We start from the raw sequence: 72,089 nt of genomic DNA, 5'->3' as shown, positions 1-72,089 counted from the left end.
ATAGGGAGAGAGAGGAGTTGAACACGTGGCTACAGGGATGGTGCAGGAGGGAGGGTTTCAGATTTCTGGATAATTGGGGCTCATTCTGGGGTCGGTGGGACCTCTACAAACGGGATGGTCTACACCTGGACCAGAGGGGTACCAATATCCTGGAGGGGAAATTTGCTAATGCTCTTCGGGAGGGTTTAAACTAGTTCAGCAGGGGCTTGGGAACCTGAATTGTAGCTCCAGTATACAGGAGGTTGAGAGTAGGGTTTCAAAGTTGCAGCAGTGTACCGGCAGGCAGGAAGGTGGTTTAAAGTATGTCTTCTTCAATGCCAGGAGCATCCGGAATAAGGTGGGTGAACTTGCGGTATGGGTTGGTACCTGGGACTTCGATGTTGTGGCCATTACGGAGACATGGATAGAGCAGGGACAGGAATGGTTGTTGCAGGTCCAGGATTTAGATATTTCAGTAAGCTCAGGGAAGGTGGTAAAAGAGGGGGAGGGGTGGCATTGTTAGTCAAGGACAGTATTACGGTGGCAGAAAGGAAGTTTGATGAGGACTCGTCTACTGAGGTAGTATGGGCTGAGGTTAGAAACAGGAAAGGAGAGGTCACCCTGTTCGGTGTTTTCTATAGGCCTCTGAAAAGTTCCAGAGATGTAGAGGAGAGGATTGCAAAGATGATTCTGGATAGGAGCGAAAGCAACAGGGTAGTTGTTATGGGGGACTTTAACTTTCCAAATATTGACTGGAAACGCTATAGTTCGAGTACATTAGATGGGTCCATTTTTGTCCAATGTGTGCAGGAGGGTTTCCTGACAGTATGTAGATAGGCCAACGAGAGGCAAGGCCATACTGGATTTGGTACTGGGTAATGAACCAGGACAGGTGTTAGATTTGGAGGTAGGTGAGCACTTTGGTGATAGTGACCACAATTCGATTACGTTTACTTCAGTCATGGAAAGGGATAGGTATATACCACAGGGCAAGAGTTATATCTGGGGGAAAGGCAATTATGATGCGATGAGGCAAGACTTAGGATACATCGGATGGAGAGGAAAACTGCAGGGGATGGGCACAATGGAAATGTGGAGCTTGTTCAAGGAACAGCTACTGTGTGTCCTTGATAAGTATGTACCTGTCAGGCAGGGAGGAAGTAGTCGAGTGAGGGAACCGTGGTTTACTAAAGCAGTCGAAACACTTGTCAAGAGAAAGAAGGAGACTTATGTAAAGATGAGACATGAAGGTTCAGTTAGGGCGCTCGAGAGTTACAAGTTTAGCTAGGAAGGACCTGAAGAGAGCGCTACGAAGAGCCAGGAGGGGACATGAGAAGTCTTTGGCAGGTAGGATCAAGGATAACCCTGAAGCTTTCTATAGATATGTCAGGAATAAAAGAATGACTAGGGTAACAGTAGGGCCAGTCAAGGACAGTAGTGGGAAGGTGTGCTTGGAGTCCGAGGAGATAGGAGAGGTGCTAAATGAATATTTTTCATCAGTATTCACACAGGAAAAAGACAATGTTGTCGAGGAGAATACTGAGATTCAGGCTACTATACTAGATGGGCTTGAGGTTCATAAGGAGGAGGTGTTAGCAATTCTGGAAAGTGTGAAAATAGATAAGTCACCTGGGCCAGATGGGATTTACCCTAGGATTCTCTGGGAAGCTAGGGAGGAGATTGCTGAGCCTTTGGCCTTGATCTTTAAGTCATCTTTGTCTACAGGAATAGTGCCAGAAGACTGGAGGATAGCAAATGTTCAAGAAGGGGAGTAGAGATAACCCCGGTAACTATAGACCAGTGAGCCTTATTTCTGTTGTGGGAAAAATCTTGGAAAGGTTTATCAGAGATAGGATGTATAATCATCTGGAAAGGAATAATTTGATTAGAGATAGTCAACACGGTTTTGTGAAGGGTAGGCCGTGCCTCACAAACCTTATAGAGTTCTTTGAGAAGGTGACCAAACAGTGGATGAGGGTAAAGCAGTTGATGTGGTGTATATGGATTTCACTAAAGCGTTTGATAAGGTTCCCCATGGTAGGCTACTGCAGAAAATACGGAGGCATGTGATTCAGGGTGATTTAGCAGTTTGGATCAGAAATTGGCTAGCTGGAAGAAGACAAAGGGTGGTGGTTGATGGGAAATGTTCAGACTGGAGTCCAGTTACTAGTGGTGTACCACAAGGATCTGTTTTGGGGCCACTGCTGTTTGTCATTTTTATAAATGACCTGGAGGGCGTAGGAGGATGGGTGAGTAAATTTGCAGATGACACTAAAGTCGGTGGAGTTGTGGACAGTGCGGAAGGATGTTACAAGTTACAGAGGGACATAGATAAGCTGCAGCGCTGGGCTGAGAGGTGGCAAATGGAGTTTAATGCAGAAAAGTGTGAGGTGATTCATTTTGGAAGGAATAACAGGAACTCAGAGTACTGGGCTAATGGTAAGATTCTTGGCAGTGTGGATGAGCAGAGAGATCTCGGTGTCCATGTACATAGATCCCTGAAAGTTGCCACCCAGTGTGAGATGGTTGTTAAGAAGGCGTACGGTGTGTTAGCTTTTATTGGTAGAGGGATTGAGTTTAGGAGCCATGAGGTCATGTTGCAGCTATACAACACTCTGGTGCGGCCGCATTTGGAGTATTGCGTGCAATTCTGGTCGCCGCATTATAGGAAGGATGTGGAAGCATTGGAAAGGGTGCAGAGGAGATTTACCAGAATGTTGCCTGGTATGGAGGGAAGATCTTATGAGGAAAGGCTGAGGGACTTGAGGCTATTTTCATTAGAGAGAAGAAGGTTAAGAGGTGACTTAATTGAGGCATACAAGATGATCAGAGGATTGGATAGGGTGGACAGTGAGAACCTTTTTCCTCGGAGGGTGATGTCTAGCACGAGGGGACATACCTTTAAATTGAGGGGAGATAGATATAAGACAGATGTCAGAGGTAGGTTCTTTACTCAGAGAGTAGAAAGGACTCGCCAACACTAAGGACATTCAAATGGTCATTGGATAGACATATGGACAATAAGGGAATAGTGTAGATGGGCTTTAGAGTGGTTTCACAGGTCGGCGCAACATCGAGGGCCGAAGGGCCTGTACTGCGCTGTAATGTTCTATGTTCTATGCAGGTCGATTACATCACCCTTCCTCCATGTCAAAGATACACTGACGTCCTTGTAATAGTGGATAAGTTCTCTAGATGGGTAGAGGCTGCTCCAGCCAGGAGGGCCACAGCCACCCTCTGGCCAAAGTCCTATGTGAAAACTATATCCCCAGATGGGGAGTACCAGCTAGCACCAACTCAGACAATGGAACCCACTTTACAGATGCTGTTTGCCAGGAGGTGTGCAGGTTACTGAACATCGATTGGAATCTACACTGCCCTTATCATCCAGAATCATCAGGACAAGTGGAACGCATGAACCGAACTTTAAAAGAATGGTTGTCCAAATACAACCAAGAAGGCATGAATTGGATTCAAGCCTTGCCACTAAGTATTGTGCAGTATCAGAGAAACGCCAAATGGCCTAAGCCCATTCAGGTCATCACTGGCAGCCCACGTCCCTGCCAGGAACTATTGACTTAAGAAAGGCAGCCTGTCATTTGATGAGCAATGTTTTACTTAGTTATTGTCAAAATTTAACAAGTGCCGTCAGTTCTGCTTCTCAACAGGTTTCGGCGGCCTGGGGAGACCCTCCCGAGGGGGGTCACGATTTGGTACTCGGAGAATACGTCTATGTGAAGAAGATTCAGAAGGAGCCGTTGGGAGCCAAGTGGGAAGGGCCCTACCTATTTCTGCTAACCACTCAGTCGGCCGTGAAACTCCAAGGAAAGAAAACCTGGATTCACACGTCACATGGGAAGCACGCGCATAAGTATTAGAATCCGTAAAAATGTTTGCCACAACATTGATTTTCAGTTACATTGATTGGCCTACCATGCCTTGCCAAGGAGTTAAATGACAATACGTTTCTTCATACATCTAGGGTATATGCTAAAAAATTTAACATCTCCGAATATTGGGTATGTATTGCAATTCCTACACACTCAGGTGAAGGTATCCCTTTCTTATTTATTCCTTTTATCTCTTCAGAAACAGCAGAATGGTATATTTTTCAGAGCGCCAATCGCTCTTCACAGACCCGTGAAGGAACAGACACATGTTGGGAAACCAAGTATCAAATTAATTTAAAGAGAAGAATCCAATTATGGAAATCAGCAGGTTATTCATTAAACACTTTTTCAGGGTGGTATCAACACAACTATGACTGAAACCAAAATCCTTCCCATATCAACCTCCCAACTACTTTTAATCAGGTAGAATCAATATGTTTAACAAGCTATCATCCTGAAGGGATGATGATGGGATATAGTAACTGTACTCATTATTTTAACGTAAGCAGAGCTTACAGATGTACCCAATACCTGATGGAGAGAGTTACTGGTTCCTCGTTATTAACAGGCCTACAGAATCTCACGGGTAATAATACATTTTCAGACTGATGGTACTTAGAGGAAATTGCCCATTTTACTTCTTATAATGGAATTTATTTTATCTGCAACAGCAAAGCATATCCCTAGCTTCCAAAACTTTGCTCAGGGTTCTTGTCATTTATAATATGTAATGTCTGCTATCCATCATCTTCCTTCTCTATCAAGACTATCAGTTCAAAGAAATAAGCGTGCCCTCACTGCATGAGATAGATTCTTTGCCAAACTTATTGCTTGTTATTGGGATGCAAAAGTAGCCAACGAATTGGATAAAATAATAACCATCATAGAAAAGGCACCTAATTATACTGCTACTGCCCTAGATAAAGTTTCTGCCAAAATGCTAGCTACCTGAACTGTGGCTTTACAGAATCGGATGGCACTTGACTATTTGCTAGCCGAAAAAGGTGACACATGCACCCTGATTGGTGTAGAGTGTTGCACCTACATCCCAGATAATTCAGAAGAAGTCAAAAGCTTGGCAACACATATTAAAGAAGAAGTTAGGAATTTGACCCACCCTCTGACAATACTCTTTGGGGGTGGCTCGCCGGATGGTTGGGTGGCACAGGAATGTCCATTATGTTGCATAATTGGACTTTTCATTTATGTAATGATCTTGCTGATCAAATGCGCTGGCCAATTTAGGGCTACCCATAATGCCCCACCAATCCAAGTGGTTCATAGTAATCCAACTGCACCACCAGCCAATGACATTGTACTGGGTTGTTACTGCTGAACTGTTATTTACTGCATTATTATTGCATTGTTAACCAATCATTTTTTTATTGAATAAGAATACTTCTAGAATGTTTGTAACGCAAAGCTTTGTCCGCTCCATTGTTGAAGGCTGTTCTCAACCATTAAAGACAATGTGAATGAGATCCTCTCTGCGCTTATTTCTATCCTATCGCATTTCTTCCATAATTCCTATTTGTTAATGGATTCATCTTATTAGTCTTTCAAAGAATCAAAAGGGGGGACTGGTAGAAACCAACCTTTTATTATAGGTAAAAAGAGTTAAAGGAAGAAATTATTTAAAGAAATCATATTAACTAAAATTTAAAGTCATATATTAATCATGACAGTAAGGAAAGCTGGCTGCTTGGGAATAGATCCGGTAAGCACATTTGTAAGTTGTTTTTGCAGACTGTTAGAGTCTGCGCAAGGTTATGCTGCAAAAAGACCCTTTGTCTCACAAAGAACTTGGATGAAATCCTAGTTCCGTGTCCATGGCAACAAGAAGTTACCCCACAGTAAGAATCTTTGGTGGGAAAGGATTTCTTTGAGTGGAAAATACAGAAATCTTTTATCTCTTAATTTGACAGACAGATACTTCGGCCGAATTAAATGGATTATAGATTAGTTAAAACCAACCACAGCTGCAAAAAGGATGAAACTTTAAAGATAGTAATCTCCTTAAAAGTTCAGGTATCGGGATGGGAAAGCCATTCTAGAATCAATTCAACCTATCCTCTGAAACCTATTCTATCTGCTCGCTTTGCAAAACCGCTATTTTATTCTATTTTAAACTGCGCAGTCGTTTCGTACTGTGTATCTTGATTTGAAGAAATTAGCACGGGCTGTCATTGTATTTTGAATTCAACAATCTGTATTTACAAAAGACAATCATTCTGATTAGTTTGCTGCAGGGACGTTTAGTCGGAACCTCCTAAATTCTGTACTTGTGTGAAAATTGAAGCTTGCCAATAGACACTACTAGCTGACAAAATAAAAGTTGCAAATTGCTTTTAACCCAAGAAGCCAGTCTTGAATCTCTGTTATTTGGTATATGGTACGGCGCTACAGGTATACGAACAGACACACAGATCCCACACCAGGTAACATTTTAACCAGTCTATTCCACATACTGTAGATGTGGTCCCTCTGTCTAATATGGCACAACTGAAAGACGCTGCAACCAGCACCTTCATCATTAGACTGAAACTTCTCATTGCTAAAACACCTTATCTTCCTCTTATGTTCTGTCTCGTGTTCGGTTTCAAGCACTCACTATATCACTCAGGATAGTTTGTTGCATAATGGAATTTTGAAAACACCGATATTTCATTAACAGTTTCTTTCATAGTCTGTCTTATTGCTGATCAGCCCATTTGTGTCTTGAAGGCTGCCAGGAAGGAATGTTTGCCCAGGGACTTTTTATTTATAAAGAGTCCCTGACATTTGTTCCAGCAGGCTGTGCCTTTCTGTAAATCTAACTCCAGTCAAAACCAAAGCCTATCCATATTTGTAACTTTAATAATAATAACCATTTATTTTCACAAGTATGAAGTTACTGTGAAAAGCCCCTAGTCGCCACATTCCGACGCCTGTTCAGGAAAGGCTGGTACGGGAATTGAACCCGAGCTGCTGGCCTTGTTCTGACCAGCTGTCTAGCCCACTGAGCTAAACCAGCCGTTAGCAGTCCAATGACCTGATGCCAGCTCTGATTGAGGAATTTCTAGATGGAATTTTTGCAGCCTTGTATACGGTCTGTTAAATTCCATTATGTACTCTTCCCTGGAGGCATCCTCAGACTTTCTAAGTTTGTCAAAATCTGACCAGGCCTCATAAGCACTTAATAACTCATCTTTTTTTGTAAATCTCACCCATACAAGTTAACAATGTATCTAAACCTTTATCTGAGTTTAAATGCTCCGGTTCCAATTCGGAAAATACCTTGCACATTATTTTGCTTTTCCATTCCTTGTTTTTTCTTGAGCAAGGACATAATCCATGTTGAAATGGTAACTTCATTGAGTGTCTCATCAAACAGCAGAGAAGCCATACCCTGATATGAATTCAGCCATTGATTTTCCAAGCTATTCCAAATCACTCTCCCAACGTCAGAACTCAGAATACAGTCTTTCGTCCAAAGAAATCTTAGTTTGCAATCCTTTTTGACTCACAAGCGCTACGTGTCCTCTGCTGCAATTGTTACTTAAAGGGATGACAGTAGATAGGCAATGGCAAACATTCAAGGAACGCATGGGGAACTGCGGCAACTGTTCATTCTTGTCTGGCACAAAAGCAAAATGGGTAAGAGGGCCAATCCATGGCTTACAAAGGAAATTAGAAATAGTATCCGATTCAAGAAAGAAGCATACAGATTGACCAAGAAAAATAATAGGTCTGAGGATTGGGAGCTGTTTAGAATTCTGCAAAGGACCGCGGGATTGATTAAGAAGGGGAAAATACAGTACGAAAGTAAGCTTGCAGGGAACATAAAGACTGACACTAAGAGTTTCTAAAGATATGTGAAGAGAAAGAGATTGGTAAAGACATATGTAGGCCCTTACAGACAGAAACAGGGAAATGTATAATAAGGGACAAAGAAATGGCTGAGCAATTGAATACATACTTTGGTTCTGTCTTCATAAAAGAGGACACAAATCAGATACCAGAAATGCTGGAAAATGAAAGGTTTAGTGGGAGGAAAGAACTGAGGGAGATCAACATTAGTAGAGAAATGGTGCTGGGAAAACTGATGGGATTGAAAGTGGCTAAATCCCCAGGGCCTGATAATCTGCATCCCAGAGTGATTAAGGAGGTGACTCTGGAAATAGTGGATGCATTGGTAGTCATCTTCCGGGATTCCATAGACTCTGGAACTGTCCCTGCAGATTGGAGGGTAGTTAATGTCACTCCAATATTCAAAAAGGGAGGTAGAGAGAAAATGGAATTATAGACCAGTAAACCTAACATCGGTAGTGGGGAAAATTCTTGATCCATTATCAAGGACTTTATAGTGGAACATTTAGAAAGCAGTGGCAGGATCAGTCAGAGTCAGCATGGATTTATGAAGTGGAAATCATGCTTGACAAATCTGTTAGAATTCTTTGAAGATGTAACTAGTACAGTTGACAGGGGGGAGCCACTCGATGCAGTTATATTTGGACTTTCAGACGGCATTTGACAAAGTCCCGCATAACAGATTATTGTGCAAGATTAAAGCACATGGGATTGGGGAAGTATATTAAGGTGGATAGAAAACTGGTTGGCAGAGAAGAAACAAAGAGTAGGAATTAATAGGTCCTTTTCAAATTGTCAGGCAGTAACTAATGGGGTGCCATAATGATTTGGATGAGGGAATAAATTGTAACATCTCAAGGTTTGCAGATGATATCAAGTTGGGTGGGAGGGTGAACTGTGATGAGGATGCAGGGATCCTACAGCATGATCTGGACAGGTTGGTCGAGTGGGAAAATCAATGGCAGATGCAATATAATTTGGATAAGTGTGAGGTTATTTACTTTGGAAGCAAAAACAGGAAGGCAGATTACTATCTGAATGGTTGTAATTTGGGAGAGGGGAGTTTGCAGCGGGACCTGGGTGTCCTTGTGCACCAGTTGCTGAAGGTAAGCATGCAGGTGCAGCAGGCGGTAAAGAAGGCTAATGGTATGTTGGCCTTCATTGCAAGAGGTTTCGAGTACAGGAGAAGGGATCTGTTGTTGCAATTACACAGGGCCTTGGTGAGGCCAAACCTGGACTATTGTGTGCAGTTTTGGTCTCCTTTTCTGAGGAAGGATGTTCTTGCTCTCGAGGGAGTGCAGCGAAGGTTTACCAGACTGTTTCTGGGGTGGCGGGACTGTCATATGAGGAGAGATTGACAAGTTCAGATTGTTCTCACTGGAGTTCAGAAGAATGAGGGGGGATCTCGCAGGGAAGATGTTCCCGATGATGGGTGTGTCCAGGGGTCACAGTCTGAGGATTCAGGGTAAACCATTTTGGACAGAGATGAGGCGACATTTCTTTACCCAAAGAGTGGTGAGCCCGTGGAATTCATTGCCACAGGAAGTAGTTGATGCTAAAACATTGAATATATTCAAGAGGCGGCTAGATATAGCACTTGAAGCGAATGAGATCAAAGGTTATGGGGAGAAAGCAGAATTAGGCTATTGAGTTGGATGATCAGCCATGATCGTGATAAATGGCGGAGCAGGCGCAAAGGGACAAAAGGCCTCCACCTGCTCCTATCTTCTGTGGAGCTATGTAAGCTCCGATGAGAACACTATAATAAGTGTTGAAAAAAGAAAGTCCTTGAGCTCTTCAACTCCAAGTTTATTGTGTTCAATAATCACTTCTCCAATGCAGCACAGTGTCACGTGTATCTCCTTTATAGATATGGGCAGTCTATCAAACAATAAATGTGGTCGATTAAACAATTAAAGTTCCAATTCTAACTTAATCACTGGGGAACAGTAACTTTCTGAACAGCTATTGACCGGAATCCGTGTCAGCGGCTGCTGACTGACTCCGGATCAGAGGCTGCTGACTGACTGACTGACTCCGGATCAGAGGCTGCTGACTGACTCCGGATCAGAGGCTGCTGACTGACTGACTGACTCCGGATCAGAGGCTGCTGACTGACTCCGGATCAGAGGCTGCTGACTGACTGACTGACTCCGGATCAGAGGCTTCTGACTGACTCCGGATCAGAGGCTGCTGACTGACTCCGGATCAGAGGCTGCTGACTGACTCCGGATCAGAGGCTGCTGACTGACTGACTGACTCCGGATCAGAGGCTGCAGACTGACTCCGGATCAGAGGCTGCTGACTGACTGACTGACTCCGGATCAGCAGCTGCTGACTGACTGACTCCGGATCAGAGGCTGCTGACTGACTGACTGACTCCGGATCAGATGCTGCTGACTGACTGACTCCGGATCAAAGGTTGATAACTGACTGACTGACTCCGGATCAGAGGCTGCTGACTGACTGACTCCGGATCAAAGGTTGATAACTGACTAATTGACTCCGGATCAGAGACTGCTGACTGACTGACTCCGGATCAGAAGCTGCTGATTGACTGACTCTGGATCCAGGCTGCTGACTGACTGACTCCAGATCAGAAGCTGCTGATTGACTGACTCTGGATCCAGGCTGCTGACTGACTGACTCCGGATCGGAAGCTGTTCACTGACCGACTCCGGCTCAGAAGCTGTTGACTGACTGACTCCGGGTCAGAAGCTATTGACTGACCTACTCTGAATCAGAGGCTGCTGACTGACTCACTCCGGATTGGAAGCTGTTGACAGACTGACTCCGGCTCAGAAGCTGTTGACTGACTGACTCTGGATCAGAGGCTACTGACGGACTGACTCCGGATCAGAGGCTGCTGACTGACTCCGGATCAGAAGCTGTTTATTGACGGACTCCGGATCAGAAGCTGTTGACTGACTGACTCCGGATCAGAAGCTGTTGACTGACTGACTGACTCCAGATCAGAAGCTGCTAATTGACTGACTCCGGATCAAAAGCTGCTGATTGACTGACTCTGGATCCAGGCTGCTGAGTGTTGACTGACCTACTCTGGATCAGAGGCTGCTGACTGACTGACTCTGGATCGGAAGCTGTTGACAGACTGTCTCCGGATCGGAAGCTGTTGACGGACTGACTCCGGATCAGATAAAGTTGACTGACCTACTCTGGATCAGAGGCGGCTGACTGACTGACTCTGGATCGGAAGCTGTTATCATAGAATTTACAGTGCAGAAGGAGGCCATTCGGCCCATAGAGCCTGCACTGGCTCTTGGAAAGAGCACCCTACCCAAGGTCAACACCTCCACCCTATCCCCATAACCCAGTAACCCCACCCAACACTAAGGGAAACTTTGGACACTAAGGGCAATTTATCATGGCCAATCCACCTAACCCGCACATCTTTGGGCTGTGGGAGGAAACCGGAGCAACCGGAGGAAACCCACGCACACACGGGGAGGAAGTGTAGACTCCGCACAGACAGTGACCCAAGCCGGAATCGAACCTGGTTCCCTGGAGCTGTGAAGCAATTGTGCTATCCACAATGCTACCGTGCTGCCCGTGCAGCCGTGTTGATTGACTGACTCCGGATCAGAGGCGGCTGACGGACTGACTCCGTATCAGAGGCGGCTGACGGACTGACTCCGGATCAGAGGCGGCTGACGGACTGACTCCGGATCAGAGGCGGCTGACGGACTGACTCCGGATCAGAGGCGGCTGACAGACTGACTCCGATCAGAGGCGGCTGACGGACTGACTCCGGATCAGAGGCGGCTGACGGACTGACTCCGGATCAGAGGCGGCTGACGGACTGACTCCGGATCAGAGGCGGCTGACAGACTGACTCCGATCAGAGGCGGCTGACGGACTGACTCCGGATCAGAGGCGGCTGACGGACTGACTCCGGCTCAGAGGCGGCTGACGGACTGACTCCGGATCAGAGGCGGCTGACAGACTGACTCCGATCAGAGGCGGCTGACGGACTGACTCCGGATCAGAGGCGGCTGACGGACTGACTCCGGATCAGAGGCGGCTGACGGACTGACTCCGGATCAGAGGCGGCTGACAGACTGACTCCGGCTCAGTGGCGGCTGACGGACTGACTCCGGATCAGAGGCGGCTGACAGACTGACTCCGATCAGAGGCGGCTGACAGACTGACTCCGGATCAGAGGCAGCTGACGGACTGACTCCGATCAGAGGCGGCTGACGGACTGACTCCGGATCAGAGGCGGCTGACGGACTGACTCCGGATCAGAGGCGGCTGACGGACTGACTCCGGATCAGTGGCGGCTGACGGACTGACTCCGGATCAGAGGCGGCTGACGGACTGACTCCGGATCAGAGGCGGCAGACAGACTGACTCCGGATCAGAGGCGGCTGACGGACTGACTCCGGATCAGAGGCGGCTGACGGACTGACTCCGGATCAGAGGCGGCTGACGGACTGACTCCGTATCAGAGGCGGCTGACGGACTGACTCCGGATCAGAGGCGGCTGACGGACTGACTCCGGATCAGTGGCGGCTGACGGACTGACTCCGATCAGAGGCGGCTGACAGACTGACTCCGGATCAGAGGCGGCTGACAGACTGACTCCGGATCAGAGGCGGCTGACAGACTGACTCCGGATCAGAGGCGGCTGACGGACTGACTCCGTATCAGAGGCGGCTGACGGACTGACTCCGGATCAGAGGCAGCTGACGGACTGACTCCGGATCAGAGGCGGCTGACAGACTGACTCCGATCAGAGGCGGCTGACAGACTGACTCCGGATCAGAGGCGGCTGACAGACTGACTCCGGATCAGGGGCGGCTGACAGACTGACTCCGGATCAGAGGCGGCTGACAGACTGACTCCGGATCAGAGGCGGCTGACGGACTGACTCCGGATCAGAGGCAGCTGACGGACTGACTCCGGATCAGAGGCGGCTGACGGACTGACTCCGATCAGAGGCGGCTGACGGACTGACTCCGGATCAGAGGCGGCTGACGGACTGACTCCGGATCAGAGGCGGCTGACGGACTGACTCCGGATCAGAGGCGGCTGACGGACTGACTCCGGATCAGAGGCGGCTGACGGACTGACTCCGGATCAGAGGCGGCTGACGGACTGACTCCGGATCAGAGGCGGCTGACGGACTGACTCCGGATCAGAGGCGGCTGACGGACTGACTCCGGATCAGAGGCGGCTGACGGACTGACTCCGGATCAGAGGCGGCTGACGGACTGACTCCGGATCAGAGGCGGCTGACGGACTGACTCCGGATCAGAGGCGGCTGACGGACTGACTCCGGATCAGAGGCGGCTGACGGACTGACTCCGGATCAGAGGCGGCTGACGGACTGACTCCGGCTCAGAGGCGGCTGACGGACTGACTCCGGATCAGAGGCGGCTGACGGACTGACTCCGGCTCAGAGGCGGCTGACGGACTGACTCCGGATCAGAGGCGGCTGACGGACTGACTCCGGATCAGAGGCGGCAGACGGACTGACTCCGGATCAGAGGCGGCTGACGGACTGACTCCGGATCAGAGGCGGCTGACGGACTGACTCCGGATCAGAGGCGGCTGACGGACTGACTCCGTATCAGAGGCGGCTGACGGACTGACTCCGGATCAGAGGCAGCTGACGGACTGACTCCGGATCAGTGGCGGCTGACGGACTGACTCCGATCAGAGGCGGCTGACAGACTGACTCCGGATCAGAGGCGGCTGACAGACTGACTCCGGATCAGAGGCGGCTGACAGACTGACTCCGGATCAGAGGCGGCTGACGGACTGACTCCGTATCAGAGGCGGCTGACGGACTGACTCCGGATCAGAGGCAGCTGACGGACTGACTCCGGATCAGAGGCGGCTGACAGACTGACTCCGATCAGAGGCGGCTGACAGACTGACTCCGGATCAGAGGCGGCTGACGGACTGACTCCGGATCAGAGGCGGCGCTGTGAGCGGGATCCGGAGCCGGTCTTCAGGGCGGAAAGGAGCGGTTGGTTTGGCGCCGCTCGGATCGGGAGACGGCAGTGGCGGCGGGACGGGGTAATTCATGTCGGGTGTGTTTTCTCGGCTGCCCGGTTACAGGCTGTGTGTCGGGGCGGCCACATTGGGCGGCATCCGGGTCAGGCGGCGGCTTCGAGCCGCGGGTGGGGCCCGGCAGCCCCGTCAGCGGAACTCCGAGGCTTCACCCGGAGCTGGGGGCCACAGCGACCCCCCCCCCCCCCCCCCCGGTCAGACTGCCCCCCCCCCCCCGGTCAGACTGCCCCCCCCCCCCCCGGTCAGACTGCCCCCCCCCCCCCCCCCGGTCAGACTGCCCCCCCCCCCCCCCGGTCAGACTGCCCCCCCCCCCCCCCCGGTCAGACTGCCCCCCCCCCCCCCCCGGTCAGACTGCCCCCCCCCCCCCGGTCAGACTGCCCCCCCCCGGTCAGACTGCCCCCCCCCCCCCCCGGTCAGACTGCCCCCCCCCCCCCGGTCAGACTGCCCCCCCCCCCCGGTCAGACTGCCCCCCCCCCCCGGTCAGACTGCCCCCCCCCCGGTCAGACTGCCCCCCCCCCCCCCCCCCGGTCAGACTGCCCCCCCCCCCCCCCCGGTCAGACTGCCCCCCCCGGTCAGACTGCCCCCCCCCCCCCCCCGGTCAGACTGCCCCCCCCCCCCCCCCCGGTCAGACTGCCCCCCCCCCGGTCAGAATGCCCCCCCCCCCGGTCAGACTGCCCCCCCCCCCCCACCCCCGGTCAGACTGCCCCCCCCCCCCCCCCGGTCAGACTGCTGCCCCCCCCCCCCCCACCCGGTCAGACTGCCCCCCCCCGGTCAGACTGCCCCCCCCCCCCCCCCCCCGGTCAGACTGCCCCCCCCCCCCCCCCCCCCCGGTCAGACTGCCCCCCCCCCCCCCCCCGGTCAGACTGCCCCCCCCCCCGGTCAGACTGCCCCCCCCCCCCCGGTCAGACTGCCCCCCCCCCCACCCGGTCAGACTGCCCCCCCCAAACCCGGTCAGACTGCCCCCCCCCCCCCAACCCGGTCAGACTGCCCCCCCCCCCCCAACCCGGTCAGACTGCCCCCCCCCCCCCACCCGGTCAGACTGCCCCCCCCCCCACCCGGTCAGACTGCCCCCCCCCCCCCCCCCGGTCGGACTGCCCCCCCCCCCCCCCGGTCGGACTGCCCCCCCCCCCCCCCGGTCGGACTGCCCCCCCCCCCCCCGGTCGGACTGCCCCCCCCCCCCGGTCGGACTGCCCCCCCCCCCCCCCCCCCCGGTCAGACTGCTGCCCCCCCCCCCCCCCCCCCTGTCAGACTGCTGCCCCCCCCCCCCCGGTCAGACTGGCCCCCCCGGTCAGCCTGCTGCCCCCCCCCCCCCCCCCCCGGTCAGACTGCTGCCCCCCCCCCCCCCCCCCGGTCAGACTGCTGCCCCCTCCCCCCCCCCCCTGGTCAGACTGCCCCCCCTCCACCCCCCCGGTCAGACTGCCCCCCCTCCACCCCCCCGGTCAGACTGCCCCCCCCATCTCCCCCCCGGTCAGACTGCCCCTCCCTCCCTCCCCCCCTCCCCCATCCCCCCCCGGTCAGACTGCCCCCCCTACCCCCCCCCATCCCCCCCGGTCAGACTGCCCTCCCTCCCCCCCCCGGTCAGACTGCTCCCCCCCTCCCCCCCCGGTCAGACTGCCCCCCCCCCGGGTCAGACTGCCCCCTGCCCCCCCCCCCCGGGTCAGACTGCCCCCCCCGGGTCAGACTGCCCCCCCCCCACCGGTCAGACTGCCCCCCCCCCCCGGGGTCAGACTCCCCCCCCCCCCTCCCCCCCCCGGTCAGACCCTCCCTCCCCCCCCCCCGGTCAGACTCCCTCCCCCCCCCCCCCGGTCAGACCCCCCCCCCCGGTCAGACTCCCCCCCCCCCCCCGGGTCAGACTCCCCCTCCCCCCCCCCCCCCCCCCCCCGGTCAGACTCCCCCCCCCCCCCCCACACTGTCAGTCTGCCCCCCCCCAGTCAGTCTGCCTGCCCCCCCCCCCCCCCAGTCAGTCTGCCTGCCCCTCCCCCACGGGGTCACACTGCTCCTATCCTCTCCCCCTCTGTGTGTGTGTGTGTGTCTGTCTCTCTCTCTCTGTTTGATGTCGAGCTGTGGTTGTCCCCACTCTCCTGGTCTTTATTGCACTTTCCACTCGTTCCTGGGCCGCAGTTCATTTTTGGGGATGCAATGTGAAGGAGTTTCTCCTCATCCAGATGACTGAGCCTCATGTTGCTCAGTGGTTTCCTGCCGGCAACTTCTGCGGATTTGTACTGTAGTGTTTTGGAGTTGTGACACTCTCCGAGGACTAGCGAGCTCTCGTTTCAGTCATTTACTCTAAACTTGTTCTGTCACTTTACATTTTAGTAACCTTCCCTACGGTCATTTTGATAAATCGATGTTTTATTTTAAGGGCGAGCTAAATTTCTGATTTAAACCTGAACTCAATCAATGAATACTTTTGCACAGATGTGTGAGGAGTACCTTAACATACGTGTCTAAAATAGTCAATATTGAATAGCAGCTTTTTATGTGGTCATCGTTAGATGTAAGGTCTGATGAGATTCTTTTCGAGTAAAAAAAATCATTTTTCAGTGAAAATAATTGATTTCCATGTGTATCAGAATGGTTTGAAGAGGCAATAAATGGATGATCACTCAGATTTCAAGTGCTGTGGAGCAGGCTTTGCCAAACTCGGGGGGGGGGGGGAGGGGGCGGAGAAGGGGGGAGCGACTCGGGGGGGGGGGGGGGGAGGGGGCGGAGAAGGGGGGGGCGACTCGGGGGGGGGGGGGGAGGGGGCGGAGAAGGGGGGCGACCCGAGGGTGGGTCACGAGCGGGTGTCGGGAGGGTCGCAGAGCCGTCCATCACGGCGCTCCCAATCGTGCAAATCCACGCGCAACAGCCGACTTTGAACTATGCTGGCTGCGAGCGGCCTTGAAAATGGCCAGGAACATAGAAAAATAATTTGTCTGCACTGCACATCCATGCCCGATCATCGGTTCGCATGCGCAAAACTATGTGCATGCGCACTGATGATCGGGCACGCATGCACAGTGTGGCCGCATTTTTTTTTACAAGTTCGGGGGAACCAAAGGGACCATTGGGGCCAAAGGGACCCAAAACCAATTTGTCCATTTTTGTCAGCACCAAACAAGGTAAGAAAAAATGGTGGGTTGCGCAGGTCAGCCAGCATGGGCTGCGAAGGTCGGGCAGCGTGGGCCACGAAGGTCGGCCGGGTTGGGTTTGCCGGTTGGTAAAAATGGGTCCCCGGAAAACAAGTTTGAAAAACACTGCATGATGTGTAGCCAGCAGACCTGAATTCTATTTCACATTGTCTCACTTGATGCACAGTGACGAAAGGATTTCTGCAATTATTTAAAATTTCTTAGGAACAAAAGAACTGCCTGTGTTTTTATAATACGTTTATAAAATGTTCAGGTGTTTCAAGGAATTGAGGACTTAATACACTTGCCATTCATGACATGTGTTTGGAAGTCGGATCCAAGTTATGCCAGCACTTTTGCCAGCAAGGTAATGGGCATAAAGCATGCAGTTAAAACACACTTCAAAGAAAGAGTGAAAGAAATATGTAAAACTTGCTTATAAACATTTAGAACAACATTTTAAATATCAATTTATTTAATTGGTATTTTAGAGATTGATGTGTGACTTGAATTTATGCCAAAAGAGGAAATATGAATTAGATACGTAATAACAACTCTTAAAACAGATCCTAATAAATTTCATAAACTAATATTTATGAAGTTCATGCTACTTAAGTTTAGTGATTAGAGGATTTTAGATATGCTTGTGGGCGACACGGTGGTGCAGTGGATAGCACTATTGTCCACGGCGCTGAGGATCCGGGTTCCATCCCGGCTGTGGGTCACTGTCTGGGTGGAGTTTGCACATTCTCCCCATGTCTGTGTGGGTTTCACCTCCACAACCCAAAAATGTGCAGGTTAGGTGGATTGGCCAAGCTAAATTGCCCCTTAATTGGAAAAAAAATAATTGGGTACTCTAAATTTATTTTTTAAAAAGATAGCTTGTGTGCTGCAGTACTGCTGGCTTTGCACAGTGCGATCCAACAGCCATGGATGTTTCTTATGCATCAATGAAGTAATTGCAGGTAATTCTAATGTGACAAAATAAGAGTAACCAGCTATGACGGATGCCAAATTACGGAGGGAGTTCTCCTAGGCGGAGACAGCTAAAATTGTTGGGTGTGTGACTCTTACAAACTGAATGGGCATTCAGTTTCATAGAGTGCAGCCTTTAAACATAACCTTGTGTTTGTAAATTTTATAAAGCTTAATTATTTGTTAGGTTTTTATTTCCGAGCTCATTGAATTGTAGAATTATACAACATGGATGAATAAGGCCATTTACTCTATTAGACATGAGCTTGCTCTTTGCTTGAACTGTCCAATTAGTCATGCTCTCCTGGAGATTTCTTTGCAATGATCTTCCCTTTAAGTATTTCTCCAATTCCTTTTGAAAGTTACTATGAATCATCTCTCACCACCCTCTAAGACAATGCATTCCAGATTGCAACATCTTGCTGCATTTCCAGAAAATAGTTTCCTAACGTCACCTTCAGTTCTTTTGCTGATTACGTTAGTGACCTTTAAGACCAGTGTCTTCTTATTTATTCCACCTTTTGATTTACTATTCCTTTGATTTTGAACACGGTAAAAAGTCTTACAACACCAGGTTAAAGTCCAACAGATTTGTTTCAAATCACGAGCTTTCGGAGCACTGCTCCTTCTTCAGGTCAATGGAAAGATAGGTTCCAGAAACATTTATATAGACCAAAGTCAAAGATGCATTACGATACTTTGAATGCGAGCTTTTGCAGGTAATTAAGTCTTTACAGAGCCAGAGAGAGGGGTAACCCCAGGTTAAAGAGGTGTGAATTGTCTCAAGCCAGGACAGTTGGTAGGATTTTGCAAGCCCAGGCCAGATGGTTGGGGGTGAATGTATTGCGACTTGAATCCAAGGTCCCGGTTGAGGCTGTACTCATGTGTGTGGAATTTGGCTATAAGTTTATGCTCTGCAATTCTGCGTTGTCGCGCATCCTGAAGGCCGCCTTACCCGAAGATCAGAGGCTGAATGCCCTTGACTGCTGAAGTGTTCCCCGACTGGAAGGGAACATTCCTGCCTGGCGATTGTCACGTGATGTCCGTTCAAATCAAAATTTTGATTTTGAACACTTCTGTTAAATTTCTTCCCTGATTTCAGGAGAACAGGCCTATCAACTCTAGTATCTCTATAAAACTGAAATCTATCTGTTCTGATACCCATCCAGTAAGTCGCTTCTGAATCCTTTCTAATTTATTGTGTGCTCAATTCTGGGCATCGCATTCTTAACCTGTGATGCTCAGAATTGAGCACACTCTAGCTGTGGCCTAATCTGTGATTTATAGAGGTTTAGAATAAGTTTTTCTTTACTCAATGCCGCTATTAAAAACGCCACGCATCCCATGTACGCATTCCTGTACTGGCCTTCCCGAACAGGCGCCGGAATGTGGCGACTAGGGGCTTTTCACAGTAACTTAATTGAAGCCTACTTGTGACAATAAGTGATTATTATATTATGTGATATTTTTGAACAACGACCTGAACTTGTCCTGCTACCTTAAAAGATTTATGTGTGGGCAGCATGGTGGCACAGTGGTTAGTATTGCTGCCTACGGCACTGAGGAACCGAGTTCGAATCCTGGCCCTGGGTCACTGTCTGTGTGGAGTTTGCACATTCTCCCTGTGTCTGCATGGGTTTCACCCCCACAACCCAAAGATGTGCAGGGTAGGTGGATTGGCCACACTAAATTGCCCCTTAATTGGAAAAAAATAATTGGGTACTCTAAATTTAAAACAAAAAAGATTTATGTGCGTACAGCCCAGGTCTTTATTTTGCACCCTTTTAAAATTGTACTGTTTACTTTACATTACTGTTCTTTATTTTCGTGACCAAAATCTGTTATTTCATCCTTAAATTTCATCTGCCTTGTGTTTACCCATTTCCCTACCTGGTCTCCTTGTTGCTATCTTCATTGTTTACTACATATTCAGGTTTTGTGCCATTTGTGCAAATTTTGAAATTATTTACTGCATACCCAAGTCCAGGTTAATTATTGAAAGGAGCAGAGGTTCTAATACTGATCCCTGGGGACCATCACCATGCTTTCCATTTGATAAACAACTGTTCACCACTGCTATCTCCTCTTTTGTCCCAAGGCCAATGCTAGGGCTGTGAATATGATTTTCAAAGAATGTGTCACAGGGAGGGTTCAAGTAAAAGGAGGTTTTGAAAGTTCAAGATAATTAAACCGTGTAGCAAGGGACAGACAACTTAAAAATAATGGACCATATAAAATATGCAAGTAAAAAAGTTAAATTAAAAAAACTCTTGTGCATTTGTATTGCAATAAGACAGAGGAATTAGTGGTACAAGTAGAGATAAATTGTTTAGATCTATTTGCATTGTAGATAAATAGTTACAAGGTGGCCACGGTTGCAAAACAATTTATAATAATAATCTTTAATATTGTCACAAGTAGGCTTACATTAACACTGCAATGAAGCTAGTCTCAAACATTTTGCAGGGTTCACAACATTTCAAAAAGACGAGGGGAAAAGGAGGAGGAGTAGCCTGATAAAGGATTATTTAAGGACAGTAGAGAGAAATCATCTTTGATCAAAAAGTGGATCAGGGTGGCGGTAATGAATGACAAGAGTCAGAAATGCTATAGGCAATAGTTTTTATATCCATAATAGATATACCACTGTGCAGTGCATTGAGCAAGAAATTATTGGAGATTGCAACAAAGGCAGTGTAATAATTTTAGGGGACTTTAATCTTCATGCTGGCGGGACCACTTTAATTGGTGGGAGTTTTGTGTAATTAAATAGGGCTAAGTTTATTTTAGACCTATTGTTGTCATGAAGCAGGGTTAATTAGTAATCTAATCTAAAAGATCCACTAGGGAAAAAAAGTGATGGTACAAAATCCAAACTAGGTTTGAAAGCGACATACTCCAATCACAAACAAGAATCTTTTAATTTAAACTTAAACAAAACCATTTACCTAGGTATGAGAGGAAAGTTGCTCATGATTTGGGTAAGTAGATTTAAAAGCAAGGTGGTAAATGAACAATTGGAAACACTTAAAGAAAAAATGTATAACTTTCAACAAATATATATTGCATTGAAAAACCAAGACTCAGCAAGAAAGATCCATCTGACACTTATTAAGAAGATTAAGGATAGTATTAGACTAAAAGAAGAGAGCATAAGAATATAAGAACGAGGAGCAGAAATAGGCCACCTGGCCCTTCGAGTTTGCTCTGCCATTCAATTCGATCATGGCAGATCTTTTGTGGACTCAGCTCCATTTCCCCATCCAAACACCATAACCCTTTATTCCTTTATTCTTCAAAAAACTATCTATCTTTATCTTGAAAACATTTAATGAAGGAGCCTTAATTGCTTCACTGGGCAGGGAATTCCATTGATTCACAATCCTTTGGGTGAAGAAGTTCCTCCTAAACTCAGTCCTAAATCTACTTCCCCTTATTTTGAGGCTATGCGCCCTAGTTCTGCTTTCATCCACCAGGGGAAACAACCTCCCTGCATCTATCCTATCTATTCCCTTCATAATTTTATATGTGTCTATAAGATCCCCCGGATTCTTCTAAATTCCAACGAGTACAGTCTCAGTTGTAGCCACGTAAAATGGCTGCGTCCCAATTAATTTGGCCAAAACCCGATTTGAAATGGCTAACCGGAAAGGCTGCTGGGAAAAGCAGGTAACAAGACAGAAATGGACAGCTGCAGACAGAATAGCATATTCGGCTCTGGGGAAGTTGGCCCAGATCGATACTCTGGGCTATTAACAGCCCATCCATCCAGACATCTGCAGTGTAATCAGCTATCCCCGGGAACAATTGCAACATATTAGCAATTGAATACCGGGCCAGACCTGTCGGCGCCTGCAGTGGCCGAAACAAAGGCAGGTGAACGACCACCCCCCCGATCGGGGAATCGCCTCGCAATTGGACATATCGAATCCAGTGATTGGGAACAAGTCCAATCACTTGGGACTCTGGGTCAAGGGCCGCCCCGAGAGGCGGGAAGCCCCTGGGCCCTATAAAGTGAGGGGCCAAGTTCAGATCGCTCTCTCTCCCTTCTTCGCCTGCTCGAGACCTCTGCAAGAACAGCAACCGGCAACCGTAAGTTTGAGTCCAGCGATCGCTATCTGATAAAGACTCCTAGCCATCGACCTGTAGCAGCCTTTTGAATCCCGTGGGCCAGATCCGATTGGATAAGCCTTTCGTTTCCCTGACCTGGTGGGCTCTTCCTAAAGTTAAGTATTGGCCAGTAGTGATAGGTTTATTATACAGATAGTAGGATTATTGTGTAAACATTACTTGTATATAATAAATGACCGTTGATTTCAATCTTACTAAGCGGTGTGCTGACTTATTAATCATAACTTGAACTTGAACCACGTGGCGGTATCAGAAAGACACCTGGCGACTCGTGAGCAAAGGTGACGTAATCAGAGCTAATAAACTAAGGCTAAAAAGAGCAACACAGTCTACTCAACCTCTCCTCGCAATCCAACCTCCTCAACCCTGGGATTAACCTAATGAATCTCCTCTGCACACCCTTCAGCGCCAGTACGCTCTTTCTCAGGTAAGGAGACCAAAGCTGAACACAATTTGGGCAGCACGGTAGCCTTGTGGATAGCACAATTGCTTCACAGCTCCAGGGTCTCAGGTTCGATTCCGGCTTGGGTCACTGTCTGTGCGGAGTCTGCACATCCTCCCCGTGTGTGCGTGGGTTTCCTCCGGGTGCTCCGGTTTCCTCCCACAGTCCAAAGATGTGCAGGTTAGGTGGATTGGCCATGATAAATTGCCCTTAGTGTCCAAAATTGCCCTTAGTGTTGGGTGGGGTTACTGGGTTATGGGGATAGGGTGGAGGTGTTGACCTTGGGTAGGGTGCTCTTTCCAAGAGCCGGTGCTTACTCGATGGGCCGAATGGCCTCCTTCTGCACTGTAAATTCTATGATATTCACAATACTCCAGGTATCGCCTCACTACCACCTTATACAGTAGCAGCAAAACCTCCCTAGTCTTAAACTCCATCCGTCTAGCAATGAAGGACAAAACTACATTTGCATTCTTAATCGCCTGAAAACCAACTTTCTGTGACTCATGCACTAGGACACCCAGGTCCCTTGGCACAGCAGCACTACTTTACCCTTAACGTCTTGCATCATTATCTTATGCAGCAACCTTTTGTGTGGCACCTTGTCAAAGGCTTTCTGGAAATCCAGATATAATCTGTTGGCTCCCCGTTGTCTACCGCACTGATAATGTCCTCTCAAAATTCCACTAAATTAGTTAGGCACGATCTGCCCTATATGAATCCATGCTGCGTCTGTCCAATGGGTCGATTTCCATCCAGATGACTCACTATTTCCTCCTTGATGATAGATTCCAGCATCTTCCCGATTACCAAAGTTAAGCTAACTGGCCTATAATTACCCGCTTTCAGCCTACCTCCTCTTTTAAACAGTGGTGTCACGTTTTCTAATTTCCAATCCGCCGGGACCACCCCAGAGTCTAGTGAATTTTTGGTAAATTATCACTAGCACATTTGCAATTTTCCTCGCCATCTCTTTTAGTACCCTGGGATATATTTCATCAGGACCAGGAGACTTGTCTACCTTTAGCCCCATTAGCTTGCCCAACACTACCTCCTTCGTGATAACAATCCTCTCAAGGTCCTCACCTGTCGTAGCCTCATTTCTATCAGTCACTGGCATCTTATTTGAGGTCCTCGCCTGTCAAAGTTAAGAGGCTTAACTTTGCAAAGAATGGTAGTAAGTCTGAGGATTGGGAGTTTTTGAAATCAGCAAAGGGCCACCAAAAATTGATTTTAAAAGGGGAAAAGTAGAACACGAGAGAGAACCTGCTAAGAATATAGAAGCAGATTCTAAGAATTTAGGAAGAGAATATCTAAAGTAAATGCTGGTTCCTTAGAAACTGAGATTGGAGAAATTATCACGGTGAATGAGGAAATGGCGGAGACGTTGAAGAACGTTGGGGCATAGTGAAAATTTCACTGAACTAATAATCCTGAGACCCAGGGGACTTGGTTCAAATTTCACCATGGCAGTTGGTCGAATTTAAATTCAGTTAATTTTTTAAAAATCTGGAATTGAAAGCCAGTCTCAGTAATGGTAACCATTAAACTATTATAGATTGTTCTAAAATCTCAATTGGTTCACTGATGTGCTTCAGGGAAGTATTTCTGCTATCCTTACCTCACCAGGCTTACATGATCCACAGAATCCAGACCAACAGAAATGTGGTTGATTCTTAACTGCCCTCCCAAATGGTCTAGTAAGCCACTAATTTCCAGAGTAATTAGGGATGGGCAACAAATGCAGATACCCACATCCCACCAAATATATATTTTTTAATGGGCCTGTTGTCACAGTAGAAGACACAATTAGATACCAGAAGTGGAGGGCAACCAAGCGGCTAATAAGCGTGAGGAAGATAAGATAATTAATATCAGTAGAGATTTAAAAAATTAAAGAAACTTCTGACCAGGGGTGGCACGTGGCGCAGTGGTTAGCATTGGGACTGCTGCGCTGACAACCCGGGTTCAAATCCCGGCCCTGGGTCACTGTCCGTGTGGAGTTTGCACATTTTCCCTGTGTCTGCGTGGGTTTCATCCCCACAACCCAAAGATGTGCAGGTTAGGTAGATTGGCCACGCTAAATTGCCGCTTAATTGGAAAAGAAAAATAATTGGGTACTCTAAATTTATAAATAGAAAAATAAGACCAATCCCTAAGACCCGATTGTCTACATTCTAGGTTTCTAGTAGAGATAGCTACAGAGATAGTAGATGCGCTGGCTTTGATTTTACAGAATTCCCTATTCTAGAAGGTTCTCAGCAAATTGAAGCAACTGTAACACCGCTATTCAAAAAGGGAGAGAAAAAACAAGGGACTACAGACTAGCTTGACATCAATCGTTGGGAAAGTGCTGGAATTGATTATTAAGGAAGTTTGAACAATGTACTTATGATCAGGCAGGGGCAGAGTCAATGTGGCTTTACGGAAGGGAAATTGTGTTTATCGATTTTCTTAGAGATTTTTAAGCATGTAACTCGTATAGTAGATGTATATACTTGGAATTTCCAAAAGGTTTTTGATGAGGTGCCGCACCAAGGATCACGGAATTGAGCGTAGCAACGATAGAGGATTGGTTGATGGGCAGGAAGCTGAAAGTAAGGATAAATGGGACATTCTCAGGTTGACAGGCTGTGACTAGTGGATGTTGTAAGAATCTGTGCTGGAGCCTCACCTAGTTACAATCTACATTAGTGACTTTGGAGAAAATGACCAAAAGTAATGTACCTAAGTTGCTGGAGATACAATTGAGATGGGAATGTAAGCTGTGAGGGGGAAAGCGGCTGCAAAAAGATATGGACATGTTAAGTTAGTGGGAATGTAAATGGAATATAATGCGTTATTCACTTTGATTGTGAGAATTGAAAAGCAGAATATTTTTTAAGGCACGGAAACGTTGATATTCAGAGGGACTTGGATGAACTTTACAAAGAAGACAAAGTCAGAGTGCAAGTGTGACAAGCAAATTAGGAAGGCAAATAGTATGTGGGGCTTTATTGCAAGAGGATTGGAGTACAAGAGTTTTGCAACAATTGTACATGGCTTGGGTGAGACCACAACTGGAATCCCATGTGCAGTTTTGGTCTCCATATAGAACCACAGAAAAGATATGGTGCAGGAAGAGGCCATTCATTCTATGTGCATCTGCTGGCCAAAATAGAGAAAAAAGAAACTAGCTGCTCATTTTAATCCCATTTTCCAGCACCTGGCCATAATCTTGAAGGTTACAGCACTTCAAATGCCTATCCAGGTAACTTTTAAATGAATTGAATGTTTCTGCTTCAACCACCAATTCCATACGCACCACCCTCTGGGTAAAAAGGTTTCTCCTCATGCCCCCTCTAATTCCACTAATCACATTAAATCTGTTCGCCCCTCAACTAGCGGAAACAAGTCTTTCCTGTCTTAGTCCATCATAATCTTGTACACTTCAATTAGATCACCCCGTAGCCTTCTCTATTCGAAGGATAACAAACCTAGCCCTTGCCTATCCAATCTCTCCTCATAGCAGCAATTTTCAAGCCCTGGCAGCATTCTTGTAAATCTCCTCTGCGCTCTCTCCGAGAGCAGTTATGTCCTTCCTGCAATATGGTGACTAGAACTGTACACACAACACCCGGCCTGAGGCCTAACCAGCCTTTTATACCGTTCCATCATTACATCCCTTTTTAGTATTCAATACCTTGCCCATTAAAGGAAAGCGTTCTATTTGCTTTCTTGACCACCTGTCCTGCCACCTTAAAGGACCTGTGGACAAGTACTCCAAGGCCTCTCACTTTCTCAACCCTCTTAATACCTTCCTGTTTATTAAGTATTCCCTTGCTTCGTTTGCCCTCCCCAAATGCATTACCTCACTTTTGAGGATTGAATTCCATTGGCCACTTCTTTGGCCACTCCGTTGATATGATTCTGGAGTCAATAGCTATGCTCTTCACTATCAATTACACGGCCAAAATTTGTGTCATCTGCAAATTTCCGAATCATGCCACCCACACCCGAATCTAAATCATTAATATGTACCATAAACAGCAAGGCCCCCAACATTTGAGCCCTGTGGAGCACCACTGGAAATGGTTTTTCATTTGCAAAAAACATCCATTGATCCTTTGTTTCCTGATACTGAGCCAATTTTGGTTCCAACCTGCCAGCTTCCATTGTATCCCATGAGAGCTTGCATTTCTGACAGTCTGCCATGTGGGACCTTGTCTGATGGACCTTTGGGCAGCACGGTAGCACAAGTGGCTAGCACTGTGGCTTCACAGCGCCACGGTCCCAGTTTTGATTCCCCGCTGAGTCACAGTCTGTGTGGAGTCTGCGCGTTCTCCCGGTGTCTGCGTGGGTTTCCTCCGGGTGCTCCGGTTTCCTCCCACAGTCCAAAGACGTGCAGGTTAGGTGGATTGGACATGCTTAAATTGCTCTTAGTGTCCAAAAAAGGTTAGGATGGATTATTGGGTTACAGGCATAGGGTGGAAGTGAGGGCTTAAGTGGGTCAGTGCAGATTCGATGGGCTGAATTGCCTCCTTCTGCATTGTATATTCTATGCCTCCCTGAAATCCATATAGACAATATCCACTGCACTACCCTCATCAATCCTCTTTGTTACTTCCTCAAAAGATTCTATTTCTTCCCCTAACAAAACCATGCTGACTGTTCCTGATCAATCTGTGCCTTTCTTATTGATAGTTTATCCTATCTCTCTGAATTGTTTCCAGTAATTTGCCCGCCACTGAAGTCAGATTGACCGGCCTACATTTTTTTGGCATATCCCTCGCACCCATTTTAAACAATGGCACTATGTTCACAGACCTCAAATCACCTGTATGTAACAAGGATTAGAAAATGATCCTCCAAGCACTTGTTATTTCCTCCCTGGCTTCCTTCCAATAGCCAGTGTAGAATACAATCCATCCAGCCTTTTCCCTCAGTACTTTTTCCCTCATTATGCTTCACTCCACCTTTTTAACTAGAATGTCTGAATCATCCTTTTCCTTAGTGAACACAGATACAAAGTATTCATTAAGAATTCTGCCCACGTCTTCTGAATCATCCCACTAGTTACAGTGTGCATCCCTGATAAGCCCTATCTTATCCTTAGTTACTCTCTTGCTCTTCATGGTTTGGTAAAACATCTTGGGATATTTTTTGATTTTACCTGCCAATATTTTTTTAATCCTCTCTTTGCTGTCCTAATATGATAAATGTAGGAATTTCAGATATATTGTGTTACATGTATTTGGCACAGTAAGGGTTAAAAGTCTGGATTAGGGCTTGGATGTAGCTGCTGCAGTAATGTTTTTAAAAACCATGGTTTGAACGACAGCTCGGCATTTTAGCTACAGAGGTGCAATTAAAGCATTGTAAAAAAAATGAAATAATCATTCATTCCAACCATGTATATTGTTTCGCTGAAGTTGGGCTAATGGAATTTTATTATATAAAGAAAGTTTCCTGGGGAGTAGATAATTGGAGACATTGTTTCTCTAATTCTTCTTTAATGGGAGGAACCAGGGGCTGAAGCAGCCAGGTGTTGGGTTTCAGTTTCTGGGGAAAAAAATGCAGTTTAGATTAGGGATGTGAAAAGATGGGCAGTTTTTTGCCAAATGCTGGGAAGTTAAACAGTTGTTTGAGACGGGCAAGAATCTGCAGGCTGGTGCCTGAAGGATCTTTCTCAGTAGATTATCCAAGACCTCTCAATAAAGCAAGTATTCCTGGACTGTGGATTTAAAGTGGATTTTGACTTGGGTTTTGCTCAAGTGGAGATAAAAGATGATAGTTAGGATTTAGGGTCTAATTTTATTAATTTTGAATGAGTAATTGTAAGCAATTTTCTTGTATGATAAAATTATTTTAATCTTTTGTTAGTAATAAAGTTGTCTTAATATACCATATCCCTGTGTATATTTGTGTATGGAATCACTGCTAGAGCGAAGTATCATTTCCTCAGTCTTCCAATTGAATAAAATACTGGGGTTTCTGTTTTGTCTGGTATTCTAGCAAATGTTGGAGTCGGGTACAGGATCATAATACTAATTTACATTTTTGCTTCATCCCTGTACTTTCTATACTCTTCTAGACTTTCTACAGTATTAAATCTTTTGTGATTGTCACAAGCTTTTTTTTTCTGCTCTATCTTGACCTGTATACTTCTAGATAACCAGGGGATCTAGATTTGGTGGTAACACCCTTTTTTCTTTCTGGGGACATAATATCTCCATTGTGCTTGTAGAATTTTGCTTTTGAATGTCTCCCACTCTTTGATACAACCTTTCCTTCTAATAGCTGTATCCAGTTCATCGTTGCCAGCTCATCTCTCAGCTTTGTAAAATTTGTCTTGCCCCAGTTTAAAACTTTTACTTCTCTGTTTTTGTCCTTTTCCATAGTTATGTTAAAACTAACTATATCACAGTCTTACAACACCAGGTTAAAGTCCAACACCCACGCACCCTGGACATACTCTCTTCCACCTTCTTCCGTCAGGAAAAAGATACCAAAGTTTGAGGTCACATACCAACCGACTCAAGAACAGCTTCTTCCCTACTGCCATCAGACTTTTGAATGGATCTACCTCGTATTAAGTTGATCTTTTCTCTACACCTTGCTATAACTGTAACATTATATTCTGCAGTCCCTCCTTCCTTCCCTATGTACGGTATGCATTGTTTGTACAGCATGCAAGAAACAGTACTTTTCACTGTATACTAATACATGTGACAATAAATCAAATCAACGGGTTTGTTTCGAATCACTAGCTTTCGGAGTACGACTCCTTCCTCAGATTCACCTGAGGAAGGAGCAGTGCTCCGAAAGCTAGTGATTCGAAACAAACCTGTTGGACTTTAACCTGGTGTTGTAAGATTTCTTACTGTGCTCACCCCAGTCCCAACGCCGGCATCTCCACAGCATAACTATATTATGGTCACTATCTCCAAAATGGTCCCCTGCTGCTACTTTATCCCCCTGCCCAGATATGTTATGTGCTGGCTAAAGAAAAGGTTCTCTTGAATGCAGTTCATGAATTTTGCACCCACTGCCCTTCACACTGTTCGTATCTTAATTAATATTAGGGTAGTTTAATCCCAACGATTACTGCTCTGTTGTATTTGCACTCCGAAATATGTCTCCGTATTTGCTCTTCTTGCTCCCTTCCACTATTGTGAAGTCACACGGGATCAGGGGTGAGCTGGCAAGATGGATACAGAACTGACTAGGTCATAGAAGGCAGAGAGTAGCAATGGAAGGGTGTTTTTCTGATTGGAGGGCTGTGACTAGTGGTGTTCCGCAGGGATCAGTGCTGGGACCTTTGCTGTTCGTAGTATATATAAATGATTTGGAGGAAAATATATCTGGTCTGATTAGCAAGTTTGCAGGCGGCACAAAGGTTGGTGGAATTGTGGATAGCGATGAGGACTGTCGAGGATACAGCAGGATGTAGATCGTTTGGAGACTTGGGCGGAGAGATGGCAGATGGAGTTTAATCCGGACAAATGTGAGGTAATGCATTTTGGAAGGTCTAATGCAGGTAGGGAATATACAGTGAATGGTAGAACCCTCAAGAGTATTGACAGTCCGAGAGATCTAGGTGTACAGGTCCACAGGTCATTGAAAGGGCCAACACAGGTGGAGAAGGTGGTCAAGAAGGCATACGGCAAGCTTGCCTTCATTGGCCGGGGCTTTGAGTATAAAAATTGGCAAGTCATGTTGCAGTTGTATAGAACCTTAGTTAGGCCACACTTGGAGTATAGTGTTCAATTCTGGTCGCCACACTACCAGAAGGATGTGGAGGCTTTAGAGAGGGTGCAGAAGAGATTTACCAGGATGTTGCCTGGTATGGAGGGCATTAGCTATGAGGAGCGGTTGAATAAACTCAGTTTATTCTCACAGGAACGACGGAGGTTGAGGAGCGACCTGATAGAGGTCTACAAAATTATGAGGGGCATAGACAGAGTGGATAGTCAGAGGCTTTTTCCCAGGGTAGAGGGGTCAATTACTAGGGGTCATAGGTTTAAGGTGAGAGGAGCAAGGTTTAGAGGAGATGTACGAGGCAAGTTTTTTACACCGAGGGTAGTGGGTGCCTGGAACTCACTGCCGGAGGAGCTGGTGGAAGCAGGGACGATAGTGACATTTAAGGGGCATCTTGACAAGTACATGAATAGGATGGGAATAGAGGGATACGGACCCAGGAAGTGTAGAAGATTTTAGTTTAGACGGGCAGCATGGTCGGCACAGGCTTGGAGGGTCGAAGGGCCTGTTCCTGTGCTGTACTTTTCTTTGTTATTTGAGAATCTATAGTACAGTCCTCGCAGTTTGGCTTGCCCCTTTTTATTGTTGAGCTCAACCCAAATGGCCTCATTTGATGCTTCATTCAGTATATCATCCCTCACAGCTGTAATTGATTCTTACCAATAATGTTACAGCCCCCCCCCCCCCCCCCCCCCCCCCCCGCATGAATACACTCCAGGGATATTGAGCTTTTGCATGTCTAAGGAAGGATATATTTGCTTTTGAGACAATACAGTGAAGGTTCATTCGCCTCGTTCCTGAGCTGAGAGGTTGAGTAAATTGGATCTATTTTCTCTAGAGTTTAGAAGAATGAGAAATTATCCAATTTAGAAATTATCAAATGCGGGTCAGGGGCGGATGTTGGAAGGGTCGCGGATTCTTATTGAGAATAGTGGCCACTACTGTCCTTTAAATGAGCAGGAAAGGAGGCTGTGTGCAATCTTCCAGCCAGAAGCAGCAGCAGTGAGCAGGTCACAAATCCTGCATGGACACTTCCATGTGATTTAGGTGCCAAATCATGGCGGAGAACTTCTTCCATTTTCTAGCTGCTGGCAAGTAAGGCAAGAGGACTGTGAAGATGAATTGTTTTCTTACAAGAAAGAGCCGGCCAGAATCTCAAATCAGCAGGTGCGCCTACTGGCCAGAACCTTGCATCTGAATCAGTTAGAGAGCGCTGTCAGGAGAGTCCAGTCCAGGGCAGGACAGAGCAGTGCTATTGTTAACTCTGTACAGAGATCCAGGGCCTCTGGTTAACAGAGAAGAAACTTAACTCTGGAACAAAGCAGTATAAAGATGATTTCTGAGGTATGATTTTGGCAATTGTGCCAATGCCAATAAGAAGGCAAAGCCAATGTGTTATATGCAGAGAAATACTGGCAAATTAGAGAAGTTTCAGATTTTGAAAGAAAAGTGGTGGGTGAAAAATTGAGGTTGAGATCCCAATGTCAGTTGGTAACTTGCAACTGATTCCAAATGAAAAGACTATACTGCTGTACCTTGCCTGTGACAGCACATCAAAAACACGCCAATGAGACTGCCATAATTCTGGAGTAGCATCTCTTAGACGTACCCAATGCTGAGTAAAACAAGCATTTTGTTGCTATTGCCCTTCACCACGACCTACATAATCCAGTAAGGTTGGATTTTTCGTTCTCACAAAGATGAAGACGGCACAAACGAACTGACTGAAGTCTGTATCTGATATGTGCATTGCCCTTTATCCTGTGAAATTGATTGGAGTGAGATCATGGAGACCAAGCAGGCCCTCCTTTCACATTAATGGTAAGCAAACGTGGCATGTGTCGTGAAGGTTAGCTGGCATGGTCGGAAATATAGGCCAGTTGGCAAAAGTGGATCCCCGGGAAAAAAGTTTGAAAACACTGATCTAATTGATAAGTACAAGATTTTGGAGGGGCTTGACAGGGTAGATAAAGGTTGTCTCCCCTGACTAGGGAATCTGCAGCAAGGGTACAGGATAAGGGATTGATCATTTGTTATTGAGATCAGGTCAAATATAGGGCTGTGAATCTTCAGAAATCTCTACCTCAGAGGGTTGTCGATGCTCCACTGTTGAATATGTTTATGGCTGATACAGATTTTGGCCTCTTGGAATCAGGGATATGGGGAGCGACCAGAAAGTGGAATTAATCTGAATATCAGCCATGATAAATAGTGGAACAGACTTGCGATGTTTATAATGATCTGCAGTGACGGTGGCTGCGTTGGAATTCCCTAGATTCTGGGAAGGTCAGAGTGGATTGGAAAACATTGAAGAACAGAGAGAGGGCAGTTAACTGTAGGTAATTTACCCTGACATCTCTCATTAGGAAATGCTGGTACCTATTGTTATGGAAGTAGTAGCAGGACATTTGGAAAATCGTAATATAATCAGGCAGAGTCAACATGGTTTTATGAAAAGGAAAAACATGTTTGATAAATTGAATTTCAAAGAATTCATTGATACTTAAAATTTCTTACAGACATAACGTGCTGGACGTAGATAAGATATTTCCCTAGCTGGAGAATCGAAAACCAGGGATCATAATCTCAGGGTAAGGGGAGGTCATTTAAAACTGAGATGAGGAGGAATTTGAGTGTGGTGAAACAGGACTGGAAGTTAAATCATTCAGCATGTTTAAGATTGAAATCCAACGATTTCTGCACACTAATGACAGCAAGGGCATGGTGAAGGAAAGTGGTGTTGATGTAGAAAGATCAACCATGATCCAGCTGAATAGTAGAGCAGGCTTGATGGGCTGAAGGTCCTACTCCTGTCCCCAAGTTCCAATGTTCTTGGAGCATGGTGGATAACTGGGAGCCAGGAGATCTGTATTAGGATTTCTAAAAGGTACTTGATAAAGTGATGCAAGAATAAAAACATAATATTATTTAAATGGAGAAATGCTGCAGTACAGGGGGACCTGGGAAGTCTTGATACAACTGGACAGCATGTTGGTGAGACCACACTTAGAATATTGTGTGCAGATTTGGTCTCCTTGCTCTTTAGGAGAGATATATTTGCCTAGGAGGCAGTTCAGTGAGTTAAGTAGGTTGTCCTGTTCTCATAGAAGATTAAAAGAATGAGAGGTGCCTTATTGAAACAAAAGCTTTTGAGGGGGTTTAACAGGGTAGATGTTGAGAGAATGTTTCCCCTTGTTGGGAAATCTAGAACTAGGGTGTGGTGATATGTCTGCACAGTTCTGTATATAGTTAGCAATGCGACCTCCAACCAGCTGGTGGTGTCAGACATCTATCATGTGATTTGAGATACCTGCCAGTTGGTAGTAAGACGTACAAATTACTGAATTACTTTAGTAGCCAATGCCTGTATCGTAGTCTGTTAGTTACCTTTCCACCAGTTTGTTAAATCATCTTTCTAGTTAAACAACTAGATGTTCTGTGTACATCATTACAATGGTTATATCACAGAACACAATATAGGGGGCAGAGTTTCAAAATAAGAGCTCTCCCATTTAAGAGAGAGGTGAGGGGGAATGATGTCTCTCTGAAGCACTCCACTGCTCTCTGGGGTAGAGGCTGGGTAACTGAATATATTCAAGGCCGAGATGGACAGATTTTTGATCTACAAGGGAGTCAAGTGTTATGGTGAGTCAGAAAAGTGGAGTTAAGGCTACGATCAAATCAGCGATCATCTTATTGAGTGATGGAACAGGTTTGAGGGTCCAAATACCCTACTCCTATTTCTTACCATTTGTAACCCATGGAATCACTGTCCCTTTATATCCATGGGCTTTAATTTTCAGAAGTCTATTATGTGGCACTTTATCAAAGTATATTTTGAAAAGTTCATATACACATAAACTGTAACCCTCAATCAAATTAATGAAACCCAGTTTGCCTTTAACAACTTTGTACTGACTTTAATTCATTTCCCCAAACTTTTATTTGCCAATTCATTTTGTCTTACTACCTGTAAAAGTTCCCCTACCACCAAAGTTGTGGACTGACCTGTAGTTGCCGGCATTATCCCTGTCATCTTTCTTGAAGAGAGATGGAATCTTCCAGTCCTCTGGTGCCACTTGGATGATTGCAAAATACTGACTTGAGCCTCTGCAATTTCCATCTTTCCCTCAGTAACCTTGGGTGCATCCTACCGCACTGACTGACCTTTCTCAATTTTTATTGTTACTATTCCTTTACAGTTATATTGGTAGTATACCTGAATTGTGCCCTCTGCCTCCACAGGATCACCTTTTTTGTCTCTAATCAACATCATCTTTCCTTTCACTACCTTTTTACTATTTATATGTTTATAAAATACTTTTAGGTTCTTTTTTTAAAATAAACATTTTATTGCGGTATTTGTTGGTATTATAACAACAACACAAACAATGTACATGAAACTATAAACATAGTGCAAAAGCCGTCTCCCTCCTGTACAGGTCCCACCTTTATTAACGCCCTACTCTAGCTAAACTAACCCCCCCCCTCTGAAAATGACGATTAATTTTCCGCGAAGAAGTCGACGAACAGTTGCCACCTCCAGGCGAACTTTAACAGTGACCCTCTCAAGGCAAACTTGATTTTCTCCAAACAGAGAAAGCTAGCCATGTCAGATAGCCAGGTCTCTGACTTTGGGGGCTTTGAGTCCCTCCAAGCTAATAGTATCCGTCCACCAGGGAAGCCAGAACGTCTGCCTTTTTCCCCTCCTGGATTCCCGGGTCTTCTGACACCCCGAAAATTGCCACCGAGGACTCAGCGCCACCCTTGTTTTTAAGACCGTGGACATGACATCTGCAAACCCCTGCCAAAATCCCCTAAGCTTCGGACATGCCCAGAACATGTGGACATGGTTCGCTGGTCCTCCAGCACATTTTGCACACCTGTCTTCCACCCCAAAGAATCTGCTCATCCGGGCCACTGTCCTGTGAGCCCGGTGAACGACCTTAAATTGAATCAGGCTGAGCTTGGCACATGTTGCGGACGCGTTGACTCTACTCAACGCGTCCGCCCATAGACCATCCTCTATCTCTCCTCCCAGCTCCTCCTCCCACTTGCGCTTCAGCTCCTCGGTCTGCGTCTCCACTGACCCCATAAGTTCCTTGTAAATGTCCGAGACGCTCCCTTCTCCTACCCACCCTCTGGAAACTACTACTTTTAGGTTCTTTTATATTAACCATTGATCTATTCTCATATTCTCTCTTTGAACTTCTTATTACCTTTTTAGTGCTTTGTGTTCCTTTTGATTTTGTACCTAATTGAATCTTTCTTTTGTCAAGTCTCTGTTTAATTTTTATTTCTATCGGCGATCCAGGGAGCTCTAGCTTTGAATGCATCTCCATTTCCTGCTCACGAGAATATGCCCACTCTCTGCACATAGGAACAGACTGAGCAGCAGGAGACTCAATAAGGATAATTGGCAGGGTGTGACTATGCAACCACAGGAATTGGGGCATCAACAATTCTTCCTTGGATGATGGGATAGAAAGCCCCATATCCAAATTTGCTGATGTGGCTAAACAGTATTGTAAGGAATTTAGATGGTACAAAGTTACTAAGATATTTATAGTTTTAAGTGAATGGTCAAAACTCTGCCAAATTTGAAAAGAGGTAATTGTAGGTTCATCCATTTTGGACATAACATGATCAATCAGAATACTTTTAAGTAAATTAAGTAAGCTTTTAAGTCTTTAAGTGAAAAGCTGGAACAGTGGATGTCCATAGGGACTTTGGTGATGGACAGGTACAAAACATATTCAAAAGGCCAGTGGAATGTCAGCCTTCATACCTAGAGGATCAGAATACAAGCAGTTGGAAGTAATGCTGCAGCAATACAAAACCCTGGTTGACCACACCCAGAGAACTGTGAGCAGTTCTGTGCCCCGCACTATTGTATCCTACTGCTTTGGATCCCTAACCAAATCAATTTAATGAACTTCATATGTCTCCTGGAAGTTCATATAAATAACATCCATGTGGGTATAGAAATCAGGAAGAAGGACTGTGATAAAATTGAAAAAATTAACCTAGACAAAGAGGAAGTTCTGACTGTTCTTGGCAGACTTAAAAGTAGATAAATCCCCGGGGCCGGAGGAAATGTATGTCAGGCTGTTGGCCAGGGAGGAAATAGGATGCTGGCAATTTTTAATTCCTCTGGACACAGGAGAGGTGCCAAAGGACTGGAGGATAGCCAGTGTTACCATTATTCAAGAGGGGGGAAGGGTTAAACCAGGAAAATACAGGCCAGTTAGTCTAACATCAGTGGTGGGAAACAATGGAAGCAATTCCGAGACCCAAAATTAATCTGCATTTGGAGAGGTGGGAATTCATCTAGAACAATCAGCATGGTTTTGTTAAGGGGAGATTGTCTTTTTCTTTTTTTAATTTAGAGTACCCAATTTTTTTCTAACTAAGGGACAATTTAACGTGGCCAATCCACCTACACCGGACATTTTTTTGGGTTGTGAGCGTGAGACCAATGCAGACACGGGGAGAATGTGCAAACTCCAAAGGGGGGGGTGGGGAGCTAGTGTTTGACCAACTTGATTCAATTTTTTTGAAGAGGTGACCAAGTATGTAGGTGAGGGAAATGCATTTGACGTAGTCTACTTGGACTTCAGCAAAACCTTTGATGAGATCCCACATGGGAGACTGATGGCGAAGGTGACTGATGGTGAAGGTCCCATGGGGTCCAAAGAAATTTGGCAAATTGAGTCCAGAATTGGCTGAGTGACAGGAAGCAGAGGGTGATGGTTGAGGAGGGGGGGGGGGTGGTTCTGACTGGAAGCCTGTGTCCAGTGGGGTCCCGCAGAGACCTCGGCTGACTTCGGTGGTGGGGACCTTGCTGTTTGTGGTTTATATAAATTATTTAGACAAGGGGCTGGTTTAGCACAGTAGGCTAAACAGTTGACTTGTAATGCAGAACAATGCCAGCAGTGCGGGTGCAATTCCCGTACCGGCCTCCCTGAACAGGTGCTGGAATATGGCGACTAGTGGCTTTTCACAGTAACTTAATTGAAGCCTACTTGTGACAATAAGTGATTATTATTATGAATGTAGGAGGGCTGATCAAGCTCACAGATTATATGAAAATTGATGGGGTGCTAAAAAGTGAGGAGGATAGCCTTCGATTACAGAGGATATAGATGAGCTCGTCGGATGGACTCATCAGTGGCAAATGGAATTGAATCCGGAAAGGGTGAGGTGATGCACTTGGGCAGGGCAGGACAAAAGAGGCAAAGGAATACATGATAAAAGGCAGGACCCTGGGAAGCACCCAGGATCAGAGGGACCTTGGTGTGCATCTACACTGGTCTCTTAAATAGCAGGGCAGATGGATAAAGTGATTAAGAAGACAAACGGTATACTTGCCTTTATTAGCTAAGGCATAGAGCTTATGAGTAAGGGGCTAATGCTGGAACTGTAAAATGTTGATTGACCCACAGCTAGAGTATTGTGTGCAGTTCTGGAATCCATATTATTGGAGAGATGTGGTAACACTGGAAAGGATGCAGAGAAGATTTACCACGGTGGCATAGTGGTCAGGACTATGGCTTCACAGCGCCAGGGTCCCAGGTACGATTCCTGGCTAGGGTCACTGTCTGTGCAGAGTCTGCACGTTCTCCCCGTGTCTGCGTGAGTTTCCTCCGGGTGCTCCGGTTTCCTCCCACAAATCCCGAAAGACGTGCTATTAGGTAATTTGAACATTCTGAATCCGCCCTCTGTGTACCCGAACAGGCACCAGAATGTGGCGACGAGGGGCTTTCCACAGTAACTTCATTGCAGTGTTAATGTAGGCCTACTTGTGACAATAGAGATTATTATTATCAGGATGATGCCTGGGCTGGAGAGCTTTAGTTATGAAGAGAGATTGAATAGAGGAGGAGACTGAGGGAGGACATGATTGAGATTTTAAATATATATATAAATTTTTGAAATTAAGGGGCAATTTGGCATGGCCAATCAACTTACCTTGCACATCTTTGGGTTGTGGGAGTGAGACATGGGGTGAATGTACAAACCTCCACACGAACAGTGACCTTGGGCGGATCAGATGTGGGTCTGTGGCACATGAGGCAGTAGTGCTAGGCACTGTGCCACCCTTAAATTATGAGGGGCATAGATAGAGTAGACAGGAAGACACATTTATCCCTAGTGTAGGGATCAATGACCAGGGGGCATAGGTTTAAGGTAAGGGGCAAGAGTTTTGGAAGGGATGTGAGGGAAACAATTTTCACTCAGAGGATAGTGGGAGTTTGGAACTCACTGCCTGAAAGGGTGGTGGAAGCAGTGACCCTCATAACATTCAAGAAGTATTTAGATGTGCACTTGCAATGACAAAGCAGTCAAGGGCAATGCCAAAGCAGTCACGGGTATGGGCCAAGGGCTGGAAAATAGGATTAGAAAAGTTAGGTGATTATTTTGACCAGCTCAGATGCAATGGGCCGAAGAGCCTTTTCTGTGCTGAAGAACTCTGACTCTATGTCTCAACTCCAGTCACCTGTTCAAAATATTCCATCTGTTTCATCAGTCATGACCTACCATTTACAAACCCATGTTGGTTCTTTTCTTTTGCTTTGTATTTAAACCATTTTCTCTGAAGTCCTCCCATTGTTTAATTGTTCTTTTGCCTGGCAATCTTTGATCCCTTTCACCTGGGCCAGATCCTTTATCAACTCACTGGAATTAGTCTCCACTACCTAGGTATTTATTTGCTTTATTGTTCCTTGTACTTTTCTATGACCATTCTAAACCCGGCCTGTTGTCTGATTAATTTGTTCTAAAATACGTAGACTGTGTAGTCTACTATATAGACAGATGCAACTTTTTTTTTTAGAAATATTTTTATTAAAGGCATTTTCCGTACATACAAAAATAGACAAACCAAACCTCGGCAACAGGTAACAAAACATGGAAGGGGCGCCAGCAACGTTGCCCTCAAACTGGTCCACCTACACGGCATCGCCTCCAACCGTCCTAGACCGACCCCTCCTCCACTGCCCATTTCCTAACCATTGCAATGTTTGCTGCCCAGTAATAATTCAACATGCTCAGCAAAGCCAGTAACCCCCTTATCAATCCCTTTTCAGAAACACCCTCCTCACCTGCGTGGCCTTCCCCATTCGCACGAACCTCAACCATCCCATTCACCTGACTAAAAAAGGACTTGGGAACAAAGATGGGGAGGTTCTGAATTTGAACTGAAACTTGTGTAGCACTGTCACTTTCACCTGTCTGTGCCCTTCCAAGGACGAGCACAACACATCCCACCTCTTGAAGTCAGCCTTCATACCATCCACCGATCACACAAAGTGCTACTTATGCAGTTGGGCCCAGCTCTGCACAACCTGTATCCCAATTTAGCGGAATCTTACCCCCACAACCCGATTGGCAGCTTTCCCCCCCTCACTTCTTCTTTACTCCCTCGCTCACCTTCGCCCACTCTCTTCTTCTTCCCCCTCTCTCTTCTTCCCCCCACTCTCTTCTTCCCCCCACTCTCTTCTTCCCCCCACTCTCTTCTTCCCCCCACTCTCTTCTTCCCCCCACTCTCTTCTTCCCCCCACTCTCTTCTTCCCCCCACTCTCTTCTTCCCCCCACTCTCTTCTTCCCCCCACTCTCTTCTTCCCCCCACTCTCTTCTTCCCCCCACTCTCTTCTTCCCCCCACTCTCTTCTTCCCCCCACTCTCTTCTTCCCCCCACTCTCTTCTTCCCCCCACTCTCTTCTTCCCCCCACTCTCTTCTTCCCCCCACTCTCTTCTTCCCCCCACTCTCTTCTTCCCCCCACTCTCTTCTTCCCCCCACTCTCTTCTTCCCCCACTCTCTTCTTCCCCCCACTCTCTTCTTCCCCCCACTCTCTTCTTCCCCCCACTCTCTTCTTCCCCCCACTCTCTTCTTCCCCCCACTCTCTTCTTCCCCCCCACTCTCTTCTTCCCCCCCACTCTCTTCTTCCCCCCCACTCTCTTCTTCCCCCCCACTCTCTTCTTCCCCCCCACTCTCTTCTTCCCCCCACTCTCTTCTTCCCCCACTCTCTTCTTCCCCCCACTCTCTTCTTCCCCCCACTCTCTTCTTCCCCCCACTCTCTTCTTCCCCCCACTCTCTTCTTCCCCCCACTCTCTTCTACCCCCCACTCTCTTCTTCCCCCCACTCTCTTCTTCCCCCCACTCTCTTCTTCCCCCCACTCTCTTCTTCCCCCCACTCTCTTCTTCCCCCCACTCTCTTCTTCCCCCCACTCTCTTCTTCCCCCCACTCTCTTCTTCCCCCCACTCTCTTCTTCCCCCCACTCTCTTCTTCCCCCCACTCTCTTCTTCCCCCCACTCTCTTCTTCCCCCCACTCTCTTCTTCCCCCCACTCTCTTCTTCCCCCCACTCTCTTCTTCCCCCCACTCTCTTCTTCCCCCCACTCTCTTCTTCCCCCCACTCTCTTCTTCCCCCCACTCTCTTCTTCCCCCCACTCTCTTCTTCCCCCCACTCTCTTCTTCCCCCCACTCTCTTCTTCCCCCCACTCTCTTCTTCCCCCCACTCTCTTCTTCCCCCCACTCTCTTCTTCCCCCCACTCTCTTCTTCCCCCCACTCTCTTCTTCCCCCCACTCTCTTCTTCCCCCCACTCTCTTCCCCCCACTCTCTTCTTCCCCCCACTCTCTTCTTCCCCCCACTCTCTTCTTCCCCCCACTCTCTTCTTCCCCCCACTCTCTTCTTCCCCCCACTCTCTTCTTCCCCCCACTCTCTTCTTCCCCCCACTCTCTTCTTCCCCCCACTCTCTTCTTCCCCCCACTCTCTTCTTCCCCCCACTCTCTTCTTCCCCCCACTCTCTTCTTCCCCCCACTCTCTTCTTCCCCCCACTCTCTTCTTCCCCCCACTCTCTTCTTCCCCCCACTCTCTTCTTCCCCCCACTCTCTTCTTCCCCCCACTCTCTTCTTCCCCCCACTCTCTTCTTCCCCCCACTCTCTTCTTCCCCCCCACTCTCTTCTTCCCCCCCACTCTCTTCTTCCCCCCCACTCTCTTCTTCCCCCCCACTCTCTTCTTCCCCCCCACTCTCTTCTTCCCCCCACTCTCTTCTTCCCCCCCACTCTCTTCTTCCCCCCACTCTCTTCTTCCCCCCACTCTCTTCTTCCCCCCACTCTCTTCTTCCCCCCACTCTCTTCTTCCCCCCACTCTCTTCTTCCCCCCACTCTCTTCTTCCCCCCTCTCTCTTCTTCCCCCCACTCTCTTCTTCCCCCCTCTCTCTTCTTCCCCCCTCTCTCTTCTTCGTCCTCCTCTCTCTCTTCTTCGTCCTCCTCTCTCTCTTCTTCGTCCTCCTCTCTCTCTTCTTCGTCCTCCTCTCTCTCTTCTTCGTCCTCCTCTCTCTCTTCTTCGTCCTCCTCTCTCTCTTCTTCGTCCTCCTCTCTCTCTTCTTCGTCCTCCTCTCTCTCTTCTTCGTCCTCCTCTCTCTCTTCTTCGTCCTCCTCTCTCTCTTCTTCGTCCTCCTCTCTCTCTTCTTCGTCCTCCTCTCTCTCTTCTTCGTCCTCCTCTCTCTCTTCTTCGTCCTCCTCTCTCTCTTCTTCGTCCTCCTCTCTCTTCTTCGTCCTCCTCTCTCTCTTCTTCGTCCTCCTCTCTCTCTTCTTCGTCCTCCTCTCTCTCTTCTTCGTCCTCCTCTCTCTCTTCTTCGTCCTCCTCTCTCTCTTCTTCGTCCTCCTCTCTCTCTTCTTCGTGTCCCCCTCTCTCTTTTTCTTCCCCCCGTCTCTCTTTTTCTTCCCCCTTCTCTCTTCTTCATCCCCCCTTCTCTCTTCTTCTTCCCCCCTTCTCTCTTCTTCTTCCCCCCTTCTCTCTTCTTCTTCCCCCCTTCTCTCTTCTTCTTCCCCCCTTCTCTCTTCTTCTTCCCCCCTTCTCTCTTCTTCTTCCCCCCTTCTCTCTTCTTCTTCCCCCCTTCTCTCTTCTTCTTCCCCCCTTCTCTCTTCTTCTTCCTCCCCGAATTCACTCTTCTTCTTCCCCCTCAGCCTATTCAGTTCCGACATCCCTTTATCATGCATATCCCCTCCCCTCCATAAGCTGCATTCTTCTGTGAATGGTCTTGACAAAAAACTCTTTCCAAAATTATTTACAATAAGCAATAACTGCGCCTCGGTTAAACCTCATTAGCTACAATGCTCCAATTGCGCAAAGCTTCCCAAATCATTTTTTTTTTCCTTTTAATATTTCTTTATTCTCCTTTTTCGCATTTTCTCCCAAATTTACACTCACCAACAATAAACAATAATCAGTAACAAATATGTCAGTCTCCATATCGATAACAACGGTCCCATCCTCCCACCACCCCCAAAATATTCCCCACATGTTCACATAAACAACTGACAAAAAGGAATCAGGAATTACCCATGGCCCCCATTAACACCCAACGCCCCCACCCTCCCCCAAACTAATGTTCAATGTTATCCAGTTCTTGAAAGTGCATAGTAAACAATGCCCATGAATTGTATCCATCCTTTCCCTCAGTTCAAACTTAACCTTCTCAAGAGTCAAGAATTCCAACAGATCCCCCAGGGCACACGGTGGAGAGGCTGCCCTCCAACCCATCAGGATCCGTCTTCGGGTGATCAATGAGGCGAAGGCTACAACATCTGCCTCCAAAACCGTTTCCAACCCTGGCTGGTCCGACACCCCGAATATGGCCTCCCGGGGCCCGGGTCCAGTTTCACGTGCACCACTTTAGAAACTATCCTTAAAACCTCCTTCCTGTGATCCTCTAGCTTTGGACAGGACCAAAACATATGAACGTGGTTAGCGCCCCCCCCCCCCCCCCCCCCCCCCCCCACGCAATGTTCTCACACACCTTCTACTCCTTCAAAGAATCGGCTCATCCTCGCCCTCATGAGGTATGCTCTGTATACCATCTTCAGCTGTATCAGCCCCAACCTCGCGCATGAGGTGGAGGCATTCACTCTCCAGAGCACCTCACAACAGAACCCCTCCTCTATAACCTCTCCCAGCTCTTCCTCCCACTTTGCTTTGACCCAAATCATTTATAATGACACTTTCAAATTCCCAACTGTCTAGCCTTTGGGCCTTCATTCATCACGATACTTCTGTAGCTCATTCCGCCTTTGTACTCCCTAAAACTGATACTCTTTCACTGGTGTGATGCTTGGCTCCACTTCCTTAAGGCTAAGAGATGCAGACTTGAAGATTCATGGCAGACAACTGGTTTAGCTATTCATGATCTGATCTTGCTGGACCTCATACTGATGCTGCAGGATCCTGCTGCTTTCTACCAAAACTGCTCACTATTTTGGCATCATCCTGGAATGCAAAGATAAACCGTGGCTTCCTTTCTTCATTGCAAACTATCTTCTTAAACCCTTCTGTACCACTTCCACTCTCGCCAACAAGAAGTGCTAGAAGCTCATTGATTTATTTGTAACTAAGATTGAGGCTATTCAATCTTAGTAGAACTGCCTATACTATTATATAAATGCTGAAAAAACTCAGCATCTGTGGAGAGAGAAATAGAGTTAACGTTTCGACTCCATGCAACTCTCTTTTTCAGAGCTGGCACTGAAGAGGAAGGAGGAATTGGGGCATTGAAGGTGCGGTTATTGTTGATTAGATTGGTAGCTGCAAAAATGTTGTACTCAATGGAGGACCAAAGGCCGAACAGATGGGATTTTTAACGTGGAGTTATGTGAGTTAGGAGAGCTTTTTCCAGGGGTCAATATGGAAGTTCAGGAAGGAGGGAGGGAATCGAGGAAGTGATCAGATTGCTTTATCAGTCAGTAATACAATGGAGCAGTGAGATGACAAGGTCGAGGAGGTGCCTGTGAATACAGGTTGGTATGTTTACACAGGCGAGATAATTAAGGGAGGATAGGAGCACAGTGAAGGGGAGGGAGCATGAGTTGTGTTTGAGGTTGAAATGACCGAGGATGAGCAATGCCCCGGTGGCTGTTGAGAAAATCGACGGTACGTGTGGGCAATAGCGAGGAAGGATGGGCTGGAACTGGTGCCAGGGCAGTAAAGGGGCATGCCAAGGTGTGACTTGGAGATATTAGCCACACCACCCACTGCACAAACAGTACAAATGTCTTCAGCGTAGATATGGCCCTCTGCTTTTGTTGGTACAAAATAAAGCAGAGGCAGATGACAAATTGGAATTTGCCCACGACAATGCATACCCTCTTTTTACTGTTTAATTAATTGGCATTTGTACTGTGACAAACTCGTGAATTTTCACTGGAATCATGCCAGACAGATGACATTGAAGTGTGAATAGCTTAAACTCTTTCAATTCTTTTAGCCTGCAAAATAAAATTCACTTGCTTGAAGCTTGCATTTTGGATTAAGAGAGATGTTGCTGCTCTTCAGGAAATAGCGTTGACCCAATAAAATAAGGGATAATGACTAATGACATGTCTTTGTTCTCTCTAGCTTGCTGTTTTTGGAGGAAACTAAAGCATTGGCCATGGCGCTGGGAACGGCATGGAAGCAGATGTCTTGGCTTTACTACCAGTATCTGTTGATTACAGCACTGTACATGTTGGAGCCCTGGGAAAGGACCATATTCAGTATCCTTTTTAAGTGTGTTTATCATTTTGTTTCTGTTGTTCCAGGGGTGGTTGTTGGAGTTCACTATTATGAGAGCACTGCAAGGCCACACTTTGTCAAGGTTAAAAGTGGGAGGCAAGTATATACAGAATGTCTGCTTACAGTGTAAATTAAATGTGACTGCAACAGACCAGTCCAGTTTTTTTCCTGTTTTCCTACAGTACTTGAAGAGCAAGCATTGCAGTGATAACAGACATTCTTGGCACATGGATATACATGTAACTTTGATAGATGTGTGTTCAGAAGTTTATGTTTGATCCAGACAATTCGCTGGACTTCACCCCAGTGTAAGAGCATTGAATCTTTCCAGTTTTGTCTTTCTTCTCAGTATAGTTTAAGTTGGAGATGAGGAGAATTTGTTTCTCCGAGGCTCGTTAGTCTGTGGAATTCTGTTCCCCAGAAAGCAGTGGAGGCGGGGTCATTGAATTTCATCATGGAGAATTAGACAGATTTTTGACAGTCAAGGATTACAAGGAACAGACAGGAAAGTGGAGTTGAGACCACATCATTTCCTCTGGTTTCCTCCCACAAGTCCCAAAAGATGTGCTTGTTAATTGAATTGGACTTACTGAATTCTCCCTCAGTGTACCCAAACAAGTACCGACCGGAATGTGGCGACTAGGGGATTTTCTCAGTAACTTCATTGCAGTGTTAATGGAAGCCTACTTGTGCCACTAATAAATATTATCTCCGTTGCCCCTTTTTCACTCCCGTTGTCTCTTGATATATTATAACCAGGAATATTCAATTTGGTCTTATTGAAACTGAAACAACATCCGGTTATATTATCATAGCCCATTCCCACTCCCACAGTGCAGGAGCAGGCCATTCAGCCCATAATCTGCACTGACCCTCCGAAAGAGCAGTAATGTTCTATGTTCTAACTTGGCGCACTTCCCCGTACCCCATCTAACCTTTGGACACTAAGGGACAATTTAGCATGGCCAATCCACCTAACCTGCACATCTTTGAACTGTGGGAGGAAACCCACGCAGAGACTGAGAGAACGTGCAAACTCCACACAAGTCACTCAATCACCTGGAAAATGGGACCACACTATGTTTTTTCTCCCCCCACCCCAACCCCCAATAACAACTCCACTTCCTCCAAACTCCACCCGATTCCCCTTACGCTGGCTCCCGCCGACTGTCTGGCACTCTCCTTCCCACCTCCCAAAATGCCCGGTTCCTCCCCCTCTCCGACCGCCTGCCTCTCCTTCCTCCCGCCCAGCTCTCCGCCTCCCATCTCCCTCTTTCCGACAGCCCGGCTCTCCTTCCTCCCACCCAGCTCCCCAGCTCTGACCGCCCGGCTCTCCTTCCTCCCGCCCAGCTCCCCGCCTCCCATCTCCCCATTTCCGACCGCCTGGCTCTCCTTCCTCCTGCCCAGCTACCCGCCTCCCATCTCCGACCGCATGGATCTCTCTCTCCCAGCTCCTACCATTTCCGGTGCAGGTGACTTTTGGCTCATTTCTGCAAACCGGATTTTGTGCCATATGAAACCTGTGAGACATGTATGTATTTTCCAGTGACTATTCGAGCATTAAAATAAATATTGAACAAAGTTACATTACTGGATCTGCAGTTCAGATTATGCATAAATTATACAGCAGCATTTAAACCATAATTTTGTAAACTTTTGAGAATGCTAACAAATTAAAGTACACTATTAAAATAAACATTTTTTTTTAACAATTTTAAGAGTACCCAATTCATTTCTTCCAATTAAGGGGCAATTTTAAAAAGCCAATCCACCGAGCCTGCACATCTTTGGGTTGTGGGGGCGAAACCCACGCAAATACGGGGAGAATGTGCAAACTCCACACGGACAGTGACCCAGAGCCGGGATTGAACCTGGGACCTCGACGCCGTGAGTCAGCAGTGCTAACCACTGCGCCACCGTGCTGCCCTCACTATTAGAATAAACATACCGCATCTTTTGTGCCAACTTGATGAACTTCTGCCCACTTTTCATCCGCCTACATATGTAAAGGTCTCCATTTTCTCATCAAGACATTACTTTTACGGTAATAACATTCTGGTATACACTCAGATTCCTCTTCCGTGCATGCTTTCTGATACATCCGTTTTATTTCTATGTCTTTCTGTTGTAACTCCGCCAATTTTCCTGAACTAAAAATATCCGCCTCAATTTCCACCTGTTCTTGTTCGTTTAAAACCATCTGATCAAAAATCGTTTCTGATAATTGCACTTCCACTTCATCTTCACTCTTTGATTTCTCCTCTTGTCTTAACCTGTGACTTTGCGACCTTGTTACTACACAATCCGGAAAAATCCTAGGATATTCATCCTTCAACACTTCAGTTGTCTGATTTTCCACTGGCTTATCAACCACAGTAGGCATCATTCCCACCTGTGATCCAGCTATATCATTACCCAAGATAAACTGTATTCCTGGACAAGATAGTTTCTCTCTTACTCCTACTACCACTTCACCACTTTTCACTGGACTTTCCAACCGTACCTTATATAATTGAACACTACTCCTCTCACCCTGACTTCCACATATCACCACCTTTTCTGGCAACATTCTTCCCAAACCACATAACTCCTCATCTCTTACCATTAAAGATTGACTAGCTCCCGTATCTCTTAAAATTGTGACTTCTGTTGCCACTCGGCACCGGAGTCACCAATAATGTTGCTCTTTTTAATGAGTGGAATACTAGCCCACCAGCGTCACCAACAATGTTGCCAAATTAACTAGATATGGCAGTTACTAATGATAATATTGCTTTTCAGAGTTGCCAGATATCAAATGATACCACCACAAGGCTTTACCGGATATCGATCAAAGACCAAACAGCCAGTTAGTCAGTTCAAGTTCAAAGGTAGTTTATTTACACACAAGGGTTACTTTGACATGCAACATAAAACACTACAAGTTAAACTACACCTAACAACATCAATAACCTATACTTAACTTCAGGGCAACTGGCTCTATGCAGATGAACAAGGCCTTTTTTCGGATCTTGCGTGGCTGGGTAGAAGAAGTGGCTTTGTTTCGGCTGGGCTCATCCGTCTGCTATCGATCGTTGGTCTTGGACTTGTCTTCTGATCGTAATGCTACACTTGGTTTTAGACGCAGGCCGGGGCCAAGAAGACCGAACACATGGCTGTGTCTCTTCGTGCTCTTTGGGGCGGTCCTTACCTTTGGACCCAATAATTTGACAGGCTTTGTTCACTGCCTTCGATTTTGGCCAATAAAGGGGCGGGTACCTTGATGGCTGGGCGTGTCCTTAGCGGTCATTGACCTTGGCTGTTTGGGCTTTCTTAGCAGAGGGAGTGGTGTCGGTTAGTCTGCATCTGTATCGGTTACCTGAGTACAGTCCTTTTGTTCTGGGGAAATGGGCCATTAGAATGTTTCGATCGCGTCTAGCTATCTGGGTTGCAAATACACACACAAGCTCTGAGTGTGTCTGAGTCCTGGGTTGGCCATAATTCCTATGGTCCTTTGCAGGTGGCCATCTGAGATGGCTACATCCCGTCTTGATCCTGAACGCGAAGCGTGGAGGATCACACTGTTGATGTCTCATCCGTCCTTGGTTGACGGTTACCCTTGGTCAAGACAGGTTCTACACTACTCTGTCTTACGTTTTGGAGCATTTAGCTAAGTTTTATTAACACATCATACATTCATAATCTCTAAGGGGTCACTAGAAAATATTCATCTATTACATATTTAACTTATTCGCACTAGGGAATATCTAACTATCACTATCTAAGCTACTCTCATGCTGCTGGCAAATATAAAAAGGAACTTGTGTACAAGACACAATTTGTAAACCAATGGCAGCATCACATTTCTACTTAACTTATCAACGTTACAGAGGTGTACAATCTTTATTTGTATCGGTGGTTACATTGTTTGTTGGGTTGGGTGAATTCCGAAGAAGGGGGCTCAGTGTATATATCTGGGAGCGGGAGGCTCTTTTTCGCCATTTGCGGAGTCTTAAGTGTCTGCATGACCCTGCAGATTATCGCTATCACCAGAAGGGCCTCTATTGTGTAGGAAAGGGAATACCATTTAACAATGTTTTCGCACTAAGTGGGGGTACTAGTGTTTACCTCTGTGTGGTGTGGTGTCCGGGCTAGGGGTATCATGTTGTGTTGTCATGTTCGGGGCTGGTGTGGTGTAGGGTACAAAAGCTTGTAACGCGCGCAGTTGTAGGAGTCCAGCGATGGTCACAATGTAGGTCATCAGTCCTGTCTTCATCTTGTCTTCTGTTCTTCGTATATTCCTGGGGGTGCAAGCATAATATGTTATTATCGTTGGTTAACATCTCGTTTTGTTTGTCTTTCTCTCATTAACTTCAATTACCCATTAGAATCGTCACTATGTGTGACTCCCTCATTTTTTTTTTATAATACCATTTTTAGAGACAAGAAATTAAAACTTTTAAAGTACAGACACTCGCGCAGCTTGTGGTCGATGCTTGGAGTGGGCGGACAATTTCTTCGACCAGTCTTTCTTAAATCACAACCATGGGAGGTTGAGGCTTATCTTAACCAGCCGAATTTTAGGGTGGCCGGTTTTATAAAGTTTCTTAGTCCCAGGGTCCAGAGGTAGTTCTCGGATAGCAGCATATATGTGGCAACCAAGTGTGTCAAACGTGTAAATAGCAGGTGGGGAACGACCAGAGGGTCGTGGAAGTTAAAGGGATGAGTGTACAGACTGTGGCAAAGGGCATTCTTTAAACCACAATAAGAGCAGAGATAACATGCAGCAATAAGAAAGAAAGGAGGAAATAAAAGGCGGGCAGGCTCCATCAGTAAGTAGGACACCGTAATTCTTATGCAGCTCCTTTTTCTCATCATTTGAACACCTCCGGGTTCTGCATCGAAAAGCGTTGTAAAAGGGTTACCGTAACGGGAGTCAGACTCTGAATCGTCACCATCTCCCAATTGCCAGACTCGTGACTGCTGTTTTTGTGCCGTGGCCGCGTGGGCCATCGTGGGATCCGAATTGTCATGTCTTACCAATCTACAGAGTTGTCCCAGTGCCAAAGAGGGGTTCGCTTGTCGTGAGGGGCGGTGGCAGCAAAAGGCAAATTACTGTTGTGTTGCGGTGGCTCTGGCTGTGGAAGAGGATATTGGGGGCCAAACATGTCCTGGTCGTGGTTCCAGGGGCTGGAGTGACTGGAGCCGGGGAGGTTGTACCAGTGGTCAGTGATCGTGGTCAATTCGGGAAGGCTGGCACTATCGTCTGAATCAAGCTCAAGGTGGAAAGCCGTACTTGTGGGCGGAGTCAAGGTCGGGTCTGTGGGCGTGGACGTGCTGTCATGGCTGGGGAACGGTTGTCGATGGGTGGGGCGGAATCGTCTGCTATTGCCAGGGTGATGTGGTGGGAGTGGCTACATTGGGTTCCATAGACTGAGCTGGTTGATGTGGAACCAACCAGTTTTACCATTGGGGTACGTTATCTTGTACACAGAGGGACTCACTTTGTCCGAAATGGAGTAGGGTCCTTTAGGGGAGAGGAATGAACTGGGATTGTACAGGGAAACCATCACTTGCTGACCGACTGTATACTCTACGGGATGGACTGTTTTAGCAAAGTAGGCCTTACTCTGCTTTTTCCTAGCGCCTAGTCGGACAACTGCAGCGAGCTGGGCTGCTTTAATATTTTGCGTGTCTTGTTGGACTGCTTTTTCATGGGTGAGGGCGGTGACTGTGGGGCTTGCCAAATCAAGACCTAATAAATATTCAGTTCCTTTCATGGGCCGTCTGGTCATGAGAGTGTGGGGGGTGAACTGGATACTGTGTTCCTAATAAACATAAGGGCGAATGGGAGGACTGTACCATGTGGTGTTATGCTGTTGCACCATTTTTCTAATGGTCGCTTTCAAGGTGCGATTCATTCGTTCAACAATGCCGCTGGATTGGGGGTGACACGCTATGTGAAATTTTTGCTCGATTCCAAAAATCGTTGGGACATTTTGCATGACTCTGCCGGTGAAATGGGAACCTTTGTCTGACTCAATGCTGCGGGGAAGACCCCAGCGTGTAAATATCTGTTGGGTCAAAATCTTAGCTGTGACTTTCGCTGTGTTCGTCCGGGAGGGAAATGCCTCTACCCATTTTGTAAAGGTGTTGATTACTGCTAATACATATTTACAACCATTTCTGCGGTGCGGGGGGGGGGGGGACCAATGTAGTCGAGCTATAAATTTGTCCATGGGCCATTAACAGGTCGTGTGTGTCTCAATTGTCCTTTCTTGCAGTCCCTTTCAGGATTGTTCTGTGCACAGATTAAACAATTCTCAACATAATGCGTGACGTCTGCTTTTAAATCGGGCCACCAGCACTAAGGTCTTAAATGGGCAATGGTATTGTCTATCACCTGATGTCCGTGTCCGTCATGAAACTGGTAAATTATCTGGTTTCTGTCCTGGTGGGGACCACACAAATTCCATTTTTCAAAACTATACCGTCCTGTACCGTCGGTGAGTCCTTGAATTTGTCAGAGGGGGCTGGGAAGTTACCATCTAAAACTTGCTTAAGAGTGTTGTCTGCCTTTTGGGCCTGGGCTAAAACTTCGATATTGGTCTATGAAACCTGGAATGCGTGTATCGGTTCACTTTCGGGGGGTTGCCAAAAGTGTCCGTGGCATGACCCTGACTTGGCTAAGGCGTCAGCCTTTACGTTACTGGGTGGGGAGGAATGATGATGGCTTCTCACTTTGATTATGCCCTTGTGTGGTCTTTTGCTGTCTTAAGGATATGCTTCAACAATGCGGCTGAGGGTAGGGATTTACCATCAGCGGATACGAATCCTCAAGATTCCCACAGGGGCAGGAATTCTGTCAAACTATTGCAGACATATAAACTGTCCGAATGTATGTCCGCTGGGGTCGGAAAGGAATCGGGGTGCTGCACTACATATGCTATAGCTGCTAATTCAGCTGCTTGTGATCCCAGGTGGCCGGGCAATTTTAAAGATATTTCCTCTAATGCGCGTCCCTGTGCATCTTCCACATAAATTCCACAACCAGTTATTCTCTTTCCATTTTCTATCGTGGAGGAACCGTCTACATAAATCTTTCATGTGTTGTCTAAGGTGTGTGGATTCTGCATTTTACTGCCTGCTCGTGTGTGCAGTGATTTCGGAATAAAGGGTCCTGTGTGGTGTTGGGCTGCTATGATCTGGCACTCGTGTGGGGTCCCTGCATACTGAAGGTTATCTGCTCGAAATATGTGGGTCTTTGTACGTTTAACTGTAATGTCCCTTCCTTGTAACAACAGTGTCCAGCGAGCTGCTCTAATCTGACTGACTGAGCTGACTGAACCATCTTTTAACCTACCATCTAACAATAGCTGCATTGGGGTGTGTTCGGTTAAAATCGTTACTGGGTTAAGGCCTGTGATATATGCAAAATACTGCACTGCCCAAAAGACTGCGAGCAAATGTCGTTCGCAGGCTGAAAATCCTTGCTCTACGGGATCCAAAATTTGTGAGGCACAGGCTACGGGGTCTAAACGGTCATGTCTTTCCTGTAGGAGTACTGCTGATAGGGTTCGGTCGGTGGTTGCTACTTCTATGGTGTAGGGAGAGTGTGGGTCTGGAACTTGCAAAGCGGGGGCTGTGCCTAGGGCGCGTTTTAATTCATCGATGGCGTCCGTTTGCTGAGGAACTCATTCCCATGGGGCGTTCTTTTTTAGGAGCTCTGAGAGTGGGGCTGCTTTTGTGGAAAAACCATCTATATGGTTCCTACAATATCCAACTAATCCTAAGAATGACCGGAGTGCAGTGACATTGTGGGGGAGGGGCAATTTAACTATTGACTCAATTCGTTTGTGTTCAATCTCTCTCTTCCCTGGGTGATTCTGGTGCCTAAATAAATGACCTTTTCTTTTGGGATCTGGGCTTTTTTCGGGTTAACCTTGCATCCAATTGGTTGTAAAAAATCTAGCAATTCTGAAAGAAGCTTAACATACTCGTCCTTTGTGTCCATCTGTTTGAGTAAGTCGTCCACATACTGAAAAAGGCATTCGGGGCGGGAAAATTTGGAAAGTCCATTGGCCAATTGTTGGTGAAAAATGGAGGGGGAGTTGTGGAAACCTTGCGGGAGGCATGTTCACATATACTGCTGCCCTTGAAATGTGAACGCGAACTTGTATGGACAGGCCTTATCCAAGGGAATGGACCAGAAGCCATTGCTAATGTCCAGCACTGTAAAGTACTTTGCTTGTACTCCTTGCTTGAGCATGGTTTCGGGACTCATGGCAATGGTGGGGGCTGCTAATGGGGTGACCTTGTTGAGCTCTCGGTAGTCAATGGTTAATCTCCATGAACCGTCGGGTTTCTTTACGGGCCAAATTGGGGCATTGTTTGTTGAGGCTACGGGCCGAATTACTCCTTGATATAGTAAGTTATTGATGACTTTTGAGATCTCACCCTCGGCTTGCTGTGGGAAACCGTATTGCTTCTGGGGCTTGGGATCGGGACCTGAAATTGTGACCATGCCTGGGATCTTCCCACAATCATGTTTGTGTTGGGCGAAGGCTGCTTTATGTTTCTGAGGACCTTTCTAATTGTCTGGTCTGTACTAATTGTTTGCGGATCAAACCAATAGTCTCCTACTGAGCAAATCCTATGTTCGTAGTCCCCTACTGTTAGCGTAGCGGGGGCTCTAGCTGCTTTGGCCATTCTCCATACACACCTATTCACGGGGTCAAAGGAAAGGTTGTGGGAGCTCATAAAGTCGATTCCTAGAATGTGCTCGGCTGTTTGGTGCAAGTCGACTAAAACAACGGGGTGCCTGGTGTTTATGGTTCCTATCTGAATATCTACGGGAGCTGTAATGTATCCCTGCTATACATGTCCTGTAAATCCACTCAGGGTGATGGTGTCTGTGGTGGGCCATTTGTCGTGCTGAAACATTGTGGAGGAGTTTAAAGTGGTGCGGGACCCTCCTGTGTCCCAAAGGAACTCCACTGGATGTCCCCGGCCTGTGCCTGTGACTACTGGTCTGCCTGATTTGTCCCAGAGTGTGTCGCAGACCCAAGTTGGGGAGTCCGAACGCCGTCAATCTATGGTGTTGATTACTGCATTATGTGTTCGGGCGCTAATGCTATGTATGGGCCTAACATTGTTCCTAGGTGGGGCATTCGATTGCTGGTGCCGTTGTTGGTTCGGGGGGTTTTGTCTGCACTCATGGGCGTAATGCCCCATGTGTCCACAATTATAGTAACCTCGTGGTGCCTGTGCTCTGGGGTGCTGTCCTTCATGTCTGCCCTCATTTACCCATGCTGGGTCCTGATTAGTCCTGACTGGATGCATATTCGCCTCTGCTTTTTCCTGATCTGCCTTCCTATGTAGGGATTGTTCCGGGATTGTTCCCAAGCTCTGGAGAGTGGCGTCTGTGGGGTCGTAATTCACACAAGCCTTTTGACCTGCTTCTGTGGCATGGGAGACTAAAGTACGGGCCCATTTAGTTGTGGCGTCATTACCTCAGTGTTCAAATCCCCAAATACTGCTTTAAAATGGATCCAAAGGCGACCTGCAAATGCAGTCAGATGCTCTCCCTTCTTTTGCCTACAATGGTTCCAACTTTCTCCAGGGTCTCCCTTGTACCCGATCGCATCTAAAATGGCCGTTTTCATCTCCTGTAGGGTTCCTCCTCCTACATTCTGGCGTTCTGGTAAAGCTGAGCTAACGGACGGATCAAGGCTCATGACTGTAAGCTTAACTTCCTCCCTTTCGTCTAGACCGTACATAGCCGTTTGCTGTCGTACTCTCTCAAAGAAATTATGTGGGTCTGCGGTGGGTTCGAATGGTTCAATTTTGGCGCAGGCATCTCTCAGTTGGCACCATGGTTCAGCAGGCCATTCAAGGGGAGGGAGTAAATAGGCAAGTTGTAGTTGTAGGGGATTCTATTAGGGTGATAGATAGTATCCTTTGTGAGCAGGATAAAGAGTCCCACATGGTATGTTGCCTGCCCGGTGCGGGACATCTCTGACCGGCTTTAAAGGATACTGGAGAGGGAGGGGGAGGATCCAGTTGTTGTGGTCCATGTCGGTACCAACAACATAGGCAGGTCTAGGAAAGAGGACCTGTTTAGAGATTAGAAAGAGCTAGGATTCAAATTTAAAAAAACAGGTCCTCAAGGGTCATAATCTCTGGATTACTGCCCGAGCCACGTGCAAATTGGCATAGGGAGGCAAGAATAAGGGAAGTTAACACGTGGCTGAAAGAGTGGTGTGGGAAAGAGGGGTTCCTTTTCATGGGACACTGGCATCAGTTTTGGGACAGGGGGGACCTATACCATTGGGATGGTCTCCACCTGAACCGAGCTGGGACCAGTGTTCTGGCGAAAAGAGTAAATAGGGTGGTCAGTAGGACTTTAAACGAGAGATTGGGGGGGGGGGAAGGGAAAGTCAGGGAACCAAGAGGTGAAGTAATCAGTGGGAAGCGTAGCTGCTTAGGAATACAAAAAAGCACGAAAAGACAGAACTCGGGAGAGGTTACGATAGTCCCCATCTCACAAAATATGACGCAGTGTATGGAAAGGCTCAGTAAACCAAGGTCCACCACACTGAGAAAACAAAAAGGGTCGGTCAATAGAGAATTAAAGGTGCTATATTTAAATTCGTGCAGTGTACGGAACAAGGTCGATGAGCTTGTGGCCCAGATTGTGACTGGCAGGTATGATGTGGTAGGCATCACAAAGACGTGGTTGCAGGGGGTTCAGGACTGGCATTTAAACATCCATGGATTCACAACCTATCGAAAAGCCAGAGAGGTGGGCAGAGGGGGCGGGGTTGCCTTGTTAATTAGGAATGAAATTAAATCAATAGCACTAAACGACATAGGGTCAGATGATGTGGAGTCTGTGTGGGTAGAGTTGAGGAACCACAAAGGCAAAAAAACATAGTACAAAGTCTTACAACACCAGGTTAAAGTCCAACAGGTTTGTTTCGATGTCACTAGCTTTCGGAGCGCTGCTCCTTCCTCAGGTGAATGAAGAGGTATGTTCCAGAAACACGTATACAAATTCAGAGATGCCAAACAATGCTAGGAATGCGACCATTAAATCTTTACAGATCCAGAGATGGGGTAACCCCAGGTGAAAGAGGTGTGAATTGTATCAAGCCAGGACAGTTGGTAGGATTTCGCAGGCCAGATGGTGGGGGATGAATGTAATGCGACATGAATCCCAGGTCCCGGTTGAGGCTGCACTCGTGTGTGGAACTTGGCTATAAGTTTCTGCTCGGCGATTCTGCGTTGTATATTTGATTTTAAAACTAGCCACAGCAAGCTGAAACTGGCAAATTTGCTTTTCTGTTAGTATTATTAACAGTGCATGATTTTATTGTGTGATCCATTTGTCAACTTTATCTGAAAATTTTTCCCCCGAGGATTGTTTGCTTCCAGCTGCAGTTATGTTAAAATGTTAACAGTAGCTCATTTAAGTTTACATTATGCTAACATCTAGAGAGCAGTGGCGCTTGATTCTCACACACCTTGCTACTAACATTGTATTTTGATCTATTCCTGCATAGCACATTTTGTTGTTAGACCATGACCATGTTACAGTTCCGGTTAGTTTTCCAGTTAAACTTTAAAGCCTAAAGTGACAGATTGAAAGACCTTAAAATGCATTTGAATGTTTTTTAAAATAGATTGGCTCATCAGATAAATGAAAGTAAGCCATGCAAATTATGCAAGCCAATAGGGTGCTCTTGGGTTATGCAGGCGAAAAACAAACCACAGTTACCATTCCTCATTGCTATCCACTAATTTCTACTATTAAAAGATCAGTTTATCATCGGTTGAGATCAATTGAGGCAAGTAAAATATTTGCCATTTTCCCCATTAAGTACTTCTTGTCAGAGGAATTGTATTATGTTCAACATTATCAAAATCTATTCCTTAACCTTCCTTTCCAGACTCCCTATTGATATCTATTGTTGGGATGGCTGTATATACTGGTTATGTGTTTATGCCTCAGCACATTATGGCAATATTGCACTACTTTGAGATTGTCCAATGACTGCCTTAAACCAGGAATGAGGACCAGAAATACAAGAGGGAAAGAGGAAGATGCCTATTCAGTGACTGGATACTTCTCAATAGCCAGCAAAAATGTTGTTGAAGACCAACCCCATTGAATTATAAGGGAAGCTTGCTGAGTGGCAAATCAAAATAGAATGGAGTGTATTTCATGGTTTTGTATTTATTATTTTAATATGCATTCTTGCAGCATAATGAGGTGCCCTTGTTTGTTAATCTAATTATTTTTGTTACTGACATCGGCACTTGCCTTTGATAGTGTGCACATTGCATTGCGAGTATGTTAGTTGTATCTTTAAAAAAAAAATGTCTGTTAATGTGATGCATTCCATTGATACGTATGTATAGGTAATTCAAATATAACTTGAGATTGATTGAATATTTAGTACTATGTCAAAGTATTGAGGAAACAAATTTTTTACTTTTCTGAATTTTTGGCAATTGAGGATCTGATCGAAAATTTCAAGAGATGGATATTTTGAAGTATGTTTCATTTTTAATACCATTTGAAAAGTAATGTTGCCCACCTGTAAGACTTGTATAAAATTCCAAATGATGTCATATTTTGGATGTCCTAAAATTGATACTAAATATAAAATACTTGTGACGACTTTCCTTGTTTTGGTTTATTTTATGATGTTGGCCAGTACATGCTGCTGATCAGCTTATAAATGGGAATGAACGTCTGCCTTCTATCAGTGTTACTTCTGACTGTACTCCTCACACACAAGATGAAGTACAATATGGCACACCGTCTGATGTCCATTCCTTGTAAGGGGATCCTTATAATCCTCTTCCTCGGGCTGCACATTTCTGATTACCCTTCTTACTAAAGAGGAGGCATGACATAATGAACAAATACTAACAGATACCTGAATTTAGCAGTTAAACTAGTTGGCCATTATGGTGCCTTGACAAAGCCCCTGCTATTTATTAATCTGAAAAAACGAAGCCATGTTCCTAAGTGTTAGGGCGGCACGGTGGAGCAGTAGTTAGCACTGCTGCCAACCATGCTGAGGACCTGGGTTTGATCCCGGCCCCAGGTCACTATCTGTGTGGAGTTTGCACAATCTCTCCGTGTCTGCGTGGGTCTCACCCCCACAACCTAAAGATGTGCAGGTTAGGTGGATTGGCCACACTAAATTTGCCCTTAATTGAAAAAAAAACATAATTGGGTACTTTATATAAATTTATTAAAAACTTGTTCCTTTCTCTTGCCGGTGCAGCTCAGCTACTTGGGTGAAAAATATCACCCTTCTGTTATCACTTGCCGTTTTAGTTTCACAATTTTATAAAGCTAAGTTGCTCAATAATATTAATTGTAAATGTATTCACAGCCCCAGAGGACCATAGGCTGCTCTACCCTTTAAGAAAGAGCTGAGTGGTGGTGATTTAACCTGGGGGTCACCGTACCTCAGGAGAGGGGCAAGGTCGAGAAGACGGGGCCTTCATGAATAAACTCAGCCGGTATGTGAATTGAACCCATGCTGTTGGCATTGCTCTGCATCACGAGCCAGCCGTCCAGCCAACTGAGCTAAATATACAGTTTAATTTTCTTAAGCTTCCTTCGTTGTTTAAGACCGTTTGTCCTGGCTGGCGCTGAATCATATATTTAAATGTAGTGCCCACAGGTTTTCCCATTGAGCTTGGAAAGACTGCCTTATCTGTTGAGAAGTGATTTTGAGTTACCATAGACAAGTGGACCAATGGGGTAACTACTTTGGATTGACCAACCGGGATGCAGAGTTCTGAAAATAGTAAAAATATTTAGGAAAATTCTGCCAGATTGTGTGTCTGAGACCAAGCAACAATCTTTAACTGATTGGGATGTACCTTGAGCAAAGGAAACCTTTAGCATGAATTGTTTATAAGATTGTTTTGTTTTGGGGATGTCTTTTATTTACAGTAAAATTAAGGTGGTCACATGACTTGCTCTGCAGTCTGACTGAAAACAGGGTGATGTGGCTATTGTACATTAAAGGGAGGCCCTGGCAGTTTTGCTGGAAAGAAGGTGTAAGGTGTTCACACTTGGAGACAATGACAGCAACATCTGTGTTTACGGTTGTTATATTGCGAGTCTGCAAACTTCCAGGATGGTGTTGAGAATGTCATGTTGTAAACAGCTATGTTCTAAACTCCATTTTCCTCCAAGATAGCGTAGAGTTGGAGTGTAAAGAATAGACGATCAACAATTCTACCAGAGTACAAGAACCCACATTGTCGCAGAGAGGGGCTTTGAATGGCGGGGGGGAGAGAGAGAGAGAAAGAGTCCTTGGATTGCCATTGTGAGGTTGAGTTACAGGCTTTCCTTTTTTCAAATATACTTTTATTCCAAACACACACAAACACGTAACCTAGCACAAAATACATGTATGTAGTTTGTTTGATTTATGGGAAAATCTGCTCATGGAATCTGGATATGCTTTCTCAGCCACGGGTAAAGGAAAACTAAAGAGATGTCCATAGTGTTACAGTTTATTTTATTTCCTGTACATTAATGTTGATTGCACATGCACCAATTTCCTGCTGCATTTTTAAAATTAGGTAAAGCAGTCTTTTGATAGTTTTGGATACTAACAATGTTGCTTATTCTGAATGGCAAACACATTTTGTTCATAACCGTTTAGTTTTGTATATTGTGAATATATAGTTCGTGGTTTTGTCTGTTTTAGAATGTAACTTTTAGTTTTAGGGATCAATGTTTTAACTAGAAAATTCAGCTCTGAAGTGAATGCAATTGAAACAAGATTAGAGTCTATTACACATAAAAGTTTGGGACCATGTTGATTTAAGAGATTAACAGCTTGAAAGGGAAGACCATAAAACAGCAGGTGGAGAAACTTAAACAATGCATGACCTATCTGTGGGCCGTTTGGTGGAGACATTGTGTTTGCAATCATTTCTGTAAGGTCCCGAGATTTGTTTTGTTAGAGAGCTAAGTTAGTTTTAAAAGCATTTAATAAACTCTGAAGGGTTGTAAAACACATTTTTAAAAATCAGATTAATAAAGGGGATTTTAATTAAGGGATACTTAATCTAAACGACTATTAGAAAATATCCTGGAACATGCTATGTCGTTATGGAATGTGCTTAGAGAGATTCTCTGGTTTCAATTTATCTGGGTGTTTGATGCAACACAATAGCCAAAGTAAATGGTAGTTGGTTCGGCCTGCACTTCAGCAGAGAAAAAGCTAACTTTATTATTCAGCTCATGGAATGCGGGAGTAGGGTTAATCTCGGTTTAAAGCTAGTGGGGGAATCTACACTGGCCCTCAACTCTTGAGGTAAAAACAAAGCAATCTGTACATTAGCTTGGAAGTACTGAGGATTCACAGTCATGAGATAGTTAACAAAAGTCTTGCTTCTGAGAATAGCTGGAACTGAAGAGAATTAAAGTGAAGCTCCAGAGAACTGTGACACATGCTGACAAAGTAAATAACTGAACAGTAGCACAGTGGTTAGCATTGCTGCCTCACAGCACCAGGGCCCCGAGTTCAATTCAGGCCTTGGGTGACTGTAGAGTTTGCATGTTCTCCCAGTGTCTGCGGGGGTTTCCTCCAGGTGCCCCATTTCGGTTATGGGAATGGGGCAGGCGAGTGGACTGATGTTAGGGTGCTCTTTCAGAGGGTCAGTACAGACCCGATGGGCTGATTGTCCTCTTGCACTGTAGGGATTCTATGATCGTTTTAATTTCTGCCCCCCCCCCACAATGAACAATTCTTCAAACTGACAGAATGTCCTCCAACGCATATTCTGACCCCCTACGAGCGAACTTTTATCTTCTCCAGTATGTGGTACTGAACAGGGCTGAGGGGATGCACATGGACCAGGAATGGAGGCTGCCTCATGAAACCCTGGCTGGAATCTATACTGGCTGCAAAAGCACTGAAGTCAAAGCATAGACCTGTTATTGCGATATAGTCTTTGATTACCCACTCTACAAGTCTATGAATATGTAACAAACTTCCAGACACAGGTGATCAACTTTGCAGCAGGACGAAGAACAGACACAAGAAGCCATCAGACTCCTTAATGAGCTGATGGCTGGACAGACAAAGGGAGTTTCAGAGGACAAATGGGTCTTGATTGAACCACCGTGGATAAACAGGAGTATCATGTCTTTCCCATTAACCAATTGGGGTCTGACTACAACAATGACCAGTGTTGGGCGTATACATATGACTCAATCCAAGTTTCCCACTGTAAGAAAGAAGCATCGAACAGATCTTGAGCGAGAACCTGGGAGTTGCCCAGGCACAACGATTGCAAGAAGAAAGGGCCCTGGCTTTTGAACCCAGAGAAGACATCAACATCAAGTGATCGAAGCCTGCCAGCCTTCTTTACCAAGTGTGGGTAAAACCCAAAGCTCAGCTGTGAGTCTGAGTCATATTTTCTTGAGTAATAGAATTGTGAATAAAATTGTGGTAAACTGTGAGCCTGTTTTGTCCTTTGTTCATCTCGTAAATAGAGACACCTGAGTAAAACTTTAAGTAAACTGGTCGAACATATCGGAGGTTTTAAAGGTACAACAAGTATAAGAAACCCTTACAAATCTCTACAAATGCCGTGACCCCTGGCGGCACAGCCAACCTCCAACTCAATAATATCCGTCGCCACCACATCAGCCCCCTTCCCTTCCTGCAACTCCGACACCCCGAAGATCTCCACCATCGGGTCCAGCGTCATCACCCCTACAATCCCCGAGAGATTCTCAAATACTACCTCCCAGAAGCTACTCCACTTTACACCCCCTGAACATGGTTCGCCAGCCCCCTTCCACACCTCTCGCGCACACTTTCTACTCCTGGGAAGAACTCACTCATACAAATCCTATGTACCACCTTGAACTGACCAAGGATTATCCTCGCACGGGGAGGTTGAGTTGATTCGACACATCATCTCGTTCCAAATTCCCCACCTCATTCCGATCCCCAACTCTTTCACTTTTACTTGATCCCTTCCACTAGGGCTGAACCCTTCTCTCGCAACCACCCACCGATATCCCCAATCCTCCCTCCCCCTTCCCCTCCCCACTCATCCGGGACCAACAACTTCTCCAGTAGCGCTTAGTCAGCAGTCGAGGAAACAAGCAACTCCTTGCGAGCAAAATTCCTCACCTGCCAATATCTAAACTCGCTTCACCGTGGCAACTCAATCTTCTCTCGCACTTCCTCCAACCCCAAAAACGTACCCTCAGCAAACAGGTCCCTAACCCGTTCTATTCCTTCCTCCTGCCATCTCGTATACATCCCATCCATCCCTCCCCCCCGGTGCAAACCTATGGTTTCTACACAGGGGTGAATACCGACATACCCTACTTTAAAGTGTCTCCTCAATTGATTCCAGTTCTTCAATGAAGATTCTACCACTGGACTGTTCATATATAGGGAAAAAGGCAATGGGGCTGTTGCCAGAGCCCTTTAACCACCCCCCCCCCCCCCATACCACCACCATTGTCTCATCTTCTCGGCATTCGCCAGCCAATAATAATGCAGCACGTTAGGGAGTGCCAGCCCCCACTCCCGCCTTCTTTGCAACAGGGCCCTATTAACCCTTGGCCTGCCCAAGCAAACTGTTTCTCCACCCTTCCAAAAAAAAAGGCCTTGGGAAGGAAAATTGGGAGGGATTGAAAAATAAACAAAAAACTCGACAACATATTCATCTTTACCACTTGTACCCTCCTTGTCAATGTCAGATGCAGGGTGTCCTATCTTTTGAAATCTCCCTAACTCCCATCTATCAGACCCGTCAAGATCCACTTGTGCATGGTGACTCAGTCATGCACCACATGAACCCATAAATACTGGAATCTAACCCTGGCTACCAGGGCCCCCAAATTCCCATTCCGCCCCAGAGTGTCCACCGGGAAGACCTCACTTTTCCCGACATTCAATTTATACCCGGAAAAGCCCCAAACATTTCCACTAAGTCTATAATTTATCCCATACATTCCAGTGGATTCGCCACATACAACAATAAATCATTGGCGTACAGAAACACCCTGTGCTCTCTCAAACCCCTGCCACTCATTTGAGCCTTGGAGTGCAATCGCCACGGGCTCAATCGTTAATGCAAACAGCAATGGTACCCCTATATAGCCAGAAATACCCCAAATTTGTCTCGTTCATTGGTTCGTTCAGACACTCCTCTTAGAGGACGCATACAATAACCAAGCCAGACCACGAACTTCGGTCCAAACCCAAAAATCCCAAGGACCTCAAACAAGTATTGTCACTCCACCCAGTCAAAGGCCTTCTCCGCATCTATCGATACAATCACCTCGGGCACCCCCCTGAGGGGATCATAATCACGAGAGCTGTCACCCCTTCACAAATCCTGTCTGATCCAATGAGACCATTCGGCACACAACCCTCCAACCTCCTCGACAATAACTTAGCTAATACTAGATCATTGGCCTATAATTACCCGCTTTCCGCCTACCTCTTTTTTTATAAACAGTGGTGTCACGTTTGCTAATTTCCAATCCGCCAGGACCACTCCAGAGCCTAGTGAATTTTGGTAAATTATCACTAGTGCATTTGCAATTTCCCCAGCCATCTCTTTTAGCACTCTGGGATGCATTCCATCAGGGCCAGGAGACTTGTCTACCTTTAGCCCCATTAGCTTGCCCATCATTACCTCCTTCGTGATAACAATCCTCTCAAGGGCCTCACCTGTCATAGCCTCATTTCTATCAGTCATTGGCATTTTATTTGTGTCTTCCACTGTGAAGACCGACATTAAAAACCTGTTCAGTTCCTCAGCCATTTCCTCATCTCCCATTATTAAATCTCCCTTTGAGAGTTTGGGTCAAGATAGAATGGGAAAATGGAATGTCAAATAGAGCTTTGTGTAAACTGGAATGTCAAGGCTTTGTAATCGCTTCTGCTTTTGCACCAGACAGTTTGCAGTAACAAGATACAGCCTTGGGAATGGTTCCTAATTCTAAAGATAACTATAACTAAGCTGAGAGCAACAGAATGCCGTAATTTAGGCCTCCTCTAAGGGGGCCGTCCTCAGAAACGAATGTCATATATTGTATATAAGCTACTGTCGGATGTATTAACTTTGGCTTGCTACTGTACCTCTCCGAAATACGGTGGTGCAGCCCCGGCCGTGAATTAACGTATGTTGAAGTGACTTGGTGTTCGATTGATCATTTCATCCGGACTGAAGGGAAACAAATTCTCATTTGGTGGCAGCGGTGGGTTCTCAAGGAGCCTCACCAGGAGCAGTTGGTGTAACTGACAGATCGTGTCCGGAGACGAAGGAGGGATCGGGCCCCCAAATGTGAGTACCCTTGTTACCACTTTGGTTTCCCCCTCCGCTGTACTGAGCATGACCTAGTCCTACCGTCTGTTTCTGAAGAGACTCTTACGCGATCCAGGTCAGTCCGGCGAACCCGTTGGAGTCAGGGTTAGAGGGTTAGCCACTACCACCACCTCCGCCGTCGCAAGGAGGTCCGGCGACTCGCACTCGTTCTAAAACCCGTGCTAATCAATTTCCACAGATGAATCAAGAGTTAGTCCCGGGAAAAGGGCACCGGAGGTGGATTTCCCTGATTACCCAGACAATTATCAGCCGCGGTGCCAGTTCCCCGTCCGGCAAGTTCCCAATAAAGCATACAACCCTGCCAACCCCCCGGGGCCCAACAACCAGGCACAAATCAGCATATATCATCCTTGGAAACCTAATGAGATAATGGCAATTTTGACCGGGGTCCCTGACCGAAAGAAATCACTGGCGGCTTTTGTAGATTTCCTCCGCACCACCGTTCAAGTTTATAGTGCTGAAACAAGGGACCTTTGGGCACTAGTCCGTCAGGTCTTACGACCCGAGGAACACAATAGGTTTTGTAACAACTTGGTCCGGCAAACGGGTGCGAATGCGCCCACCTTAGTGGCCCTCCAGGCAATTATTGCCCAAGATGCGGCTCAGCAAACTGCCGTATATAACGCCCTCTCCACTACTCTGCAGGAACCCATCGATATCACTGAAGTAATGGAGTCCAAACCAAAAAGGAACAAGGGGCCGAAGATTTTTTGGAGCGATTCGAAGAAATGTCTAAAAACCAAGCCGGAGACGCTAACTACCAGGAAGGGGGTAACTCTGCCCAATATTGCGCAATGTTGTTGAGTTGTTTGCCCACTCAGGTCTCAGACGCTATCAAAACTAACAATATGGATTGGTCCGATAATAGCCCTATTCAGATGGCTCGGGCGGTAAAATATTACTGGCAAGACGGATCAGGCTGCGAACCCTCAAAAACCCAATCCAAAATAAAAATGGAATATGTTACAAAGAAGGATGACGAGCCACCACCGGATCGGGTGGGATATCAGATGGAACCTCAGTTTTGTGTACCAGGGTGGGTTACGGCTCGTGGTGAAGGATACGTGACACATCTTAACGGACCCATGACTCGGTCCCTTATGCCCCGTTCCCCGGTCCACAGCCTCCACAACAACTGGTATACGCGCAAGGGGGAGGGGGGCCACCCGCCCCATCTAACAACGCCTGTTACACCTGCGGGCGCCAGGGACACTGGAGCAGGGATTGTTACCAGAACCCTAGGGGAAATCAAGGAGGACAGCGCGGTCACAGAGGAGGAAGAGGAAGAGGTTACACCAACTTTACGCAGAATAATCCCTTTCAGTACTGACCCCGAATCTTGGTCTGCCGCGAGCCGGCCTCCGAAAAATAGCCGCTCCTTTCCCTCACCATTCATGGCCACGCTCACCCCTTTTAGTAGACACAGGGGCCACTATGTCCTCTGTCCAATCTTTTCTTTTGCTCCCACTCTCTGAGAAAACACAGAGACTCTCCGGCTTTCAAGGCCAGGTTTGCCAGTACCCCATCTCCGAACCCGTCGCGGTAACTTTCCAGGGGGAACAGGTCCAACATCAATTTATTATTACTACAGGGCTTAACTGCAACCTTATGACTCGGGACCTGTTATGTGCCTTCGGCTTGCAGATAGAGTGCGGAGATTAAGGTATTGTTGTCCGACCGCCTTCGATCCTGGCCCAATACTATACCACCTCTAATCTCCAATGGTGGGCGTTACATTTGGACTACGAACGACTCATGCACGTTACACTGGCTTACGATAGATCAGGCGAGGATAAGCATCTAGAAAACTTGTGCGCACCACTTTTGGGAGCCAGTTTCAACATTCAATTAATCGCTTTTGGAACAGGACCAGAAGGGGAAGCCGAAGCCGCCATAGTCCCAGAACATTTATGGCAACAGGCTGGGTATACGACTCCTCATGTAACTAAGAAAGTCAACTTTCTATATCACGCGAAATGGTAAGAATGGCCCTTGATTTCGCAGATCATACTTCTACGGATATCCAAATTCTGCCAGGACGCTTACAGCTCCAATTCTACTCGGACGCTCGTTACACCGCCACTGTACTCCGTCATCACCATGCTAGGCCCCTTAACTCTGTGGATTCTCGAATATGGGCTGAAGATCAATATCAGGCTGGTACCGTCAACTTTGAACCCATTCAAGTTCTGCTGAAGAAAAATGTCGCACTGCCCTCCATTCGTCAATACCCCTTAAAACCCCAAGCCTTGCCATCCTTAGAAGCCCTTATTAAGCACCTTATCCAGCAGCACATACTAGTTCCGTGTCAGTCACCCTGCAACACTCCGATTCTAGCCGTTCCTAAACCCGGCAAACCCGACCAGTACCGCCTCCTTCAAGACCTCCGATCTATTAATGCCATTGTGCAGCCCCTTCATGCCCTGGTCCCTAATCCAGCTCACATCTCGGCTCAGGTCCCGGTTAATGCCATATTTTTCTCCCTTGTAGATCTTCAACATGTGTTTTTCGCGCTCCCCCTTCACCCTGCTAGCCAGTACCTCTTTGCCTTTACCTATCAGAACCAACAATATACATGGACCCGTCTGCCACAGGGCTTCGTTCATTCACCTACCCTCTTCTCCCGCTGCCTCCAGCAACAACTCCGGCAGCTGGAACTAAAGGGCGGCTCCACGCTAGTTCAGTACGTTGACGACCTGTTAGTTGCTAGTCCATCAGAACAAAGTTGTAAAGAAGATACTGCCCAATTGTTGAACCACCTCTCAGCCCTGGGGTACGTAGTTTCGCCTGCAAAAGTATTGATTGCCCAATCAGAATTTACATTCTTGGGCATCCTCCTTTCTGCAGACGCACGACCACTGGCGCCTAGCCGTGTGCAGCCCATTTGCCATTTTTCAGACCCTTCTACTGCTAAGGACGTTCGCCGATGGCTGGGCATGGTCAACTATTGTCGCCAGTGGATCCCCAATATCGCTCTTGATACCCGCCGTTTGACTCCATTCACTAACCACCCGGGACCCTTTCAGCTAAGCCCAGAGGCTATAGGGGCTTTTAAAAGGCTCAAGCACGCCCTGATGCAGGCGCCGGCTCTGGGGCGGCCCTTGTACGATCGCCCCTTCCAGCTCTACTGTACCGTACTTTCTGGCTGTGCGACGGCCGTCCTCACCCAGAAACACGGAGATCGCCATCGTCCCGTCGCCTATTATTCCTCTAAGCTTGACCCTGTGGCACTCGGCTATCCCGCCTGCACTCAGATCCTTGCTTCTATTTACAACAGCCTCCAGTCGGCGGCTAACCTTACCCTCCAACAGGACATTGTGGTTTACAGTTTCCACTCTGGCTCGGCCAGCTCCAAACCCAACATTTAACCATGGCTCGGCAGAAAAAATACGAGATTTATCGCCTGAATAATCCCAAGCTGCAATTTTGCCACTGCACCACCATCAATCCAGCAAGTTTTCTCTCCGAACCACCCTCGGAATGCTCACAGCCGGGCCACGATTGCCTGACACTCCTCAGAGAGGAAGCCTCCATGCGAGATGATCTCACTGACACTCACCTGCCCGATGCAGACTTAACTTTTCACCGACGGCAGTGCTTCCGTCATCGAAAGGGGGGATAGATTATCAGGGTACGCTATAGTTAATCAGCAGGGTGAAACTCTGGAAGCAGCAGCATTTGAAACACCGTTCTCCGCCCAACAAGCCGAGCTATTTGCACTTATCCGAGCGTGCGTGTTAGGAGAGAATAAGAAAATAAACATTTACACAGACTCCAGATACACATTTGGAGTCACACACGACTTCGATCAATTATGGAAGAACAGGGGATTTCTTACATCTGCAGGCACTCAGATATCCCACAAACAGTTAGTTACACAATTATTACAGGCTTTAATGCTCCCTAAACAAATAGCCGTAATAAAGTGCGCTGCCCATACGACAGGCAAAACCCCGGTGGACGCGGGTAATCGGCAGGCGGACCACCAAGCCAAAGAGGCTTCTCGCTTAAAAGACATGGTGGTACCAAAAATGATGAGCCAGACTAAAAGCTCTAAGGGTCAGTCTCCCTCTGACAAGCCAATGCCGACCATCACTGACGTCATTCAGTTACAGGAGGACGCTCCTGCTTGTGTAAAAAGACTATGGGAAGAATTGGGATGTTGTTATGATCCTGTAAACAAATTGTGGGTCACCCCGGCAGGGCAAACTTGTATGCCCGATGCATTAGCAGCCTGGGTCACTGAATGTGTTCACTTTGCAACTCATTGTGGTGCGCGAGCTACGGGTGATGTATTGCTCAAGACTTGGTGGCATCCAAGACTGCAGGACATAGCACAAAACATTAGCAGTCGTTGCCTCGTATGTCAGCAGTATAATCCTGGAAAAGCAATACCCTGTGAAAAGGGTAAAACCCCGCTACCGGAGGGTCCTTTTGAAACCCTCCAAATGGACTACATTGAGCTGGAAAGATGTCAATGTTATAAACATGTATTAATTATTGTTGATGTATTTAGTGAATGGATAGAAGCTTACCCCACTGTAGACAACAAAGCTTCCACGGTAGTAAAAGTTTTGATGCGAGAAATTGTTCCTAGATTTGGGATTCCATATCGATTAAGTTCTGATAATGGACCTCATTTTGTGGGACAGATCAATAAGGAATTTTGTACTCAGCTGGGAATAAAACAACAATTACATTGCGCATACCGACCCCAAGCAGCGGGAATGGTAGAAAGGGCTAATCAGACATTAAAAATGAAACTGGCAAAACTACAGGCAGAGACTGGAGCCACCTGGCTCAAATTATTGCCTATTGCCCTCTTCCAGATATGTGCAACCCCAGCTGGAAAGACACGACTGAGTCCCGCCGAAATTTCATACGGAAGACCCTTGCGTACTCCTTGGGATCAAGGGAAACATAAGGAAGTACAGTTTCACCATATGACCACTGAAATGGCCAACTATGTGATAGCCTTGACTAAAGTACTAAAGGGCCGCCATTCACGGGTATGAGCTGCTTATGAGGATATACCTCCCTTGTCCGGTTCTGTCACTATTAATCCGGGAGAGTATGTCCTGATTCGTAATTGGGTTAGGAAAGGATTAGAACCCCGATGGGAAGGACCACACCAGGTCCTATTCACTACTCCCACTGCTGTAAAACTGGGAGGCAGAAATGCCTGGATCCACATCCACCATTATAAGGTTGTGAAAATGCAATAGAGAATAACCCTCTGTTTCGAGCCCTAGGTAATAACTCCGGCATCACTTAAAGGATGAAGGACAGCCTGATTATCGTAACCCTGCTGGGACTTTTGGAAACAGGAGGAGAGGCCAAGCGAAGAACCTGTGGCCCCAAGGGAAGACGGACTCATCACTTCTGTTGCGGAGACACCTTACAATGCACCAGTCAAGGCTCAGGAGAAGGACCCCTGCGGACGGATGTTCGGCCTACGTACAACAATGCAATCAAACCATACTCATCAGTGGAGTGACGAAGGGCATCCTACCCAGTCATCAGGTCAACTGTAAATGGGACTATAGCTGCAGAAACAAAAATAAGACTTTACCCTTGGTGTGTTGACCAAATGAGGGTAAGGCTGCGGAAAAAAAGGGAATTACATGTAAACACGTATCTGTATCTGTCATATGTGTACGCAAAGGATATGAATGTTTCTGGTTGCTGGGTATGTACACATATCCCGACCCATGCTAAGGGAGGGATCCCCCTCAGACCTGTTCTGCTTAACCTGTCAGAAACAGTAGAATGGTATATTTACCAGAATGGTACTCGTCAATCCCCTAGGACTATAAGAATTGCATCTATGGTAAGACACCCAGACAGCGGGGCAGCTTCTAGTTTATCGTTTCTCCCCATATCCCCAAGACATTGGAAAGAGGGGGGCTATCCAATGAACACCTTTGAGATGTGGTACCAACCAAGTTATAACAAATCCGACCAGCCTCCGTTTCTTACCCTCACTAATACCACCAACATGGGAAGACCACTGGGAATAATATGTTTAGTAAGGAATGTGGTTAAAGGGATATTCGTAGGTGCTAGTCGATGCAAGCACAAATTTGTAGTGGCCAACATATCCGAGGTCTATCGCGTATATACGTCGTCTCAGTTTTATGGGTGTACACTGGACGTCCCATACGCTAACGGGACAGGTACCTTCAAGTACTCCCTGATGGCTGAAGGGTTTGATGTGGACAAACTCACTTCATACAATGGGACGTACTTTATTTGTGGCCGCAAGGCATATCCCTGGCTGCCAGAGAATTGGACGGGATCCTGTTATCTGGGTATGTAGTCCCCTTTGTACACCACCTCGCCAATTTAGGCGACCATTACCAAATGATGGAGCGACAAAAGAGAGCAATAAGCGAAACGCAGCGATACTTTGGGATCCTGCTTCCTCCTATCGGGGTAGCTCTTGCAATAAAGGAAATAAGGAAGGTAGCAAAAATCCTGGAAGAGGTAGCAAACGACACCACTGAAGCATTGACTGAGATAAATAATGAAATGGTGGCAATAAGAACCGTAGCCCTACAAAACAGAATGGCCCTCGATTACCTCCGTGCAAACAAAGGTGGGACTTGTGCCGTGATCGGTTCGGAATGTTGCACCTACATCCCCGATAGTTCGGAGAACATCACCCACCTCCTGGATCATATCCGCAAAGAGGCTAAGAAACTGCATGAAACATCAAGAGATGGGTGGTTGGATTGGTTGTTTGCCGGATCATGGGGGTCTGACCTAGTGCATGGATTAATAATCCTGGTAGTTGTAATACTTGTAATAATTATGCTTAGCTTCCTAATGAAATGCTTGTGTAAAAGTGTCGGTGCAGCAGTAATTTCCCTACAGTTAATACAGCAACATGAAGTGAGCCTTGAAGAGTTAATGGATGTGAAAGAAGGTGCAGAGGAACGTAAGAAAATGACAGAAGTGCAGATAGAATGGGAGAGACTGAGACGAGTGGCTATGGATTAGAAGTTATCATTAAATGATAACAGGGGGGAATGAGAGTTTGGCCAAGATAGAATAGAGCTCGATGGGAAAATGGAATGTCAAATAGAGCTTTGTGTAAACTGGAATGTCAAGGCTTTGTAATCGCTTCTGCTTTTGCACCAGACAGTTTGCAGTAACAAGATACAGCCTTGGGAATGGTTCCTAATTCTAAAGATAACTATAACTAAGCTGAGAGCAGTAGAATGCCGTAATTTAGGCCTCCTCTAAGGGGCCGTCCTCAGAAACGAATGTCATATATTGTATATAAGCTACTGTCGGATGTATTAACTTTGGCTTGCTACTGTACCTCTCCGAAATACGGTGGTGCAGACCCAGCCGTGAATAAATGTATGTTGAAGTGACTTGGTGTTCGATTGATCATTTCATCCGGACTGAAGGGAAACAAATTCTCACCTTCTCATCCTCTAAAGGACCAATATTTACCTTAGCCACCCTTTTTTGTTTTATATATTTGTCGAAACTTTTACTATCTGTTTTTATATTCTGAGCAAGTTTACTCTCATAATCTATTTTACTCTTCTTTATAGCTTTTTTAGTAGCTTTCTGTTGCCCCCTAAAGATTTCCCAGTCCTCTAGTCTCCCACTAATCTTTGCCACTTTGTATGCTTTTTCCTTCAATTTGATACTCTCCCTTATTTCCTTAGATATCCACAATCGATTTTCCCTCTTTCTACTGTCCTTCCTTTTTGTTGGTATAAACCTTTGCTGATCACTGTGAAAAATCGCTTGGAAGGTTCTCCATTGTTCCTCAACTGTTTCACCATAAAGTCTTTGCTCCCAGTCTACCTTAGCTAGTTCTTCTCTCATCCCATTGTAATCTCCTTTGTTTAAGCACAAAACACTAGTGTTTGATTTTACCTTCTCACCCTCCATCTGTATTTTAAATTCCACCATATTGTGATCGCTCCTTCCGAGAGGATCCCTAACTATGAGATCATGAATCAATCCTGTC

General features: G+C 46.5%; 1 protein-coding gene and 1 pseudogene across 2 annotated transcripts; one reads left to right on the top strand and one right to left on the bottom strand.

Annotated features, from left to right (window-relative positions):
- Positions 1 to 13,608: 13,608 nt before the first annotated feature.
- sptssa (serine palmitoyltransferase, small subunit A) lies at positions 13,609 to 57,374 on the top strand. Of its 2 annotated transcripts, none has more exons than XM_072488585.1 (3): positions 13,609 to 13,763; positions 44,555 to 44,691; positions 56,641 to 57,374. In XM_072488585.1, exons 2-3 carry the CDS (start codon positions 44,589 to 44,591, stop codon positions 56,742 to 56,744), a joined length of 207 nt encoding a protein of 68 aa, XP_072344686.1. In that variant the 5' UTR covers positions 13,609 to 13,763; positions 44,555 to 44,588; the 3' UTR covers positions 56,745 to 57,374. The 2 variants fall into 2 exon arrangements, with proteins under 2 accessions (XP_072344686.1, XP_072344695.1); XM_072488594.1 differs by having other exon boundaries at positions 13,638 to 13,777.
- LOC140408118 (U4 spliceosomal RNA) lies at positions 42,172 to 42,297 on the bottom strand (annotated as a pseudogene).
- Positions 57,375 to 72,089: the final 14,715 nt, after the last annotated feature.

The sequence above is a fragment of the Scyliorhinus torazame genome, chromosome 2 (assembly GCF_047496885.1).
Source record: "Scyliorhinus torazame isolate Kashiwa2021f chromosome 2, sScyTor2.1, whole genome shotgun sequence".
NCBI classification, from domain to species: Eukaryota; Metazoa; Chordata; class Chondrichthyes; order Carcharhiniformes; family Scyliorhinidae; genus Scyliorhinus; species Scyliorhinus torazame.
The sequence above is the reverse complement of the archived record's forward strand: the minus strand, read 5'-3'. Positions and strand labels throughout refer to the sequence as shown.

Coding starts and splice junctions, on each gene's coding strand:
- sptssa (XM_072488585.1), top strand. CDS start 44,589: ATGGCGCTGGGAACGGCATGGAAGCAGATGTCTTGGCTTTACTACCAG. Junction 44,692..56,640: donor CTGGGAAAGGACCATATTCA/GTATCCTTTTTA, acceptor CTTCCTTTCCAG/ACTCCCTATTGATATCTATT.